We start from the raw sequence: 69,345 nt of genomic DNA on the forward strand, positions 1-69,345 counted from the left end.
CGGATATTTTTTAACTGCAAAAACCAATTACCTTTTTTAGTGTATGTATAAAATGGAGATCAGGTAACAGGGTTTCCAAGACATGATGACCCGTTCATTAAGGCATCAGTACCTGCCAATCACTGTGAGAGCAAAACACTTCCCCTGCCATAGCCTGCAGCCAGTAGCTCACACCTGTAATCCCCACCACTCAGGGGACAGAGATCAGGAGGATCACTGTTCCAAGTCAGCCTGGGCAAATAGTTCACAAGACCTATCTAAAAAAACAAAAAAAAAAAATCACAAAAAAACAAAAAAGGGCTGGTGGAGTGGCTTAAGATGTAGGCCCGGAGTTCAAACCTCAGCATTGCAAAAAAAAAATGTCCCCTTGCATTGCCAGAACTATAACCACACAAGCACAACCTCCCTTGCCAGAGAGAGTCACTCAGTTAACGCTTCAAATATTAACATGCCAAGTGGAAAGAAAGATGCCAAAATATTAACAGTAAGGCAGAAGGGGAATTATAGAAAACATTCTATAATTTTTTTTCCTTACATTTCCATATTGTGTAAAATTTTGCTTACAACCTGTATGAGTTTTGCAATCAGAAAAAATATAACAGCTGTTTTGGAAAACAGTGTGAGAGCTCCCCCGAGTGTGCGTGTTGTTCTTTTTAAGCAGAATTCAAATCTGTAGCTAGTATCCTTATCTCAACTAGCAAAAACCCTTGTTCCTTCCTATTATTGCTTATACTCTCTCTACAACAAAATTAGAAATAAGGGCAAAATAGTTTCTGCCGGGTAGTGAGGGGGTCGGGGGAAGAGGGAGGAGGCAGGGTGGGTGGTAAGGGAGGGGGTGGGAGGAGGGGGGAGAAATGACCCAAACATTGTATGCACATATGAATAAAAAAAAATCTGCGGCTAGTTCAGGTTCAATTTAGCCCAGCTTACACCGCCGCCCTATGGCCAAGGGCGGTACTGCGTCCCTAGAGGATTCAAGCTCTACCTTTTGCCACTTGGCAATCTGAAGTTTATGGACCACTCTCTCAAAATAATGGCTCAGACATAAATAAAATAAAATACGTATGTTTACAATAAGACAAAAATAGTTGTAACTGTGCACTATAGCAATAAACATACTTCCTTATTAAGTGCTTTTTTTTTTTTGCGAACTGGAGTTTGAACTCAGGGTCTACACCTTGAGCCACTCCACCAGCCCTTTTTTGTGATGGGTTTTTTCGAGATAAGGACTCGCAAACTTTTTGCCCTCAAACCACAATCTTGCTGATCTCTGCCTCCTGAATAGCTAGGATTATAGGCATGAGCCAGCGGGGCCTGCTTATTAATTGCTCTAATAGCCATCTCCTGTGGCAGCTCTAAGAACTAGTAAGTTTCCAAGCAGTTAGGAATAGAATAACATTTCTGGATGTGCCGGGGTCTGTGATTCTCTTTTTAATAACAGTTACCGTTCTGTTAATACTACACTTCTAATAAAAGAAAAAGCTAAACATTTTAATTTTTTTTCCCACCCAAGACCACAGGGTGTCTGGACCACAGTTAAGAGCCTGTGAAGGGCAGAAGTTTGGAGAAGCACTTGCTTGTGTGGGTTTGCAGGCTGGGAAAGTCAGTCACAGGTTTGGTGTGGGAGGCTAAGGAAGGGGCTGAGGCACCTCCCAGACTGGACTTACAGAAGGGTGACGCGCGTGCCCCTCCCCTCCCTTCCTAGACCTGATCTGGTGCTTCTGCAGGAAGCTACAGCCCGCCAAGTCCCAGAGAGGAGCTCACAGCTGCTGGACTCTGCTCCACGGTGTTCAGACCCACCATGTGGCCTTTGGTCCTGCTGTGGGGCTGCCTGGTGCTCCCAGGTGAGGAGGGAGCAGGCGGTGGGAGGGTCACAGGGCTCTTGCCTCAGTCCACCCATGGGGTCTGCAGAGAGGACCTCTCTCCTGAGCTAACATTGTGTTTCGCCCATAACATGAGCGCCTCATGCTTCCATACTCCACTCCAGCCCACCAATCCTCACAGTTTCTGGACTCAGAACCAGTGTCTTCCCAGACCCATGGCCTCCAGCCCCTGCGTAGCCGTAAGAGGAGTGTGGTCTTTCTGATCTCACTTCCCTGCTATTGCTCTGTGCCCAGCCTGGAGACAGAGAAGACATCCCTGTCTGGCTGCTCTGTTAAACCCAGCAGACATTTGATGACTCTCTATTCACAGGCTTGCTTTTCTGTTTTTGGTTGAGTTTGGTTTGGTTTTTGGTGTGTGTGTGTGTGTGTGTGTGTGTGTGTGTGTGTGTGTGTGTGTGTGATGGAACCCAGGGCTTTGCACCTGCTAGGCAAACACTCTATCACTGAGCTACATCCCAGTTCTTAACATCTAAAATCCAGATGCATCTTTGAACTACTGTTAATTGTTCAGTTGGCAGTGTTTTTCCCTAGTGGTATATAAAATTATGGAGTGGTGTACCTATGGTAGCCTCTTAAATGCAATGAAACAGAATATTATCATCTATAAATAAGAAAACTCAGAGGCCCAGACAGGTCAAGCAACTTTCCCAAGGTGGCACAGCTACTAAATAATAATGCTGGGGCTAAAACTTCCAGCTATCTGAATGTAGAGTCCCAACCCCACCCCAATATGCGAGATTTGGGGAGAGAGCAACAGCCCAGCCCCCAAGGTTCCCCCAAGGAGGAAAGAATACTGGTTCTTACCAGGCCGCCCCAGAAGGGCGGACAGGAAAGCCTTTCTTCCTCCTTATAAAAATGGAAACTGTGGATCTTGACCCTGGTGCTTGCTTGGATCTGGGGAACTCCCACCTCCATTTCTGCTGTGGTTTCAGGTTATGACGCCCTGAAGGGCCCCAAGGAGATCAGCGGCCACGAAGGTGAAACGGTCTCGGTGAAGTGTACCTATGGGGAGGAGCTGAGGAAGCACATGAAGTACTGGTGCAGGCAGGGCGGGATCCTGTTCTCACGCTGCACTGGCACCATCTACACAAAAGGCGACCAGGAGGTGACGCAGGGTAGGGTGTCCATCCGTGACAGTCCCCAAGAGCTGGCGCTCACCGTGACCATGAGGCACCTCACCCTACAGGACGCCGGGAAGTACTGGTGTGGGGTCAACATGCTGGGTCTCGATGAAACGTCTCTGATCTCTCTGATAGTTTTTCCAGGTGACAAATGTCTCTCCTTCTCCTGCCTGGGGCACAGGAGACAAGAGGGGAAGAAAGAGGGATACCAGGATATCATCCATGGATCCAGTTCCCCCCACACCTTCCCACCTCACAGGCATCTCGAGGACTCGTGAAGTCACTGGGGTCAGGAACTGAGCAATGTTGGGGCTGCAGTAGTGAGTGCCAGCTGGATCTCAGCTGCTCTTTCACTCTTGCTGCCCAAGTCACAGCACTAGCACATGGCCGAGCAGGATGGAACGCAGTTAGGGACGAGACAGACAGCTAAGGGAATAAGAAGACACACAGACACACACACACACACACACACACACACACACACACACACACACACAGGGACCAAGATATTCCTCAGGTCTTCTGAGGTTGAGTCAGCCATTGCTGACTCCCAGTCCCAGCTAACAGTGTCACTGACACCATGGCCGTGCTGGCCTCGCCCTCAGCACCCTCTCTTGGCTTCCTCTTCCCCAAATCTTGCAGTCCAGGGTCAGGTGCTAGGGGTGCCTGGGAACTAGGTAGGGTGCCTGAAAGAGGGGCCTCTTAAGCTGGGGGGGAGGGCACTTGGGCAGCTGGAGCACTAGGATGAAGCAACTACTGGGTACTGGAAATCCCACCTGGACTTGCAGAGCTAAGCAAAAAGAAGCCAGAAAAGGCCCAGGGCAGAGGGCAGCCAGGTCTGCCTGTCAGTGTGAGAGCAAGGGAGGTCTTCATATCCCCATTTCACAGATGGGGCACTGAGGCTCCAAGACACTCAGTGATTTGCCCGATGTAGGAGGTGGTAGAATCAAGAGTCAAACACAGGTCATTGTCAGCTTTCGTTCTGTTGTTTCCCTGTCTCAAGCCCAGGCCCATCCTTCCAACCATGAATCTCTGTCATCCATGGCTCTCGGGGAAATGAAGTTAAGCTCACTGAATAATAACAGCAGTATCAAAACCACACTGATAAGACTAAGGCTACAGCTCAGTGATAGAGCAGTTACCTAGCACATGGGAGGCTCTGGGTTCCATCCCCAAAACTGGAAAAAAGAAAGTGAACCTGTTCTCTATTATTTACAACAATATTCTCCCATCTCTTCCAATTCTTTTCAGTATTCAGACCTCGTCTTTACCTAGTTGTGACAAATTTTACCTATATTTGGGTTCTCCTGTGTTTGATACTTATCTTCATTTATATAGTCACTTATCTATGTGTGATACACGTGTTAGCCTCCTGAATCTGACCTTGCTGCCTCTCTCTGATGACAGTCAGGATATTGAAGATGAAGGCTGATGGCAGTGCTGTGCTGGTAGATGTCTAACAGCAGATTGGACACTGACTTGTAGTGTTTGCCTATTTCCCTGGTGTAAATGCTACTGCCTGGCCATTTTCTAGCCACAAATGGTTTAACAACCTGTTCAGCACTGGGCACAGAGGACAGACCATTTGTTCTGGAGGAGGCTGCCCCTGTGGGCAACCCAGCAGAGAAGTAATTTCGGTGTAATTGAGTATTTGCTCCCCTGGAGGTGAACGCAAAGGAAAAGGGGTTGTCTGCCCTCCGTATCACGGGGGAGTTGACTTTTAAAGGACAGAAAGAAGTGTGTCAGGAGAGATGGAAAGGAAAGGCATTGCAGGCAGAGGAACGACATGTCAGACACAGCAAAGGGCAGGAGGTACCTGTCATCAGGACTAGATGGCAACTCTGGCTGGGGCACTGTGTGGGGAAGGAGGGATGCTGACAAACTGGTTTGCAGTCTGAGTTTCAAAAACCATGAAAGCATGTTCCAGATGTTGAAATTTACCTCACGTATGATGGAGCCAATGACTGTTCTAAAATGAGGTGTGATAGGGTCCATGTGTGTCTTAGAAAGAAAAAACATAAATGCCAAGGGTGGCATGGAAAGAGCAGACAGATGGGCAGTTGAGGGCCAAAGGTCTGAGGTCCAAGGTAGCAGGAAACCAAAGGGACTGCAGGTAGGATGGATAGACCCAGGATCAGCTGGAATCTGCCAGCCATGACATCTGACTAGCTGGGAAGAGAATAGAACAATGCAGAGGTGGAGGACGGAAGGCTGCCCATGGCTGCCAAGGAAGGACACGTGGTTGTCCCCGTGGCTCGTACCTCCCCTGAGAACAACCTTTCCATTTCCTATAGGAAAAAACGACAGTGCCAATACCACTGGTCCCTGCTGCCTTCCCTCCCCTACTCCCTCCTTCCAGCCTTTTACTACTACAAGGAGCCTGCAGCCCAAGGCAAAATCTTGGCACACTGAGCTCCCAGAATTGAGTGAGTGACTGACTTTTCTGTCTCTCCTCCTCCCCTACTTCAGGAAACATCCAGTGAGTGCCTACTGGCACCAGACACAAGGCCCTATTTCCACTGAGCTGTATCACCAGCCAGGTGACCCCAGCAAGCCTGGGAGTCACACTGCCCAGCTGAGGAAGTAAAACCTAGGGAGTTAGGGTACTGCCTGCTCCATCCAGGGTGTGGGAGTGAGCCGGAAAAGGCTGGCCTTAGGCCCTGACCTCTGGACTCATGTCTGCCGCCCTGCCTTGCCGAGACTCCAGGCTGTTGAAAGAGGTCAAGGCCTTACTTAGGCATAGGTGATGGTGACAGAAGTTGCCCTTCCACTGAGAGAGGAAGGGACAACCGATCAGAACTGGGGGCGGGAGGGGAGCAAGGTGGTTCTAAACTGGGTCTTGGAGGTGGGGACAAGAATGTGACAAGCTGTGGGCACAAAAAGAGGCTGGAAACTACACAGATAAGCCCTATCGGTGGTCTCCTTACTCAAAACGGCTTCCTCAGGCCTCTATTTGTTTATAGGGGTGTATTTTAGTTGAGGCTGTTCTGAGAAATTGGTCCCAGGGACGCTAAAATTGAGAGACCAAGGGTGAGTCTGGGGAGGCTGGGGCTCAACAGTCAGGGGAGGTGTTGAGGTATTCCTTTTGGACTTGTAGCTTCTTCCGATCTCCACACGACAATCACCACAGCCAAGCAGGGGAAGACAGGGACCAAGGCCCCTCTGTCCACAGGGGTGGCCCCCAAACGTCCTGCAGGAACCTCTGCCCACAAAGGAATCTCTCCATATACAGAGACCTCTCCTCACACAACGAACTCTCCCCATGCAGGGAGCTTCCGCCCAGCCATCCAGCTGGACTCCACCATAACAGAGGACACCAGTCCTGTCCCCAGCAGTGGCAGCTCCAAGCCCAGGTGAGTCCAAATGAACAAGGTCACCCTTAACCATTAATAAATCATAAGATGCCTTTGAGCCAGTAAGACCGTTTCCTCCAAACAGACACAGTTTTTGTCATGGTCTCAGCCTTCAGCAGAGAGGGCAGGTTTCAGCCCCACCCTCCTACAGGGGTCTTTGAGCAGTGCACATCCTACACTACAGGAGTCCTGTTGCCCTGGACACACAGGCCTACCTGAGGTGAAGGGCCCATCCTGACCCCAGAACCCACCTTTCTCCCTGCCCCAGCCACATGATCAGCACCCCAGTTCTGTAGCGTTTGCTTATATACTGGGCACTGAGCTTAATGCCATGTGTGAGAATATGGAAACTTCCTTCCCTCCACACATTTTTCTCTACCCACTGGAGTCCCAGACTGAAGGAGGGGTCCTGGAGTTACAGTTGCCCTCGGTTCCTGACATGCTACCAGGTTCAGATCTGGCTCCAAGTATCTCATGGGATTGGCAATGGGGCCCAGGGGTCCTTGCCACCCCAAACAGAGCGCACACCAATGGGCTGACTGAGGCTGTGGTCCCGGATGCCCTCTGATCTCCTTGGGAGACCACTCAGAATCAGAATGCCCTGCCAGTGACATGGACCCAGAGACAGGACAGTGGCGCCTCCCCACATCCAGCAAGTCCTTGCATTTCTTTAAGTGACAGCTTCTCCTGTGTGTGAAATTGGCCCCTCCTATTTAGTGACACAGGAGTTTAACATTAACACACTTCCTGATGTGTCAGGAGCTGTTCTAAACCTTTTACACATCCCAACTCATTTGGTCCTCATGACACTGCTTTACAAAGGACAAAATTGGCACCTGGGAAATTAAGTCACTTGCCCAAGGTCACCTGATCAGAAAGTGGCAGAGCCAGAGTTTGAGCCCAGGCAGCCTGGCCTCTGGGTTTGTCAAGGGCCAATGGCAGGACATGCCCTGCCAGTCTTTGTCATCTTGAATTGAATTTCATACTAGAGGTTGGTTTACTCAGTAAATGCCCCAAGCACTTAGATGGCTTATCTGGTGACAGCCCCCAGGCTCCTTCTGTCTCCCCCAGGGTGTCCATCCCACTGGTCCGAATGTTGACCCCAGTCCTGGTGCTCTTGTCCCTTCTGCTGGCCACATGTCTGATTGCCCTCGGCAGCCACATGCTCCGGAGGAAAAAGAAAGGTGAGCCAGGTGGGTAGGAGGAGGGCGGAGGCTCACAGAGACCTGCGGGCCTCCATGTGTCTATCTGAGATATGGGCATTCCAGCCCTGCCACTCCCTTCTGAGGGAACCACAAGGCAGTCAACATTACAATAAGCAACTCTAACAGGAAGTGGGAGAATGAGGGGCTCTCAGCTTCCTCCTGTCTGTCCAAGCCCATCAGTCACTTCTGTGTCTGTTCCAGCATGTCCATGTCCTATCCACAGGCCCAGCTCCTTGCATAGGGATTGGCCAGGGACAATGTATCCGAGCCTGAGCAAGATAGACACTGTAATTCTACACCCTGCTGAGTCTCTAGAGGTTCTCAGTCCCTTTCATAGGCTTGGGTTCAAATCCCAATTCTGCCACATTTTAGCTGTGTGGCCTCACACAATGCACCTAACTACTGTGAGCCTCAGTTTCCTCAAATGACAGATATATGTCAACAGAAATACAGGTCATACCTGTAATTTAAAGCTTTATAGTAGTCACATGAAAAAAGTAAAAACCAGTGAAGTTAATTTTAATAATATATTTTATTTAGCTTAGCGTATCCAAAGTGTTATCAGTTCAACATGAAATCAGTATTACAATACTAAGGAAAGCTGGATATGGTGGCACGTGCCTCTGATCCCAGCTTCTTGGGAGACTGAGGCAGGAGAATTGCTTGAGCTCAGGAGTTTGAGAACCAGTCTAGGCAGCATAGTGAGACACTGTCTCAAAACAACCCAAAAAAAGTAATCCTACATCCATCTTTTCATGTTGATTTTGGAACCTGCTATTAGTTGTATTTGGGGGGAGCATTGTTTGGGTTTTGTTTTTTTGAGACAGGGTGTCCCTGTGTAGCTTAAGGCTAGCCTCAAACCCTCAATCCTCCAGCCTATACCTCCCGAGGGCTGAGATTACAGGCATGAGTTACCATACCTGCTACCTGGTAGTACTTGAAGTAATCACATTCCAGGGCTCAATAGCCATTTATGTGGTTCATGGCTCCTATGCTGGATGGCACAATACAAGAGAATTAAGGGGAAAAATGGTAATAAGAGGTACCACGTGCCAAGCACAGCTCAGTAGCTTACAGCACTTATCTTCTTTAACTTCCTTAGCACTACGGAGTGCCCCCATTTTAGGGAGGAGGAAACTGAGGTAACAGAGTGGTTTGTAGAGATAGGAAGTGGTACAGCCAGGAAGATGTCTGCAGCGGCATCCCAGGGAAGGTGACCCTGAGGGTGTCCTGGACCTGCTTCCTGTCCCCTCCCTGTGTGACACCCCCTCCCGGAAGAAATCTTGGCTTTGCCCACATCTCCAGATCCCCTTAGAGGAGTCCAGGAGGGAACACACAGGATGGGAGCACTCCTGTCACAACCTCAGAGCCACTTAGCACACCACCTCTTAAATTTTGGTCCCCAGCTAGCAGCAGTGGTATCTGCTATAGCCTGCTGGAAATGCAGTCTCAGGCCGCACCCCCAACCTGTTGAATCAGAATCTGCATTTAAGAAAACATCCAGCGGTCCTTGTGTTAATCAACTTTCCCTTGCTCTAACAAATACTTGAGACAGTCAATTTATACAGAGAAAAGGTTCATTTTGGCTCATACTTTTGGAGGTTTCAGTCCATGATCACTTTACCCTGTTCCTTTGGGCCTGTGGTAAGGCAGTACACCATGGTGGGAGCAAAACCATTCACTTCCTGGCCAGGAAGCAAATGAAATGAGGAGGGGACTGGGCACCTCCACTTCCCAATAGCACTAAACTGGTGGACTCAAGTCTCCACTACATGATCCCTTGTAGGACACTTAAAATCCAAGCTACAAACTGGGTGCGGTGATACACAACTGAAATTCCCAGCACTCAGGAGGCTGAGGAAGGAGGATCATGAGTTCAAGGCCAGCCTAGGCTGCATATCAAGATCCTGTTTCAAAATCCAGCAAACAACAAAAAAACATTAAGGTCTGAGAAGCAATGACCTTCACACACAGACTAGTTCTTCAGCTGCTTTCTAGCTCATGGGAGACGACTTGATCTCCAAAGGCCAGCTTCTTCCCTAGGCGCTAGGAAGAAAGGGGCTCCTGTTGCATCTGCTGGGAGGTTGATGCTAGCAGGTATGGGAGCAGCTTAGGCCACTCCTGGTTGCTCCTAGCCTCAGAGTGCTCCTTCTGCGTCTCTTTTAGCTCAGCTGGCCATGGGAACACAGAGGAACGAGAAGGTCCACCTCCCAGCCTCGGTAAGGACGCGGTGACTGAAACCCAAGCTCAACCCCACAGGATGGAGGTTGGACTCGTGGGCCTTGCCTGGTCCTCCATATGTGACTCAGAGGCAGGGGTCTGAGATGACCCTTCAGGGTGTGAGCTGGACAGAGTGCCCATCAACACCCCTAAATCCTATCAAATGCCAGGCAGGAGCCACACTGAGTACCTGTCCCCCAGGCCCGGCACCTCTTCCCATCCCATGTAGAATCAGAGGACATCCGCACTGGGTCCAGCGGAAGCCTTTTGAGACCACCTGGTCCAGCCTTCCTCTAAGTTCACAGCAAATCCCTCTCACCTGCCGTAGCTGGGGGTCAGGAAACCATTAAAAATGTCCTCTCTCCCACATTCCAGTCCCAACAGATCCCTCAGAACCCCCGCTGGGAACTCTGACAGTACACCAGAGTGTGACAAATATGGATTTACAAAAGAAGCAACTGAGGCATAAAGGTGTTGCTCAAGGTCATGCAGCAGACCATGGCCCAAGTGGACAGTGGGACACAGGTTTCCTAGCCCCGTCTCTCCTCTTTCCAGAACATTCGATGTTTTTTCTGAGCCTTCCTTGGCTCTGGGACCACCCTGGCATGGCTCCCTTGGATCCACACTGAGGGTGGTGCTCTAAGAATGGGGGCAGAGGGAATGGGGGTCCATGTGGCCATCTTCCAGCGAGGGGAACCTGCCCTAGGCTGCCCGCCCTAGGACCCTTCCCTGACCTCTGCAGGAACAGAGGTGCTGTGCCAGGCCAGCCCTTCCATGGAGGCTGAAGAATCTGCTTCAGGAAACAGAAGCCCCACCTGCCTCGCCCCACGCCCTCCCCTCAAGCTGTTTACTGAGGCGTCTCCACTCTGATTCCCCCAAACCCGAGACCAGGAAAGGGGTGCTACCATCCCCTTCTTTCCTGGCGCCAGTGAGGACAAAAGCCTCAGGGCTGATCCCTCCAGAGGGTAGGGGTGGGAAGGGCTCTTCTGTGACTTAGGAAGCAGCTGCTGTTGTGTCAGGAAGTTGGACAGGGCCAAAGGTGGCCAAGGGGAGTGGGGAAAAAGTCATGGAGGTGGAAGGGCTTTGGCTTCCACTGGCTACCTTGAGAGACCCACCTCCTGAGCCTTGGCTCACCAGGAGAGGGCTGGCGTGTGGGGTCAACTTATGGTCCCAGTCAGCCATGGGTTCCCCCCCACCGTGTCCCACCACCAAGGACAGGGCTGTTCTGGACTTCTGTCTGAGGCACCTGTCCCAGGCCACTACAGAGGTGGGAGGGAACAGGAAAAGGCCCAGGGCCAGTGAACAGAGGGGCTCGGAAGGGTGGTTCCTTTCAGGGAAAGGATAGAACAGGGCACCCTGTGAAGGTCAGAGACAAGAGCCCCTTAAACTTGGCCAGCTGAGGGCGTTTGCTTTTCTGCTTTATGTCACTTTTGGCTTCCTGTAGTTCTTAGACTGGAGCGGAATTGAAGGGGTTGAGGGTTTTCTTAGTCCACATTCAGATCAGAGAAGGAAGGGGGTGTTTACTTGTCCTGCAGGAGAGCCCAAGAGGGGTGACAACTCAGAGGGCAGTGCTAGGGGTCATGCCAGCACTCTTGTCCCCGGAGAAGCTTTGTGAAGGGGACCGTCCTCCTTTTTCATCTGTTCTCTCTGGAGCTGTAGGTCTCAAGCTTTACCTATGACCTTAAATCCCAACTTCTAGAAAGCCAGAAATTATTGCTTCTCCCATTTACAGACAAAGAAATAGAGGTCTTCTGAGTGCAGTTGCTCACACCTGTAATCCTAGCTACTCGGGAGGCTGAGATCCAGAGGATTGTGGTTTGAGGCCAGCTGGTCAAATAATTCACGACACCCCCATTTTCAAAATAACCAGAGCAAAATGGAATGGAGGCGTGGCTCAAGCAGTAGAGTGCTTGCTTTGCAAGTGCGAAGCCCTGAGTTCAAATCCCAGTCCCACCAAAAAAAGAAAAGAAAAGAAACAGAGGCCAGAGAGGGCAATTACTTGTCCACAGTGACCCAGCCTGAAAGAGGAAGAACTGGACAATGCCCTGAGGTCTGTACTCTGCCCAGCCCTGTACTCCTTGCACCCCTCCACATTGAAGTGCAAGTGTCAGAGGAATGGAGACAAGTCCACGACCCAGGTCTGGCCCTGTAGATTCTGGAGGAAAAAAAACACCCTTGGTCCCTAACCGTGGGATGCAAACAGAATGTTTCCTATGCTGTTAGTTTTTTGGTGAATCTTTGTCCAGCTCTGCCATCTCTGGGCCCCTCACAAAGAACATACAGCTAGCCTGTCCTTCCTGCTTAAAAGAATACAAAAAGCATACTGAAAACAAGCCAGTCATTCCAGAAGTTCTCATTTGCTGGGTAACAAGATGTTATCTGAATATTTATTGTGACCCTGTGGGAAAAAAATCTGTATCCCCATTTTACAGCTGAGGAAACTGACCTTCCAAGAGTGAGCTGCTCCAAGGTCACCCTGAGGTGTAGGAAGCAGCAGAGCTGCACAGAACTGTGTTTGTCCTCGCCCCTTCCTCCTCCCCGTCGGGCTTAGCTCCAAGACCATCCCTGCTGCCAAGAACGGGTTGTTCTGATCAGTAAGTCTCTCTTACAGACGCTGGGGAACGGCTGTGCCCCTGAGGACGTCGTGATCAACCTTGCAGGGCCTGCTGGGCCTCGGGAGTGTGCTGCTGGCCCCTACACGAACATCCAGTGCCTAAACCAGGTGAGGACAGGAGGGCCCCGGGGCTGCCTCCACTTAGCCTGACTCCACCTTCATAACGGAGGAAAGGAGGGAGGGCTCTTCCCTCTGCATCCTGTCCTTCATATCCTCTTTTTTCCTGTCCAGAAAAGCCTTAAATAGCTAGTTGGGAGTGAGCTATTTATATATCCGAGGACAGGGTGGTTTATGCCTATAATCCCAGCTACCCTTGAGGATCATGGTTCAAGGCTATCCTGGGCAAAATGTTAGCAAAATCCCCTCTCGACAAGTAAGCCAGGCATGGTGGTACACGTCTGTAGTCCCAGCTTTGAGGGAGGTCTCAGGTAGGAGGGTTACAGTCTGAAGCCCACTCCTGGGAAGAGCACGAGAGCCTCCCTGAAAACCAAAGCCAAAAAGGGCTGGTGGTGTGGCTCAAGTGATACAGTGCTTGCCTAGCAAGAGTTTGAGGCCCTACATCATTCAAAACTCCAGTACCACCAAAAAACTCCAAAGAGCTAGGAATCCCAGGTTGAGCAGGGGGAGGTGCTGCATTTCTATAATCCCAGAAGTGGGGTGGGGGTGGGGAATTAGGTGGAAGGATTGCAAGGTCAAGGCCAGCTTGGGCTACATAGTGAGTCCCAAGCCAGCCTGGGATACTTAGTGTGACTCAGTCTTTTAAAAAAAGAAAAGAAAATGAACTCGAGGCTGGCAGGGTTCTCACAGTAGTGCTTAGGACCTGGCTTGAGAGCAGCAGGGTGTTCTCCCCAGGGAGGGGATGTGAACCAAAACCGGGGGTCTCTGAGAAGACACTGTCAGTTCCCACAGCCCCACAGACAGCACCTGTTAGAAGCAGCTACCTGGAGACCCCAACCCCAGGCTCCGTCTTCAACCTCCACTGTTGTCCTTCCAGACTACCGCAGAAGAGGACACCCCTTTAGCGGCCCCAGAGGAAAGCACGATCATGGGGCCTCCCCCGCAGATGTCTGAGGAGGAACTGGGCTCCTCAGCGTTCATCTCCGTGTAGCTGCACAAACGCCCTCCTCCCCAGCCTGGTGCGTGAAGCTGACTGGCTGTATTTGCATTAACTCTGCCACAGCCTCAGGGTTCATCTGGTCACACTCCAGGGCTCTGCTCCTCCTCCCCAGACTTCCTTCTTCAGGGGCCTGAGTCCCGGGTGGTGGCCTCATAGTTCCCTCTGGAGGCTGGGCCTCCCCAGCATGTTCCCTTCTCTGGGCAGGACCCGTGGCTGTGGACCTTCCAAGGCTAGGCAGGGCTCAGCAGATCTGGGCTCCGTTTGTATCCAAAGTCTCTTGGACCTGAGTCCCCAGCTACAGGTCCTGCCTCCCACTCCCTCCCTGGAATTCTCCTGCATCTGTTGCTGAGGAGGGGACACACAGGGACCACTGGCATCCCAGCCCTTCAGGAAGATGGTTAAAATCTTCCAGGGATTCCTGGGTCCCACTGGGCCCTCGGAAACCATCTCTGGGGCTGGGCCCAGGACTCTGTTTCTGACATGAGTGTCAGCGATTCTTACACCTGAGTTTGAGGACAAGTGGCCTGATAGGCCCTCAGAGTAGCCTCTTTCAGCTTAGAGTCTGCATTTGGAGTGTAGGGGCTCCCTAGAGGGGCTGCTTTATCTTTGACACCATGACCCGGCAGGGGTTTCCTGGGGCCTTCCTGGTCTGGCATGTGCTAAAAATGATCACCAAGGACAGCAGGGCCGGATTTCTGACTTTGGAAGGATGCTGGAGATAAGCGTGACTTCTTCCTGGTCCAGATAAGCTTGGCTTCTTCCTGGTCCAGAAAGGGTTAACGTTCTGTGGGTCCTGGTGACTGACAGGAGTGGGAAGCCAGAGCGCAGTGGATGTCTAAGAGGGAGAGAGGGGACCGAAGATGACCTTGAGTCCAGAAGAAGAGGAAGGGGTAGAGTGGCAGAATGATTTTTTCTCTTTATTCATTTTCTTTTAGAAAATGAAGTGGGGAGATGGCGCTCAATATACAAAAGTAAGACACGTGGGGAGAGAAACCAAGAAGAAAGAAAAAAAGTCACCCACAATCTCATGGCTACCCGGAGACAACCATGATTGCAGATCGCATTCCGCTACATTTCCCAATTTTGTCCTCCACAAACTTTGTGATGTCCTTCTAACAGAGTAATTAACTGCTTTGTATATGAAACTTTGTGTGCTGACTTTCCCATTAGTTACTGATCAGAAGCATTTCTCCATGTTTTACAAACCTTTATAAAGTTTATCAGCTGCATAATATTTCATATCAGTGTGCCTCGATTTATTTAACTGATTATCATTAGAGATTTAATTTGCTTGTATTCTCTATTTTTTTTTTTTTGATGGTGCTGGGGTTTGAACTCAAGACTTCTCAGTTGCTAGGCAGGTGTCCTATCACTTGAGCCACTCCACCAGCCCTGTTTTGCATTGGGTTTTTTCGACATAGGGTGTCACAAACTATTTGCCTGGGCTGGCCTTGAAAGCAATCCTCCTGATGTTTGCCTCCTGTAGCTAGGATTCCAGGAGTGAGCCACTGGCGCTCTGCTTGCTTGTATTCTTGTATGATAAGTAACAGCATGGTGAATCTTTGCACAGGGCATTCTCTGCATTTGGATATCTCTTTAAGAAAGATTGCATGTGTGAAAGTGTCAGGTCAGAAGAACTTTTTGTGCGTGTGGCACTGGGTTCGAACTCAGGACCTCCCACATGCTAAGCAAGCACTCTACCACTGAGTGTGTTCTTACCCATTGCTGACCAGCTCTCTGAGTGGCAGCACCAATTTCCCTCTTGTCAGGGCCTTTCTACCTGTATTTCTGCACCTGTCCCTGAGGTTGGGCCAGATATGTAAGACCTGACCTCAGGGGGAAGGGAGCCCCCAGATCTGAGCTCTGGGGGTCCTGGGCACTATTTGTGGTCAGATGTTGGGGAGATAGGGAGCAGTAAGTGGTCTCAGACCCCAAAGCAGACTTCCCTCTTGAAAACCCCTCAGCAGCCACTGCCTGGAAGGAAAGAACTCCCGTCCTCCTGACCTGTCACCCACCATGACCAGGGCTTCCTGGGGACCATGAGGAGGTCTTTTAAGCCATTCCCCACCCACACCTTGATCACGTTCCAACTAAGTGAACTAGCATCTTTAGTGAGGCAGAACTTCTCTTAGGCTCCCTGGGCTGGGCATCCCTGGGATTCTGTGAGGACTTGGCAGACACTTGGGCATCCTTCCTAGACACTCCCCAACTGCCACCATGCCACCAGGATGGCCAGGCCTCCCTCACAAAAAACCACTCCCTGACACCCACACCTACACCTTGCCACACCTTGGTTTGTATCTGTGCACCGAGATACTCAGGTCTGCAATCTTTTGTACATGTATGAACTTCTGAACAATTGACTCAAAAGAAAGACTGCAGTAAGTAAGAGAAAGGGTCGCCAGTGGTGGTGCTTTGACTGAGAAGTAAACTTCAGAAAAAAACTGGGGGAAAAATTAAATATAACAGTGATGCCTAAACTATCCAACATCCTGTTATTAGAGGTAAAAGCCCTAAAACCAAAGTCCCAAGAGATGAGGTTTGACCACTGTCCCAATATGCCATCAAAGAAGGGATGAAAGGCAGAGAAAGAAGATTTCATCAATTTGGTCATAAATTGGGGAGCACAGATAAAGGAGTCAGTGACCCCCAAGTCCATCTTCAAGGAGTTTATAGGAACTTTGAGATTTTATAGAAAAGGGAGGCAAAGAAGGGAGTAGGCGTGCACAACCGTTGATCTTTGCCAGGTCTGTGGTCTAATTGTTATCTCAGTTCTGGGGTTGTTTTTTTTTTTGAGGGGGGGTTGCAATACTGGGGCTTGACCCCAGGACCTTGTGCTTCTAAGCAGCTGTCCTGGCACTTGAGTTACACCCTCAGCCCTTTAGTTCTGATTCTGCAAGAGGTTCTGGCAAAGTTGTTATTGCTGTTGCTTGGGGTAGTTTCTATCCCTTATCCTAGGGATGTTTGTATGTTTGTGGAGGTACTGGGATTTGAACTCAGGGACCTCATACTTGCTAGACAGGCACTCTATCACTTAAGTCACACACCCAGCTCTTCTTTGCTTTAGTTATTTTTCAGGTAGGATCTTGCATTTTTACCTGGGCTGGCCTCAGACCACAATCCTCCTCCCTATGACCTCCCAAATAGCTGGGATCACAGGCATGTACCACCACACTAGGTTTATTGATTGAGCTGGGGTCTCACTAACATTTTGCCCAGGCTGGCCTTGAGTGTTGATCCTCCCAACCTTATTATAAGGATGTTTATCACACAGGTCTGTCTCAGGAATCCAAGATAACTGCAGGAGACTCAGGAGGAATAAGTTAAAGGAGCAAAAAATAGAGCCAGAGAGCCAGGTGTGGTAGCTCAGGCTGAAATCCCAACTATTCAGGAGGCAGAGATCAGGAGGATGATAGTTCGAAGCCAACCTGCTTAAAAAGTTAACGAGAACCCCATCTTAACAAAAAAAGCTGATGTAGCTCACACCCATGATCTCAACTACACAGGAGGTGTAGGTAGGAGAATCTTAGTCAAAGTCTGGCCCTAGGAAAAAGCACAAGCCCCTACCTGAAAACTAACTAAAGCAAAAAAAGGCAGGAGGCACAGCTCAAGGGATAAAGTGCTTACCTAGCAAGTCCAAGGCCCTGAATTCAAACCTCAGTGCCATCGATCAATCAATCAATAGACCCAGACAGAATGAAATTAATTAGGCCAGTGACCAATGCCCTCCCTCTCTCCTTTTGTTTCTTTAAAGAAACATGTTGACACTGAAAGGGACAGGAAGTACTGATTTGAGACCCTCCTTCTCTTCCTGACCTCTGAGGAAAATTGGGTGCTGTGATTCTAATCTGTTGAGTTCCTTCAAGAAGAGATTTTGCAAAATCTTTGAGAAGGCAGATGAGGAAGAGACATGTAGGGGGAAAAGAAGCCCAGTGGGGAAGGCAGAAAGCCATTAAGATGTGAAGGGGATGTGATGAGCTTTCAGGGGTCTCCCCAGCAGGAAGGAAGCAGGCTCTGACTGTGACACTGTGAAGCTGTGACAGTGAGTCAGTGCTGGCAGCTCAGGGCTGGGTCTGAGGCTGGGGCCCCCAGGTTTGGTGCAAAGGCAACACCCTCTTCCCATCTATGACCCTTTCTTACTTTTCCCTTTGCCTTTTTAAAATTAAATTTTATTTGTATCATTGTTCATTTTCTTATACCATTCTTTCTCCTTCTATAGTATGGCAGCTATACCCTCTACTTCTAACCTTCAAATTCTTGGGTCCTTAAAAAGACTACAGTAATAGTCATCCCTTGGTACTCAGTACCACCATGAGGGATTGCTTCCAGTACTCCTGTGGACATCAAACTCCACCCATGCTAAGTCCCTTCTGAAGACGACACAGTGCCTGCACCTACCTGTACACAGCCTCCCACGTGCTGCAAGCTGTAAGACCTAAATGTTTGTTACACGATATAGCTTAGGCAGTAAGAAGAAAGTCTGTACATGTTCGGTACACGCTTTGATTATTTTCTCCACACTTTGATTTGCAGTTGGCTGATTTGAGATTATTTAGACCAGGGGTGCAGAACCATGGACACCGAGAGCTGCTTGCACCAGTCTATTCCCTAATCTCTCCTCACACGACACTGGGTCCCTGTGAACTCCCAGCACTCCCCTTGTCTTCCAAGCCATTACTTCCAGTTTTTACTTCTGTCTTTTCTTTTTCTTTTTTTTTTTTTTTGGCGCAATCTGAACATTATCATTCATTACTATTTTAGTAGTTTATTAAGGTATGGCTGGAATACAACAAATTGTACATGTTTAGAGTATACTATTTGCTAAGTTTTACATACATAGACATTTGTAAGACAGTTCATCAAGCTAGGGACCATATCCCTCACCCCAAATCGTATCCCTCATCCCAAAAGTTTTCTTCTACTCTTTGTAGACTTGCACCTTCCCACTCTCGCCCCGACTCACCAGTTGATGGAAATTTCCATTGCTTCCGTTTTGGGCTATCACAAATAGAGTTACTAAACACCCAGGTTCAAGTCTCTGGGTGCTGTCACTTGTCTTGAGTAAATACTTAGGAGAAGATTACCTAGGTCATGGGCTGCGGGTGTAGCTTAGGGCAGCACTTGAAGCAAGGTCCAGGTCATGGGCTGTGTCTCTCAGGGGCTGGGAGAGAATTCTGCTTCCTCCACATCATCACTGGCACCGGAGTCTACCCTATAACTATTCTACTAAGCATATAAAGTGGCCCAAAACTATAGCTTTAATCTATATTTTCCCCATGACCAATGGCCTTGGTCATCTCTTCATGTATACATTTGCCATCCACACATCTTCTTTGTTGAAATTTTTATTCAAATCATTTGCCTATTTTTATTGAATTTTGAGCTTTACGTATTCTGGAAGTAACCCTATGAAATAAGATTTTTTTGAATATGTTCTCCCACTGTGTGGCCTATCCATTCTTATAACAACTTTCGGGGAGCAGAAGCTTCAACTTTTGATGGTGTTCAATTTGTCAATTTTATTTTCTTCTATAGATCATGGTTTTGGTTTTGGTGTTGTACCTGAGAAATCTTGGTGTAATTCAAGAGCACAAAGATATTCTCGCATATTTTCTTCTAGAAGTTTAATAGTGTATGGTTTTACATTAAGAACTATGATTGACCTTTAGTTAATTTTCATACATGTGAAGATGTGACTAAGATTATTCTTTTTCAAGTTTGTGCACAGATCTCCAACTGTTCCAGCACCTTTTGTTGAAAAAAATGTACTATCCTTCCTCTGCTGAATTGTCACTGTATTTCTCTGAAATCAGTCCTTCGTACTAGTGTGGATTTATTCTAGATTCTTCTCCTTTGATCTACTGAACTATTTATCTTTATGCCAAAACCATACTGTCTTGGTTACTATAGCTTTAGAATATGTGTGGAAATCAAGTCGCATAAAGCATAAAAATCTCTAAATAATTAAAGCTGTAATAAATGGCAATTGGATTGGAATAAGTTAGATAGCTTCTGCCATTGTTCCTTGTGTGGACTGTCTCTGTTTCTCCCAGAGGTCTTTGGTCCCCACCAAACCCAGCCTCAAGGAGGTAGGGCCAATGGGGGACTCCCAGGTAAGCTGTAGACCACTGGTGCCTTCAAGCAGCTAGGAAGCATAGATCTCTTGAAGAGCTGAATCTGGAGGTGACAAAGTATCCCATACTCTCCCTTATGACTCCCCCACCCTTTTTTTTTTTTTGGTGGCACTGGGACTTGAACTCAGGGCCTCACACTTGCTAGACAGGCACTCTACCACTTGAGCCACTCCACCAGCCCTTTTTTTGTACTGAGTGTTTTAAAGATAAGGTCTTGTGAACTACTTGCCTGAACTATTTGCCTAGAACAACAGATCTCCTGATCTCTGCCTCCTGAGTAACTAGGATTACAGGCCTGAGCCACCAGCACCCAGCATGACTCCCCTTCTTGCCCCATGTTCCTGACCCAAAATTGCCTTCTTCTCCAAACACACACACAACCCCGCAAGCCAGTCAATCCATCTCTGGCGGGGGGGGGGAGCAGCCTCAGACCGGGAGCCAGGAGGCCTAGGGTCTACTCCCAACTCCATCAATCAACTTTTTATAGAACAACAGACAAAACCTTCACCTCCATAGAGTCCCAAGTACAACATGGTAAGGAGTCATTCTGCTGAACTAACCACGTTACTGCAGGAAAGGAATTTTATAAACCAAAACAAACTGGGAACAGAATTCCTTTTAGAAATTCAACTGTCTTTATTTACAAAAATACCTCAGTGTCAACTGGAGATTAAAAGAAATTTCCTGTATCGCAAGGGGATGGCAAAAATGGACAAACAGTGGCCTGCAAACTTGGTTATTCATCTGAATCACTTGGGGAGCTTTTAATACAAACCACTTCCCAGCCTCCACTCTCAGGCCCACAGAGATGTGATCCTGTTTCCTCTTCCTGAGCACAAAGGAAGGCTGCATTTCTCAGCCTTAGTCACCTGGGCCAGGTGACTAGGTTCTAACCTGGGGAAGTGGGCAGACAGGGCTAGCCCATAAGATCAGCCAGCAGTGTTCTACATTCTACTCCTCTTCAATGACACTCATACTCACTAAAGATGACAAGTGTCACAAAACATGAATAATAAAGCTGGACATGGTGGCTCATGCCTGTAATCCCAGCTACTTGGGAGTCAAAGACGGGAGGATCGCGGTTCAAGGACAGCCAGAGGAAAACAAAATAAAAAGAGCATAACTCAACGGGTAGAGAACTTATCTAGCAAGCCTGAGGCCCAGGGTTCAATCTCTACTTAATAATAATAGTAAGTATGAAGTTGCTGAGATGGGCTTGTTACAATAGTTAGCCACTCCTGCACTTCTGATTTAACTGATGTGGAATGAGGTTCAGGTAATCATCTGTATTTTAACAGCCCAGGTGATTCTTACGTACAACCAGAGCTGAGAACCACTGGATTAGGACAGAAATATGAGAGAACGCAGAGTTGCTAGGTAGAGAAATATTGAGTTTGCAAGGGTGCCCCAGGAGATGGGAGTCATCAGGAATACAAGAAAGGGAGAGGGCCCAGCAACAAACTGGCAGATGGGCACCCAAAATGAAAAAATTGACCAGGAAGAAATTCTTTGTGCTGGGAAGGGTAGGAGGCACTTCAGAAGAGGAGTGTCATAATCAGTGCTACATTTCCTTCAAGCTGTGAGGTGTTGATGTAAGCCCCTACTCTGCCCCAAATCACCAGCCAAGTGGGTCCTCCGCTCCTTGCTCATCCCTGCGTGCCTGGTGCTTTGGGCCAATGCAATGAAGAGGGCTGGGTCCACTTCATTGACCATGGCAGAGACAGGGACAGCCTAAGCCCCTGGTGAGAATCTGCCGTGTCACTGAAGGAGCTCTGTGAAGAACTCCAGGTAGGAAGGAGTACTGACCCCTAACACTGACAAATTTGCCCACACTCATCTGTGGTGGCATCTGAATGACACTGCCATTTTTCTTTCTTTCTTTCCTTCTTTCTTTAACAGTGCTGGCAATGGGATGACATTTTGATGTCATCTATTGACCCCAGTATTGAGCACCTGTGACTAATCCTAGCTTATCACTGGGAGAGCCCATGGCACCTTTATAAAGGATAAACCTGAGGCCCAGATTGGTCACAGAACCTGCTGAAGGCCATACAAGTTCCAGGAGGAGCCACTTGGATTAGCCATAGAGTCTGAATCCTTTGGCTCCCTGAATGCTCTCAGGCCCCCAGGCACACATTTAAAAGTGTGTCCACTAGGGATGGACGGAGAATATGGAGGGGGTGGACAGGGACATTACAGAACACTAGCCATGTCATTCCACCTTCCATTCTAGGGTCATCTGTGCTGTGCTCCCCACCCTCACCTTCTCCAAAAGCAATCCACTCAACCCAAACCACACACAGAGCCCAGAGTATTTGCTTTCACATTTAATCAAAGGAAAAGAAAGAAAACCGGAGATAAAACTCGAGATTGGATGGCAGAGAGGGGGAAAGAAAGGAAGAACTGGGCTGCAGCTGAGTGTGGTACATAAGGGGTGTGTCCTCATTCTCCTGATGTTCCCCAAATACAAGAGTCCACAGTGGGAGGCAAGAGAACAGTCCCACAGCTAGCTTCATGGCACACACCTGTTCCAACCCAGCCCTATGCCAGATGAGCCCAGGACACTCCCAGCCTCTGCTCCCATCAGACAGGTGCATGGAGCAGACTCAGCAGGGAAGGGAGGAAGCTGTTCAGAGTGGACAGGCCAGGTCCTGCCTCTTGGGATCAGGTGTGGGGACTGCCACAGCACTGGAGATCCACAGAAAGGGCTGGCACAGCATGCCACAAGCCTTCACAAGTATCTCAGGAGAGGTGGGAACTGGTAAATAACTCCATGGCCTCAAGCAGGCAGGAAAGTATCCCGCTTTCCTTCCACTCCCTGTGGAAGGAGTGCTGAACCAAGGATAAGAACACTGACACCAGGGTAAATAAAATAAAGATGCCTATACAAATGAGACAGGAGCAGACTTGACCTCTGCATCCCACTTGCACATCCTATGCAAATGAGATTCCTAATATAATAAATATATTCTAACATTTGTAATAAATATTCTGTTTATTCTCCCTCCCCTTCCCTAGGAAATGGGCACAGTGGTTCAGGGGCCAGCTTTGGCTGACACTGCAGCGAAAATTGGACACTCAGAAGAACAGGACAATGGGGATCAGGAGTCCTCGAGGTCCTGTGAGGTCAGGCTCACCTTAGGAAGGGCCTGGGGGATGTCTAGGACAGGATTCTTTCCTTAAAAGGGATTCTCCTATTTTACAAAACTGTTTTTCCCCAGGACTGGAGGGCGGCCTTTAGGTTAGAGGACAGTAAGAGTGGAGGAAGACATCTGGGGAGGGCCAAAGACATGGAGGCCGAGATAAGGGTCTTGCTAGAAATGGGGGCTGATAGGGAGCCCAAATAAATAGGCCCCAAAGAGTAACCTGTGAAATAAAACAACCCTTTACCTCCCTTTCTAAAAAGCAAGCCTGACACATACCCACACTGGGGCCAGAAACACAGACCAGCACCACAGCAGGCAGGGCCTCAGGCTGCCCAGTGTGGAGTGTCAGTGGTGCCCCCTGGGGTGGTGCAGGAGGCTGCCAGAGTGTGCCCTCAGTATCCAAGCTGGTGCTCACAGATCCCCTCAACACCTGGACCCTGATGCAAGTGGGCCCCCTGGACCTGGCCAGGGAGGCTGAAGTAGACAAAGCTCATGGACAGGGAGAACAATGTGTCCCCACCATGGGCCATGGAACCTGAGCACGGGGCTCAGCATTCCAACCCTTCACACCTGCCAGCCTTGGCCTTTGGGGAACAGGGCTGACCTGCCAGGGGCACATGGGAGAAGTCTGTGGAGAGACTTCGGCAGTGAGAAGCTACGTGCGTTGTGGGGGGGTCTGCTGCCCACGTGTGGCAACTGGCTCATGGTTTGGCTCCTCCAACCTCCAGATGGCCCAGGCTGGCACCACTGCCCAGCTCTACCTGGCTGCCAGTGGGCCATGTACTCCCCTGGCCATATGGGAACAGCCCAAGGCCTGCTCCTAGGGGTAAGAGGTGGGAGCCTGGGAATGGGGTTGGAGTGGCCTGTCCAGATGAGAAAGGTGGCTGGGGACAGGGGCAGAGGGTTGAGTACCTACTGACCATGGGGTCCTCAAACAGCTTTGCTCATCTGGACTAAGCATTATTGGGGGGGGGGGGCTGTGACTCTGACATACTCCTGGGAACAGCCTGTCCCTTACAGAGGGACATCTGGTGGCCAATGGACTTGGGAGCGGGCAGCACCTGAGCACAGAGGTGCCCCATGAATACCCGCCTCCCTGGCAGTGCGCACCTCTGCGCTGAAGCCAGCTTAGGGCCTGCTGGGAGCAGCTACCCAGGGAAAGCCAGAGATGTGGCTGAAGATTGTGGCTGGGGGTCACAGGTAGGGAAGGGGATGGATTCAGGTTGTGAGTTACAACCCAGTGGAGAACGAGGTCCAGATGAAGAGGCTCAGTACACCCAGCTGACAGGCACCCACTGGGGCTCGGTCCGCAGCTTCTCCATGGCGGCCTGGAGTTCGCGGAAGGTCCTCTCCAGGTTGCTATTGACCAGGCTGAGGTCAAAGTAATGCCCGTAGCCCCTCTGGATGCGGCTGCTCTCCTCCACTGTCCGTCTCAGATCCGCCTCCTGCTCAGCACAACAGGGTCTCTCATTGGTCAGTGCCCACAATTCACCCCTGTCGTTGAGGGATCTACAATCCCCCAAACCTGAGGATTTTGGGGATCTACCTCCCCAAAATCTGATCACAGTGGTAGAGATGCCATGGCCAGGGAGGTAGGAGTCCCTCCCTGTATACCCCAAGGCAGCCTCCTGAAACCATGGTCAGATGGATGGAAGTATGGAAGGAAATAAGCTGTAGTAAGAGCCAGCCCACAGACTCTTCCCTACTGGAACAGGGTCTCTCTCCCAAGACAGTGCTCTCCAGGAGAGGTGGTACCAGAACACACCTGGTGCCATGGCAACCCACAAGTGCCCAGAGCAACCCCCACCCCAGACCCAGTGGAAGCTGGTGTGGTAGGGATGGGAAAGGGACCTTGACAACTGACTTAAGTAGCACCCCTGCCACTTTGGTCAGCTGGGCTTCTTTCCAGGGAGGAGGTGCCCAGAGCAAGGATTAGGCAAAGACCCAGAGCTCCTTCAGGGAGCCATCAGCCAGAGGCAGCCTAACCCAGACAGCCTCTGCAAGGCCTGAGCAGTGCTCAGACCTCACACTTAAGAGCTGCAGTAGCAGGTGTGGCCAGCAGAGGGTCCCCTGAGCTCAGAGCTCTGTAAACTCTACCCCTCCTGGGAAGGTCACACTCTGACTAGAATAAGGTAGGGGGCTGGAAGGAGTGAAGTGAAGACTCTCCTCCAGGTTCTCCCAGCTCCCAGAAGCCACCTTCTACTCTGGCATCCTCCCTCCTTTCAGTCTTCCCCCAGCTGTAAGCAAGCCCAAGTTTATGGAACAACCTCAGCCCACCTCTGCCCCACAGATCTTTCACTGGCTCTCTGGAGCCTCCTTCGGCCAGCACTCGGTCTCTGCAGAGTAGATGGAGCAGTGGGCCTGGAGTAGAAGCTCCTGTGTCCCCAGGTTATCTAGCTCACTCTGAGACTTTGGGCACTTCACTTCCTATCTCAGGCCTCCCTTTCCGCATCTACAAATCAGGAATCAAAAATCCCACCTCAAGGGCTAGGGATGTGATTCAGTGGTAGAGAGCTTGCCTAGCAAGCTCAAGGTCCTGAGTTACACCCCTAGTACCACACACACACACACACACATCAATATTTAAAAAACTAATCTTATGCCAGGTATGGTGGCCAGTAATCCTAGCACTTGGAACTCTGGGGCAGGAGGACCACATGTTCAAAGTCAGCCTGGGATACACAGCAAGACCCTGTCTCAACGAACAGAACAAAACAAAGTTCTACCTCACTGACAACTTCAGTGGGTACCATCTTTCTTTGCATCTTCTCAAGTCTGTCCCCCACTGCCCCAGGCAGCCATCAGCCCCCTCCCCCCAGCACAGAACCTTACCGTGAGCTGCTTGGTGGACGCTCCACTCTCCAGGGCAGCCCTGTTCATGGCCCGCAGGGTCTCAAAGTCAGGAGCCTCAATGAACACCACATAAGGGACAAACTCGGCTGTCCTCAGCACCTTCACAGCCTGTAGGAGAAAGGAGGGTGGGGAGTACATCCCCACAAATGTTCTGGGAACAGGAAGACCATCCAGGTGATAGGGTGGACACCTGGGATTCTGGGACGTGAGTCCTGGGGATGAATTATAGACTGGTGGGGGCAGGAATCAGGTAGTGGGGTAGGGGAGGCTTGGAGGCTGAGAAAGGTGTTTTGAGTGGCTGGGTCCTTAGCAATAGTTAAGGGGTGCATGGGGTTGCTCAGGAGACAAACACCTGGAGATATGTAGAGAAGTCCTGAGGGGAGCAGAGTGCTCAGAAGGAGCAGGTCAGGTGATACCTGGGGGTTGACATCCAGCACGCACACCTTGCCGGCAGCGACCACACCCCGGATGGAGTCAATTCGTGTGCCATACAGGTTGCCCTCATACTCGCCATGTTCCAGGTAGCGCCCAGCACGGATATCAGCCTCCATCTCCCCACGGGACACAAAGCTGTAGCCTTGGCCTTCCCGCTCCGAGTCCTTGGGCCTCCGGGATGTGTCTGAGGAGAGGAAGGGCCAAATGGTCATGGGCAGGCCACACCACCTCAAATACAGGTGCACATGTTCTCCATGAGTTCCATGTTCTCAACCTCGGGTATATCCTGCCTTCCACCTTCCCAGCACAGTGGGCTTCACACACACTTGCCACCTTCACCACTGGTGTGCATGTACACACACACACACACACACACACAGAGGACATCTGTGCTGGAAGGACCTTCAGCGAGCACCTAGTCCAATTCTGACTGTGTTAATGGATGGATGGATAGCTGAGACCCAGAAAAGGCAATGTAGAGCCCAAAATCACCCAGCAAGGGCCAAGGCACTCTCATGCCTGCCTCAAGGAGCCAGAGATTTTCACCATCACTGTCACCCACCCTCTACTGGTCCCATTACTTGGGCCCTGTCCACCACCAGGCCAAACACACAGCCATAGCCTTCTTTGATCCGAGGCTGGGCATTTACTTTTTTCATGGTCATTAGCTATCAAAACATGAGAGAAAGACAGGTGAGTCCAGCCCAGGCTACTTGGTCCTGAGCCTGCGGTTCTCCCTCTTCCACCGACAGGGGGTGAACACCCCACAGTTCACACTCTGACCTGGTGCTCCTATGCCCCTGCCTCCGACCCCACCCAGCAGGGCCCAGCCCCCACTCACAGGGCACCGTGGTGCCATAGCGGTCCGGATCCCACATGATGAGCTTGTTCTTCAGGCTGCGCCGGCCCACACCCTGCGCCCCGATCAGCACCAGGGTTTTCCGGCGGAACGGGGGCATACGGGCCACCTCTTCATAAATGAGCAGCTCGTGGCGGTCAAACTCTGCACACAGGGAGATGGCATTGCTCATCAGGCTGCATGATGGGGAGGAACAGAGCACTCAGGGAGGTTAAGATAAAAAGGCTTGGGACCAGGGGAGCAGAGAAGACCTCAGCAGAGCCTAGGAACATGGCTGGCTTGGTGTCCAAGCCAGGAAAGCATTTTGGTCACTGCAGCAGAGCAAGGGGGCACGCCATGTTAGAGTAGGATGGGGAGGGGCTCTAATACCCACCTGCATTCTTGGTAGTCAAATACATCATTCGCTTCTTTTTCTTTCCTGAAAGGCTGCCACACAGGGTCCCTGGCCACAGGGAGATGGGTGAGTAAGGCCAACAGAGCCATGCCAGATCCCAAATTTGGGTCCGGGGTGATGGAAGGGGCTCCTACCTGAGGTTGGTGTCAGCTCCAGGTCCCGCTTTACAAATGCCTTCCGCTTCTCCTCCAGCAGCTGGCTGGGGATGAGCCCAGCACTGCCCCCTTCCACATGGCATGCCTGAAATGAACGTGAGCCAAAGAGCTGCCTGAGTGAGTGAACACATCCTTGCGCCCTCACCTTCCCCCACACCATACCAGGAGACGCTGCAGACATACCCAGGGCTCACCTGCCACCAGTTGGCATCATCCTGGTTTACAATCTGAAGCAAGTCTCCAGCACTGAAGCGCAGACCTGCTTCCTTGCAGGGGATGAGGCTGTCTCGGGCCGGGTCATAGTCGAAGTGGCATTTAACAAATACCTGGTCCCAGGAATTGTCGAAGGGTCAAGAGAAGGAATAGAAGGAGGGTGAATGGCATACAGTCCACTTCCTGCCCTTCCCTCTCTGGAGAGGCCCAGGAGCTGCCTTCTAGAGGACCAATGCCTCCAGGCCTGCCCAACCTTCCTTCCTGGTTCCTGCTTTCCTTGGCATCCAGAACCAAGAGACTCAGATTGAGCAATGGGGACGCTGCTCAGGGCTGGGACAGACCTCAAGACTGAGGAGGAAGGGACACCCAGGTAGAGGACCTGGCACCTAACTGTATGCCTCCCTCCATCCACCCCTTCTGGAGGACAGAGCTGGGAAGAGAGAGCTTGGGTGGTGGAGGCAGAATAGCCCGACCTCCACAGGCCACCAACCAGGAGACAAGGAACGTAAAACCCCAACCTCCACAGGCACACTTGCATGTGTGCAAAGACCACTGCACGTGACCCACTCACTGTACTTAGATAGGAACCCCAGAGGGAGGATGGGTACAAGTCCCTTGCACATGCGCACAAGTGCCTAAGCATACTGCAGGGACAATAAGGCAGGCAAATGTGCAAGTGCATATGCAACACACAGAGACTTCCTGGCTGTGACAGGCTGCTCCCAGCAGACAGGTCCCATGGTCTGGTTTGTCACAAGCAAAGAGGGACTCCAGGAGAAGAGGAGCTTCTTCAGGACACCTATGGCCCTGGCCTCTGGGAGGCTCAGCCATCCCTTGGGCCTTGTGCTGGGTGGAGGGGGTAGGCAGAATGGCCCACCTGGCGGGGTAGATGGGGCTCCTGGTAACTGGGAAGGACCTTGAGGATGACGCTGCCGCTGGCACTGCGCAAAAGCTCCTGCAGCGCCCGGGGGTCACTGCCCACCGGCTGTCCATTCACCTCCTTGATGATGTCACCCACGTGCAGCAAGCCTTGCTGAGCCACCATGCCCCCATGCAGAATGCGGGCAATTACCAACTCCCCGCCTTCCACGCGGAATGTCACGCCCTGAGGGACAGAACAGTGTACAATGAAGTGGGTCAGTCTTGGGTCTCCTAATGGGCTCTCCATTCCTGTTCCCACCCACCCACTGCAGCCCCAATTCCTCTGCCCCAATTCTTCATTTACGCAAGGCACTAGTGGGGTGGGGAGGGTAAGAGCTCTCAGCCTGGAGAGTTCCTGACCCATGTGTAAGCAACTCCGATGGTCTTGGTCTGCACAGGCCCTTCCCTGGGCAAAACTGAGCCCATTTGCACTTCATCCCTCTCCTGACCTTTCTCATGCCCCATTGGTTACTCTTCATCTCCTGCCCCACCTCTGACCCAGCCTGGCACCTCACCAGATGCTCTCCGGCTGTCTTGCGGATGCCCACCATGCGCACAGCGTCAGGAGGTACGGGTTGGTTGCTAAATGTGGGGTCCAGGCCAGGGCTAGGGGGTGGTGTCTCATAGGTCTTTGAGGCCACTGAGTCGTGAGTCTCCAGGAGGGACTGAGAACGTGGTGGTAAGAGGAGCGACAATAAGGCGGTGCCCTATGGTCTCTTTCCAGCCCAGTTCAACTTCCTGCTCGCCCCGCCCCCCCCGCCCCCGCCCCCGCCCCCGCCCCTGTCCCCGTCCCAGCAGCATGCTCCTCCCACTCCCTCTTCCAGCCCCAGCAGCCAGGAACCTGGAAGTGGGGCTCCTGGAGGATGCGCGCCAGCTCTGCGGCAGTGCTGCTCTGCTCAGCCAGCTGCGCCAGGTCCCGCAGGATCTCCTGCACCAGCTCCAGGTTGTTGTCCCGCACGGCTTCCAGCTTGGTCTCCTCCAGCCGCTCGTGGGCCTGGGGGTTGGCGGAAAGACAGGTAAGGCTCGCCACTTCCCAGGAACCCTGAGATAAGACCCAGGGCCCTTCCCCCAGGCCCCCACCTCCCATCCCCTTCCCAGCTCCCAGCACCAAATATGGACTTTAAGCCCCACCCACAGCATTGCTTCACGTGTCAGCTTCAGCTCCTCGCTCACTGGCACACAAACTTGTTCACAGGTATGTGTACGCGTACCTTTATCCTTTTCCCCTAAAATAATTAGGACCTAGTTTAGAGAAGGGAGATCCAAAGGACAAACTTTTATTTCCATCCCACTTGTCTTAGAGAGTCATGGAAAACTATCAAACTGCCCCTAGCTCCCATGATCCTGTATCTGAGTTCAACTTCTTCCACCCAAGGTCATGGTTGGGTGGGACCTTGGAGACCCTGTAGCCCAAAATGAGGAAGCCAAGGAGGGGAAGTAACTCTCCTAAGGCCAAAGAGACTTGGACTTAGGAATCTCCACACCCTTAGCCCAATACTTGCTGTGAGGGAGGGCACCTAACTCAGTACATGGTGCCAGGGGAGGACCCTGTACCTGCCTGTTCCCCTACTGACGCTGGGCTCTGTGACAAGGTGCTCTAAAAGAGAAAAAGAAACCTTCCCTGGTGCCAGCCAGTGAAGCGAGTATGCTCAGTAACTAGGCAGTGGGATATACATGACGGGCAGTTTTCTCCCTCTGAATCTTTTGAAAGACAGCTGCAGACACAGGTCACTTCGCCCCAAGACACTTCAGCACTTCAGCCATTTTGCTCCATAAGCCATAATACCATTAGCACACACAAGAAATTTAATGTTGATATGTTCTCAGCCAATAATCAACATTCAAATGATCACTATTATCCCCAAAATATCCTTTATAGTTTCATTTTTTAGATCCAGGATCTAATCAAAGATCATGTGTTACGTTTGGTCATCACATCTTTTTATTCTCCTTAAATCTAGAACAAATCTCAATAGCTTTCAGACTTTCAGGACATTCGTAAAGGGTCTATGCTAGTAGTTTTGAGACTATCCCACAACTGGATTTATCTGACTGTTTCTACATTATTAGTCTTAGACTAATTTTTTTTTCCTTCTAGGGTTTGAACTCACTTCCTCAGGGTTGCTAGGCAAGTACTCATCACTTGAGGCATATCACCACAGACTAATTTTATAGGAGTTCAACAGTGCCCTGTGTCCTTCTCATATTTGGACACTGTGTGACTATCCTGTTCACAAGAATCCTTCAGCAGAGGGCTGGCATTCATTTATGACCTTTACCTGAATCAGTTATTTTATTGAGAGCTGCAAAATTGTCATCATCCAATTTCTGCATTTTTAATTGGCATTCCACCATAAGAAAGAGCTTTTCCTGGGCCGGTGGAGTGGCTCAAGTGGTAGAGTGCCTGCCTAGCAAGTGTGAGGTTCTGAGTTCAAACCCCAGTACCACCAAAAAAAAGAGTAGAAAGAGCTTTTCCTCCTTCCCTCCCTCTCACCCTGCTTTCTCCCCATCTCTGGGTCTCACTATGGATTTTTTGTATTCACTGTGTTCTAGTCTGTTACCCTCACTCTTCATTGGCTCATTTCATCCTGAATTTGTCCCAGGGAACCCATTCATGCCTGGGCCCTATTGACATGTTCCATCGGCCCTAAACCCCTTCCATTCAGCATTGGCTCACCTTATACTTTCCCTAACCCAGGTCTAGAATCAGCAATTTACCCATGGAACCCTGGACCCCTTTGGCAGGGAATAGGATATAGAAACCAAGATCCGGGCACTCAGTACTCACTGCTTCTCAGGTGTCATTGCTTTGATAGACATTAGTCAATATTAATAGTTCTAATTCAAATCAAACTCTCCACGATTTTCCTCATCTCTCCCATTCCATATTTGCAGCTCCTTTCTCCTTTTGGAACTTATTTCCTAGTCATAGTGATATCCTCTGTTCTTCAAAAGTTAAGAAAGTTTCAGAATTGCCTTTTAAGTAAGTAAATCTACTCTAAAAATCAAGGTAGATGCCTTTGTCCTCAGAATATTAACGTCTAAAAGAAACTTATAACATTAATGGAGATCCCTGCATCTCTGCTGTCCAATATGGCAGCCACTAGCCACATGTAGCTAGTGTACAGTGGGGCTGCTATAACTGAAGAACTGAACTTTTATTTTTTCTTTTTTTTTTTTTTTTTGTGGCATTGGGGTTTGAGCTCAGGGACTCGACTCACACTTGCTAGGCAGGCACTCTACCACTTGAGCCACTCCGCCAGCTCCTTTTTGTGTTGGGTGTTCTCAAGAAAGGGTCTCACAAACTATTTGCCCAGGCTGGCCTCAAACTGCAATCCTCCTGATCTCTGCCTCCCAGGGAACTAGGATTACAGGCACCCTGCTGAGTTTTTTATTTTATTTAAGCATTTTAGCTTCTTTAAGTATTGTCTTAGTCCATTTTTGCTCCTATAACAAACAAACAAAACAAACAAACACCTGAGGCTAAGGTCAGGGATATAGCCCAGTGATAGAGCAAGGGCTTATTGTGTTTAAGGACCTAGGTTAATTCCCTAGTATCACCAAAAACAAAAAAAAAAAAGCTCCAAGACTGAGTAATTTGTAAATGATAGAAATTTATTTCTTACAATGCTGAAGGCTGGGTAGTCCAAGAGCAAGTTCCTGAGTTCAGTGTCTGGGGAGGGCTGTCTTGCTGTGTCCTCACAGGGCAGAAGGCCAGAGGGGCCCTGCTAGTTCTCACCAGCCCCTTTGTAAGGCTGCTAATCCCCACGACAGCTCCGCTCTCAAGGCCAAGACCGCACCCATCTCCTAACACTGTTGCACTGGGGAATCAATTTCAACATGAATTGTGGAGGGGACACAAATACTCAAACCATAGTAAGGTTTTTCATTATGTAAATAGCGGCATCTGGATTGTGGTTGCTGTAGGAAATAATAACCCTGACCTTAGACTATATCCCACGAGTATTGTGAGCATAAGTTACTTGAATTCCTTTTTCTGTATGATTAGTACAAGATGCACTCATCTGCACTTAATTTGAGGCTTTGCTTTTTTTTTTTTTTTTTTTGATGTTATGGGGTTTGAACTCAGGACCTTGAGCATGCTAGGCAGGGGCTCTACCATGTGAGCCAGGTCTCCAGCCTTTTTGGTTTAGTTATCTTTTGGATAGGGTCTCATGTCCAGGCTGGCCTAGACCCCAATCCTCTTATTTATGCTCCTGTGCACCACCATGCACAGCTTTTTGTTAGGTGAAGTGAGGTCTGATGAATTTTTTGCCCAGGGTGGCCTCGAATCATGATCCTCCAGATCTCCACCACCCAAGTAGCTAGGAGTACATGCATGAGTCTCTGCACCTGGCTTATCATTTTTAATTGTGTTTTTAAAAAATGTACAATGCTTACAAAGTTCAAATCTATATGAAGAGTAAACTCAAAGAAGTTTCAATTGCATCCTCATCCCTTCTACTCTACTCATCCCTAAGCCCTAAAGGTAGTCATTTCTATTATTTTATGATTTATTTAATTCTTTCCACAAAAGTAAATACATGCCTTTCTGTTTTGTTTGAGGGTTTGTCTTGTTTGGTTTTTTTGAGACAGGGTATTGCTATGTAGCCCAAGCTGGTCTTGAATTCATCCATCCTCCTGCCTCAGTCTCCTCAGTGCTGGGACTAAAGGCATGTACCACCATACCCAGCTTATTACTTGTCTGTCTCTGTTCAATAAAAAAAAGAGAACGCTGTATACGATCTTTTTTTTTTTCTTTGAGACAGTTCTTGTGATATAGTCCAGACTGGCCTTGACCTCACAATCCTCCTGCCTCAGCCTCCGGAGTGCTGCGATTACAAGGTGTATGCCGCCATCCCCAGCTATAGTAAATCTTTGACACCTGGGACTTTTGTTCGTTTAAGTCTGCTTCTTTATGTAACACTATACCCTAGAAATCACTCCATGCTACTAAATGGAGATCTATTATTTTTTTAATTACTTCATTTGACTCTATTGCATGCATGACTGGAGTTCTATGATTTAACTAGTCTTTGTGTTTCGGTTGTTTTAATGTTTTGCTACTGCAAATAAGGCAGTGGTGAATAACATCAGCACAGTGTTTGGGATCCAGTGGAGATCTGTGTGACTTCCCAGAAGGCTCACTAGGTCAAGCAGTAAATACATGTGTGGTTTTCTTAGATACCAACAAACTCCCCTCCGTGGGGTGGTGACTGATCACCCTCCCACCAGCACCGTGGGAGAGGTTTTCCTGAAGCTCGTCATGGGTGCCAATCAAACCTCTGAATGCCTGCCAATCCAACGGATGAGGAATGATTTTCAACGGGGTTCATTTGCATTTTGCTTATTATGAGAAGGCAAGCGTCCCCTCATCTGTTTAAGGACCATCTGTATGTCTGTTTCTGTGAACTGTCTGTTCATAAGAATTGTTTGATTTTCTTCTCCTTTTCTCACTTTAAAATGTTCTTTCTCTATTGGCATGATTAGCCCTTTATTTGTGGTATCTCTTGTAAATCATTTGCTTCTAGTTTGTCATTGGTCTTTTGATTGTGCTGGTGGTGTTTTTGCCATGCATAAAAATTAATGTGGTTAAACCTATTAATTTTTCATGCACCAGAATTTTGAGGCCTGAGAGGCTTTCCCGCAGGCACAGACCTGTGTTTTCTTCTAAGACGTGAATCGCCACATTCTCTGATCTGCCTGGAGTGTACTCTGATGTGTGGGGTGAGGTATGGATCCACTTTGATATCTTTCAAAATGGCTATCTACATGTCCCAATGTTTATTAAAACTCCATAAGAAAGTCATTGCTTAACTTTTTTAAGTGTAGTAGTTTTTTGTTTTTGGCAATACTGCGTTTGAACTCAGGGTCTCAAACTTGCTAGGTAGGTGCTCTACCACTTGAGCCACTCCACCAGTCCTTTTTTCTTTCAGTTATTTTTCAGGTCAGGCCTCTTGTTTTTTGCCCAGGGCTAGCCTCAGACCACAATCCTTCTACCTCTGCCCCCCACATGGCTAGGACTACAAGTGTACATCACCACTCCCAGCTCATTGATAGTGATGGGCTCTCACTAACTTTTTACCGAAGCTGATTCTTTTTTTTTTGGTGGTGGTGGTTCTGGGGTTTGAATTTATGGTTTCTTACTTGCTAGGCAGGTGCCCTACCACTTGAGCTACTCCACCAGCTATTTATTATGCTGTGTATTTTCAAGCTAGGGTCTCATGAACTGTTTGCTTGGGTTGGTCTTGAAAGCAATCCTCCTGATCTCTGCCTCTCAAGTAGCTAGGATTGCAGGTGTGAGCCACTGGCGACAGGCTCCCAGGCTAGTCTTGAAACTTGATTCCCCCAATCTCTACCTTCCATGTGCAGGGAATACAGGTATGAGCCACCATACCTGGCTGTGCGATTACTGTTTTAAAAAAAAATGCTTATCTTTTAATACACGTATACTGAAAAACTATAAAATTATATTTTGTTTGAAATTTTCTTCAAAGTAATTCAGGAGTCAGGGAAGTGGGCAGAGGTTAAATGAAATAAGACTGTTCATGAGCTGGTGAATGTTGAAGTGGGGTGATGGGTGGAAAATTTTGCAATTTTCCATAATATTTTTAGGACCATGAGATAGGGAGAGGACTGTTTGTTTGTTTGTTTGCTTTTGAGATGGGATCTTGCTACACTGCTCAGACTGGTTTTGAGCTCCTGAGCTCAGCAATCCTCCTGCCTCTGCTTCTCGTGTGCTGGAACTACCAGCAGGTCCCACCGCACCCATCTCAAGACAGGGAGATTTCAACACCTCATAGGAGTACTATGCAAATTCAGCGAGACAGACACAGCACTTGGCATACAGCAGACATTCACAATAAGCTAGATCGAGTTGGACAGAGTGCTCCTGCCAGGGGAAACACAACTGAAGGGACAATGGAGTAGCACCAGGGAACAGGAAAGGCTTCAAAGGCTTGATCTTCCCCAGAGCCTATTGTGATCCAGCCATGGAGCTTAGCAAGGCCACAGCACCCCTGAGTGGGAGATGGAGGCTTCCTGGCTCGGGGTCTCCACCATGCTCAGGACAATACTGGGGAGCTGGGGCCCCAAGAACTGAGTTTCAAGAAAGAACAAGGCACTCATGCACCAAGGATCTCATCACTGTCACCCCAGTGGGATGTTTCCAAGTTAACAAGAGCCAGCTCTGGCCCAGGCATCTGCCGAGAGCATTAGGAAGGTCACTCACTTTGGCTTTAGCACCTTCTACTCCACAGATGGAGGGAGGAAAAGGTCCCAAGGATGCTGGCTTGACCAACAGGGAAGCCAGGTAGCTCCTACACCACTTTCCTCCCATCTTTGACATAATGACCCCTGATCCCACCAAAAGCTGTCCACCCCCCTCCTGTGGCCACTCCAGTCATCTTACCCAAGACATAGTGCAGCTCTCCAAACTCAACCTTCACAGCACAGAGGAAACCATAAACACTGAATCATCCAAATCCAAAGCAAATACTCTGATGGGCTGATATAAACAGCTGGTTGACCAGCACTGAAAACACTCAGCGCTCAGTCAGTAGCACAATTTGCAACACACTGGGACTTTGGGAACTCAGAATTGGACGATCATAGTCATTGATTCATGGTAGGATGTCGCCATTTTGTGTGTGTGTGTGACCTTTTCGTAGTTAACTGGTGTTAAACTAGATTTGTTTGTTTTTGGTGGGACTGGAGTTTGAACTCAGAGCTTTGTACTTGCAAAGCAGGCACATGCAAAGCAGTTGCTCTACTGCTGGAGCCATGCTGCTAGTCCATTTTGCTCTGGTTATCTTGGAGACAGGGTCTTGCGAACTATTTGCACAAGCTGGTCTTGAACCTCAATCCTCCCAATCTTAGCCTTCCAAGTAGCTAGGATTATAGGTATGAGCCACCAGTGCCTGGCTTAAACTAGATGTTTTAATGACATAACAAAGATAGCAGAACCCACTACCTAAACCAAAAACAAGGTTCTTGACAATCTCCAACATCTGACCTCATGCCCGCCCCTCCCATTTGCAGAAGCCATCTTGAATCTGTGTGTTCACCATTCCTTGGTTTCCTATTTGGTTTTATTGTATCTGTACGTATTCTACACATTTCTAAGGTCAACATAGCTTTAGTTATTTGTACCTTTCAAAGGGAATCATATTATGTGTATAAAATCTTGAAGGCATGATTTTTTTTCACTTAATATTGCTAAGTGAAAAGTTATTTCACCCACTACTTTTTACTCACTATTATTTTGTTAAGGTATTATTATTTTACATATAAGTGATCCACACACACCCTAAAGTGTTAGCAGCAGTGGGCCCCAAAACCAGGCAAGTGAGTAGAATTTCATTCGGCTCTCAATATCACTCTCAGCGAAGCAGGGCTTGAGCTCAGTACCGTCCAGAAGCTTGGGCCAGGGACACAGCTAATGACAGAGACAGCCAGTGTGCTCCCACTGGACTCAGCTGGCTCCTGCAAGTGGCAAGTGCAGAAACTCTACTCAGCCATTTCTTTGCAAAGCTTTTCACTCTGCCTCCCCACTGCAACTCCTCTGATCTTGGCAGAAGGTAGGGACTTTTCATTTGAACCCCAGGCTTAGAATTAAACAATTCAAAAATTGAATTAAGCACCAGAGAGTAGTTGCTGAGAAGTGAAAGAACTCTTCCATCCAGGCTTGACAAAGGTGACTTGCTTTGGTCAATGGGACATTAGCAAATGTGATGCAAGCAGAGGCTTGGTAGGTGCACGTGATGTGGGGTTGGTCCTCCATTACTGGTGAGCCCCCCATGGGAAGAAGCCTGTGGCCACCCTCCTAGAGGAGGGGAAACCACATGGAGAAAAACCTGGCTATCCCTGATGCCCAGCCTTCCCAGCCCAGACAGCAGACATGTGATCAAGGCCATCCAACACCACCCAGCCCAGCTGAGCAAGCCCAGGTCAGAAAAGCCACCTAACCAGCCAGCAAAATCATAAGCACTAAACCACTACACAGCAGATGCTCTGGGATTCAGCAGAAGCTGACTGATTCTCCGGGATCCCCACTGCCACAGCCTCTGCTTGTCATGTCCAAGGGGCCATGACATGTCAGAGTCCCTATCTTTGTGACCTCCCTGGACCATCATTGTTCCAGGGCCCTGGCTTGCTTTGCCAGCTCTCCCACCCCAGCCTCACCACAAGACTGGAACCTTCTCAAGGAACTTCAGTCCTACACTTAAGACCATAGTATGACAACTCTAGATGGTTTAAAAAGCACTTTCATCTGGGCATGGTGATACATACCTACAATCCCAGCACTAGGAAAGTGGAGGCATGTAAATTGTGAGTTTGAGACCAACCTGGGCTACATAGGCCAGGCTGGATTACATAGAGGGACCCTGCCTCCAAAAGCAAAACAAAAAAGCAGTATTTTCACATACATCACCTTCAGCCCCGCTCCATCACAACTCTGGAAGATAGGTATCATTTTCCCCACTTCTCAGAAGAAATAACTGAAGCCCAGAGAGGTTGACAGACATGTACCAAAGTCTAAAGTCACATGTACTTTACTACACATGTGTACTAAAGTCACACAGCTAGTCAACTCCAAACCCTATGCTCTTTCTTCTTCATCTCATGTTGACTCATTCACGCACTGCCTTCACATGCCTCCAGGCAGGCAGATGTCCCCACTAGTAACAACACTCTTGGATTTCTGAATGTCACCTGCCTTGCATTCCTCACCTTGGCCGTGTCAGCCCTCCCAGATGGCAGCTATCTGCCCAAGGCTGCCACCTGCTGTCTGTAGCCAACCCCTGGATTTATAATGTGCCTGCCACACATGACTTCCCTCCTCTATGGGTTTGTCCCACCAGTTCAGGCCCTGCCCCTGCCTGGTTCCAGATCTGTGGTCCCTCCCACACTATCTACCATATCCCCAAAGAGAACAGTCAAGCCCAGCTCCACAGGACAAGAGCAGGAGGTGGGGTAATAACTACCATGTACAGTTTAACCTGACATCAATCCTGTGGGTTTCTGGGCTATTTCTTCAGGAGAACCAAGTTTTTACAGCGGGATCTTTGATCAAGTGTTTTGTCTAGTAGGTTATGGTTACATAATCATTAAAAAGAGGAAGTATCCCATTGTCCCAAGCAAGCCCAGACGAAAGAGTGGAGAGAGAGATTTTTTCTGTGTGTGTGGTACTGGGGTTTGAACTCAGGGCCTCATGCTTGCTAGGCACTTGAGTCACTCCATCAGCCTTTCCTTTTTTTTTTTTTTTTTTAACTGAGCTCAGACAGGCCTTTGTATAGATTTGCCTTCCCATTCCTTTCACAAGGGAAGGAAGAAGTCACTGGATGCCCTTAACCCATTGGCCTGCTACAGGTGGTCCCAGAGTTAAAGAAATGCCTACATGACCTTCTGTGAAGCTCTAGGCATCTGGAGCCATACCAGGCATTTCTTGGGATCAAAGTCTGACTAGCTTATGTCCAAAGCCATTTTCTAGAGAGGAGAGTTTGCTTACCATCTGATACAGCACATTGGTAACTTGTTGACTGGCCTGAACTGTGAGGACCCACGATTGGGGCATTGTAGGACCAGGGACAGGAAGACAGACAGGTGTCATCAGAAGTATAAACCACCAACAGCTCTTTGCCGTAACCTTAGTGTTAAGCCTGACGCATGGCAGGTGTGTAATAAGCAACTGTAGAACAGGTGAGTGGAAGAGTGAATGAATGAATGAATGGGCGGGTGGCAGAGTCAGTAATCCCATCACTTGGCTTTGTCAAGTGGATTGGACAAAGCCACCAAGGAAGAATGCTACTGAGGGCTCGTGCTGTTGGCTGGACATCACCTAACACTGAGCTTTTACTCTGTCTTTCTTCAGAGCCAGAGCTGTCGGGATCTGGAGATGATGTGGCCTAATGCATCCAGCTCTGAACTCAGCCTTGGAAGGTTACAGATATGGAGGTTCAAATATCCACATAGTCAGCAATTCCTTTGCCAAGTGTCCACCTAGAGGAACTCTCCCACACATGCAGAAGCAGATGGGTACGGGACTGTTCACTGCAGCACCATCCTTAATAGAGGAAAGTCAGCAGTCTCAATCCTGCCTCTCAGTAAACGTGAGAATACCACACCGTTCAAATGAATCTCTCCATTCATGTCTGTTCTTAGGCCAACAACTGTGCTACCGGCATGAGCTAGAAATCACAAAAACAAAAGCAGCTTACACCATCACTCCATTTATGTAAGGTTTAAAGACCCATGTCACAAGGGCATCTGGTTTGTGGATAAACACATATATGTAGGCAAAAACAGCAAACACTCAGGAGAATGACGTCATCAATCTCTGGCCAGTGTCCACCCTTGGGGAGGGAAAGTCGTGGAACTGAGGAAAAAGGAGTTAACTGTATCATGCTTTTTATTTCTTCAGAGGAAAAATCAAGAGTCAAAGCAAGTGCAGCCAGTATTAACAACTTGGTGATGGACGCTCAGGGAGTTATGATATTACTTTCTTTTTGTGATCTTTTGTATTTATTCACTTAACAAATATTCAGTGAACCTCTACTATATGCCAGACACTGCTTTAGGATCTGGTATGGTGACACAGTGATGAACCAAACAAGTATTCCTGCCTTCGGTGACCTTACACTCTGAACATTTGAAATGTGCATAATTCCGTGCTTTTATTTATTTATTTATTTATTTATTTAGAGATGGGTCTCGTTATGTTGCCCAGGCTGACCTCAAACTCTTAGGCTCAAGTGGTCTTCCTGCCTAAGCCTCGTGTAAGTTGCTAGGACTACAGATACATGCCGCTACGCCAACTTCTTGCTTTTAATTTTAGTAAATAAGTACAATCTTCAACCATTGAAGGCAATCAAAAGTTAAAAAGAAATCTGCATTTTTTTCCTGTCTCTTCTATCAGCTCAGTTTTCTCTTCCCCAGAATTTCTATTATGAACCCTCTAGGACTTTCCATTGTCTGCTCTAAACACCTTCCCCAAGCCTTCAACCATTCCACAGGTGATAACGTCCCTGGGATACAGTGTTCCCTGTTGAAGCTCTCTCCCTCCACAGGACCTAATTCTGCTCCACACTCACCAGACTAGCCACAGCCAACCTGTGACAGAGTCCCTGCCCCAGCCCTGCAGAAAACCTACCACCTAGCTATACTTGCATCTTCCTCATCACCATATCACCACTGTCACTGCTGGCTTCCTGTCACTCTCCCCACCATTCACTGAAAACCCTGGGGACAGTCTCAGTCTTCTCCCCATGCCAATGCCTACCATGGCCTCAGATTTTGAGGCCCACGCAGCCAAGCCCACCCACAGTGTAGTCTTCCATTCCTGCACCTCATTAATACCCATGACTTACTATCCACAGCACCCACACCCTACATGGTGAAGTCATCTCCCAGAACTGTCCCAGAAATCTACTTCCTGGCTCCTTCTCTCTGACCCTGCCTGGCCTTCTCTTCCATCTGTACACTCCCTGCCACCCCATGAACAGCCTGCAACCTCAAAGCAGTCCCAGATCTTCACCCCCATTCTCTTGCTGCCGCTCTGCCTCCTCCTAGCCTGGGCCTCCAAGGTGATGCTCTAAGTCATTCTCCAGGGTCCCTCCATGGCTCTTCCAACATCTGGCAGGCCAGCACACACTCTGGACCAAAGCCATCCGCTTCTTTCTCTTTGTCTCTAGATTAAGTCGCCCTTGCCCTGGTAAATCAGCACCTGCCATGGACAGTTCAGGTCCTTGTTCATGCAATTCAATGTCCCTTCCAGTTACCAGTCAACTTTCACCTTTGATTCCCCCCACTCAGCCCCTGACCCCAAAACTCCAGGAGACTGCCCCACCTTCACCAAGAAATCGCAGCCAGTACTGCCTGCAGCCCAGTCCCTTCCTTCCTTTCCCTCCCTTCTCATGCTCATTATCTCAACTGAAGGCAGCACCAGTCTCACTTCTTTGGAGTAGAACCCCAGGGGCCCTGCTATGCCCCCTCACCACCTCAAACGCCAAGTTCCACCAGTTTACCTCAAGCTCCAGATGGCTCTTGGCAGCCCTAATTCAAACCACCATATGGCTCCCAGCTGGTTTCTGCTGATATGACCCTCCATGACCTGCCACCATCTCCACTTTCTCTGTCTCACACCTTTGGCTTCAGCTTCACGCCAACGCTTAGGCCCTGCACACTTCCAACTCCCCACCTTACTATTTCTTCATAGCCCAGGAAGCCCACCCTCCTCTGCATCCTCCACACTCAGCCAAGTGTGCTTCCTCCAGGAAGCCCCTCCACCCCCCAGTCCCACCAGCCAGGCTGAGTTAGGCACCTGTCGTCTACCTCCTGAAACAAGTAATGCATGTCTCTAGCACAATCAGTACCAAAGTGTGTTGTCATTTCTTCTTTTATAGAGATGGTCTCCCACCTGATACACCTCCCAATTGCCAAAAGGCAGAAACATAGGCAGGACAAACTCTGGGAATTCCAATGTACAAGCATGCTTCCATTACTATCAGACTCTCTATGAGTTGGCAGCCACCAAACATTCATTCCACACTCACCAGCCAGGTGCAGGGGTAGCTCAGGTGCATTACCTGGGCACGATGCTCTTCCACACACCACTTCTGGGGCTTCTTATATCACATGTCCCATTCCCAGGGCCCCCAAGGCACAACCCTCCCTGAGCACTATACCTTGGCCAGGGATCTGACTATGGGACTTTCCATAATGCCTCGAAGGAAGATCAGGTCCAGCTCTGCAGCCCCCGTGGCATTGGGGAGGGATCCCAGGTTGTCCAGGACTTGCTGCATGGCTGGGGGGAAGGGGTGGGCAGTGAGACACTTGGGTACCATTGGAGACAGAAGATCACAACCCCCACCTATGGGTTCCCTTCCACCCTCCCCAGCAGCACTTCCCTCCCTCCCCACACAGACACCCAAGGCCCTTGTTTGCCTAGGGCAGTGGCCCTAGGGCAGAGGTCAGTTTCCTTAGCTAATACCAGCCTGGGCAGGTAGGAGACTCCAGGCCATAGGAAGTAGACTCTGGGGCCAGGGACAGGTGTCAGGTTCCAGATTCTGCCCAGCACCAGAGAACCACAGGCTCCCCTCTCAACCTCTAGATGGGCTGAAGCCTAGGGACTCACTCAGTCACCTGTACCCCACAGGCTCAGGGATGACCATCTTGGAGTATGTCCCTGGGTGGAGGCCAGCAGGGAGTCAAGCAGGCAGCAACACTGGAAGTGGCTAACTCAGTGTGACATTGCACAAGTCACTGTCCCTCACTAGCCCAGTCAGACTTTCAGTTCTGACGGATAATGATCTATCATCACTTAGAAATTAACATGAATGACAGGAAGTCAAAAGTCAGGCATGCAATACTGGTGAGAGCTGGGGAAACAGGCACCCTGGGGCCTGAGCTGGCTGTGGGCACCTAAGGGCAGAGATCAGACCAAGTCATCCCATGGATGGGCAAACTTGCAGCTTAGGAAGAGACATAACCAAGGCCGTGAGTACACCTCATGGTGATGTGAGATGGGGGCTGCCTTCACCCCCAAGCAGAGGAGGAAGCTCCAGGGCTGTGGCAGGTTGCAGAAGGAACTGAGAAGCAGAGTGTGCCCAGCTGGGGGCAGAGATGGGCAGGGGGCATCATTACTCTGCCACTCTGCCACCCACGTCCACATCTGTGCAACAGCACCGAATCACACAGGAAGGGCAGATGTGTGCTCCCTAGCACCTCTCTGTGCGCCCCTCCTCCAGGAAGGAGTAGGGGTGGGCATAAGAGGCACCAAAACTGGAGCTGGCAAAGAGGGTTCAGGGACTCCTGGGCTCCCATCCCCTACCCGCTCCTCCTCCCTGCCTTCTCCAGAAACAACATCCCAGCCTGACTTCCAGGCGTCAGAGACCTGCAAGGTCCTCCGTGGACTCTGAAAGATTCCAGGGCAGGGATCCATCTACCCTTCCTAGTCGTGTTCACAGACTCTCCAGTCAGGGGTGGTGGAGCCCTGGGCACCCTCCCCAGTCATCCCTGGGCACAGGTCAAATCTCCTGGCCAGGATCCCTACGAACCTTTCAAGCTCCGAGAACATGGCTCGGAGGGGCATCCTTTCCAAGTGCCCCAAACCCAGCTGCAGGAGAGTCGGTTAAGGGGCGAAGCACCCCTCCCGCAGCCTCCCCGTCCCACTTCTCCCTACCTTCCCTCCGGAGTTCCGCTTCCTCAGAGGAGCCTAGGGAAATCCCCTCTAAGGAGGGCCCGCTGCCTGGGCTGCCAGCCATGGCCACCCGGGCCCCGGGTTCCCCGAGTAGCCTGCGCGCGCGGTCCACCGCCTTCCCAGCCAAACCCAAGCAGTGCTGGAGAAGGCGGGACTCGGAGAGAGCGCTGCACGATCAGCCAATAGCAAGGCCCCGCCTACCCGACCGTCTTGCTGATTGGCCAAAGCCCCGCCACAAAGCTGCTTGTGGGGAGGGGGGCGGTAACTGGTGGGAGGAGGGCAGTGGCAAAAAAGAGTCATCCTAAGGATGGCCTGATCCCCATCATTTAGTGCCAGGTAGGGAGGCGGCGGCTAAAGGAATGCTTGGGAGTGGGGATAAGCCCCTTTGGACTGGGGTGGTGCCCAGGACCCTCCCCTATCAGCTAATGAAAGAAACCCAGGGGCGTGGGTTGGGGGTGCGGGGAGGCTTGGCCCCAACGTGTTCCTGTACCCTTCTTTTCTGGAAGTCTCTTCTCTACTACACCCCATGCCATCCCCTCCCCTGGCTCTCTGACCTCTGTTCTCGGCCCCCGCCCCCGCGCCAAGCCCTGTTTATAATGATCTCCTCGATCAAAGGATGCCCCCAAGAACAACTCTAGGTCTTCCACCGACGACGTAGTGACACCTCTATGGCATGAGGCAAACACCAGAACCACAAATGCCTCCCACTACGGTGGCCAGCCAGCCAGCCAGCCAGCCACTCTGGGGGCGGGAATGTGGAGGGAGGGTGGTACCCATGGGGCATGGAAGGCCCCAGCCCGCTGAACCCACATCAGCAGCATTTTATTCCCTTCCCCTTCCCCTCCCCATCTCCCATAAACTCTGCCCTTTGGTGAAAGGTGATGCCCAGGAGGCAAGTCAGGCACCTTGGAACTGAGGGAGGGAAAAAGTGAGGGCACCTTCTATAAAGCAGGAATAAGGGCGGGCAGGAAGGAGGAACTTGGCAGTTGCCCCAACCCTATGCCCCATTCTTCTAAACCCCAGTACCCAAAGGCCACCACCTGAGGGCTGCTGCAACCACCAGTCAGCCATTCTCTAAGGAGTGGAGTGGTACCAGGTCGCCCGGCACCCCTAGTTGCCATGGCAGCAAGCAGAATTATACACCAGGACAGTAACTCAGGGATACAAGAGAAATTTAAAGGGACAGCTCCATCTGAAAGAAGCCCCACATCCCTGCCTTGATTCAAAAAAAAAAAGGAAACAAGAGTCTAGTGAAAAGGGAAGAGAGAGGGGACCTGCAGGTCAAGATCTCTAAACACTCAGCCTATGCTGTCACCCACATATCTCCCAACCTCCCCCCGACCCTTACTCAAGTAGAGATGGGGTCTCTGCAAGAGGAACACATTCATGCTTCTTCCCCCTCCAAAATGACAACCACCATATTGATCTGTGGAGAAGGGTAGGACCTTCATCTGCAGAGGCCAAGGTAGCCAAGTCCCAGAAAAGGAAAAGGGGGGACCTGACCTACAATAGGCACACAGCTGTCTATCAGTCCCGTGAGAAGTGTAATGATCACCAGATGACAAGGATCCTTTGAGTTTTGAGACTAGGAGCTAAGATATTTGCAGAGGGCTGGCTCAGAGAAAGGAAGCACTTTATACTTCTTCCTTTCCATATGGGAAGTTAGAAGCAGCCCATAGCTGAACACCCAGGGAAGCAGAGGCCCCAGGAGTCCTTTGAGAAGATGGTCCTACCCCCACACCTCTGGGCTCCACTCCTTGTTCCTCATCCCCACTGTGTCCCCATCAAGTGGCCTGAAGTTCAGAAGCCAAATTGCTGAACCTGCTCCTCCCTCTACACCCCTGCTGAGCACTATTAATGGGTTTACAGGGCAGCCCCAGATGAGGAACCTTTAATCACAGGCTCAGGGATGGGTTTAATTAACCTCTAAGCAGCTTATCGGTGAGGCCCAGGCAGAGAGGAGCAGGGAGAGAGCCCAGGGGGCCCAGCAGACCGGACAGCAGATGGAGGCACTGAATCCTCCAAGGCTTCAGAAGCTGGGGAACACTGTACAGTCCCTCCACCCTTCCTGGGGCACCAGGGTGTCCCAGCAGAGGGTGTTACAGCAGCCTTTGCTTTCTCAGAGGGTGGGAACAGAGCCATTCTCACAGAAGTGGGTGCCTGTCACAGCCTGCTGAGGGAGGACAGCCCTAGAGACATCCAAGCAGGGAAAAATCCAGCCACTCAGAGTAGTTTGAGGCTCTGCTAGGCCCTTAGAGAGCCTCTAGACAGGGAACTTAACCCGGGGGCCCCCCAAAAGCACTCAAGGGGGTCCATAAACCCCTGGAGTGAAATGCAGACATGTCTACGATGAGAGCCCATTGTTGTCATCAGACTCAACTTGTAGGGATCACTACAAGTTAAGAACACTGACCTTGTCCTGTCACCTCATCTTAAAGAAAAGAGGTCATCCAAGGGAGGCCTCAAGGCCATGGGGTCGATGCCATGACAACAATGCAGCAACAGGAGTACAGCTGTGAACAATTCGTCCCTGTAATGTGCTCTCTCTGTCATCGTTTCCAAGGCTGACAGCTCATACCAATCTCTTTACAGAAGAGGAAACACAGGCTCCAGGAGGCTTGCCACCAGCTCCTGGGCTTCCTCAGCTTGTCTGAGTGGCCCACCCCTTACCCAAAAACATTCCCCTGCCTGGAATTCTCACCCCTCCACTCACATCTACCCCATTATATGCTGGTCTAGAACATAGACCAGCTGAGCTGCAGGATAGGCTTCTCAGTCCTAGACTGTGCTGCTATGGTCCATGCACCCCCACACCCCCTCCAGGGGACACTTCTCTAACCAGACAGACCTCTCCCACACACCCACCCCATGGCCATCCAGAAATAGAACAGAATGTCCATGGAGCAGACACCCCTGTCATCTGTGCATGTGGGTGAGTGGTGCTATGTCTGTGCCTACCCTGGGACAGGCATAGGTCTTAGTCCTCCTCCCCTCTGTCCCAGCACAGGGACCCACAGAGAGGAGATGGCCTAAATGAATAGTTGAGTGGTTGGGTGAAGCAGTGGTGGGGTGAGCTGAGGGGGTGCTGATCCCATCCCCAAGTGACACCCTTTGAACCATTGAAATAAGCTGACAGGCTCACCCCCTTCTTACCAGACTCAGAGTTGGTGGCGGCAACTGGCATGGCGATGTCAGCAAGGGCTCTGAAATGTCTCTCCTAGAGGGGAGAGAGGAAGGATGACAGGGGATCAGAGCAGAGCCCAGGACACAAGGAACTAGGAAGTCTCCCCTTCAGGAAGGGTCACACAGTAGGAAAGGGCACTGCTCACAAACTGAGGGTTGGATAACAACTGATCCCAAGGATTCTGGGAGGCAGGAATACCAGATTACATGCCCCTTCTCTGAGAAGGAACCAGGAAGGATTAGAAGGTTGATCAATTTTCTCAAGGTCACAAAGCTAACTGGAAGATTTACAATGAAAAACCAGTTTTTATGACTCTTAAAAAAAATAGTGTTCCTAGCTGTTCATGGTGGGGCACACCTGTAGTCCCAGCTACTCAGGAGGCCAAGGTGGGAGGGTTGCTTGACCAGCCTGTCAACAGTGCAAGAGCTGATCTCAAAAACAAACTAGTTTTCTGCCTGCCATGTACCTTTATGTTTTCTTTTCTTTTCTTTTTTTTTTTTTTTTTTTTTTTTTTGCGGTACTGGGGCTTGAACTCAGGGTCTACACCTTGAGCCATTCCACCAGCCCTTTTTTTGTGATGGGTATTTTCAAGATAGAGTCTCAAAAACTGTTTGCTTGGGGTGGCTTCTAACAGTGATCCTCCCAATCTCTGCCTCCTGAGTCACTAGGATTACAGGCGTGAGCCACTGGCACCCAGCTTTTTTTTTTTTTTTAAACCACCTCTATCCTATTTGCCTCTATGACCCAGGCCTAATGCTGGATGTAGGCGCATCATATATATTTGTGTCTGACAGAAATGATATCCTACTCCCCAAGTCCTCTGGCTTCTCTCTCCCCTCTGCCCTTTCTAGCCAAGACCTGGGACAAGAGGAACTTGGTTCTATCTCAGATCCCAGTCCTAAGCATGTCTACAGTCACAGTGCCCATCCCAGGGCCTCCTCAGGCTGGGATTGGCTCCCTCATTCTCCTGGGAGGGGTGCCAGGGTTACCCACCACCCTTCCTCCCCTTGCCTTCCTGGGCATGTGCTGCTGGAAAAAACCCTAATTCCCCAGTTGCCATGACAACAGGAGGCAGTGGCTAACAGCAGGGGTGGGGAAGTGGAGGGATGCAGCTGGCAGTGCCCACTTTAGGACTGAATGCCTGGGTGGCAGGGGGAATAGGAGGCCATGGCCACTTCACCTCCTTCCCCAAAGAGAATTCTTCTCAGAAGAACCACTACCTAATTTCAATAAAACCCTCTCTACTCCATTCCTTTGCCAGGCCTGAGCAGGTCACCCGAGCCCTGGTGGCAGAAATGACAAGGGTGAGGAGGATACCATCCCTTTCTCCTGGACCTGCTCCTAAGAATGAGGAGGAAAGGCACCCCTCTCATACTAGCATCCAGCCTAGAAGAAATATTCAGGATCCACTGTGCCAGCCAGTGCCCTGGAGCCAGTTCCAACTGTCCCTATTCCTAGAGAGCAGGGGCCCCTCCGTGGTAGAGGTACGGGCAGGTCAGAGGGGCCACCCCAGGAGTCCACCTTCCCTGGAGCATAGAGGTGAGAAGAAGCAAGGAAGATCCTATATGGAACCCCTATGCCTAGGAAACTTGCGCAGCCTGCCTGGTTTTCTCCCTGGGGAGCCGCTTCCCACGGCGTCGGCTTGCTCTGCCCCACCCCCATCCAAGCCTCTGAGAGGGCGGAGCCGGCTGTGCCCACAGGAGAACGGCAGTGCCAGGCAAGACAGCCTGGTCCAGTGCCAAGGTCCGGGGCTCAGGCATCAGGGAACCTGCACCTCAGCTTCCAAAAGCTGGAGCCCAGGCGCCCTCTCACTCCTACCCCGAAAGCTATCCACATCTCCCAGAGTGGCGGTAGTTGAGGCAGGCCAGCCAGAAAGGGAAGCTTTCCTCCAACCTCCCACCCACCTCTCCATGCACATATGAAGAGGTGTGTATGGACGGAGGGAGGTCTGACAAAGAGCTTTGGAAACCAACAGGTCGTGGGGAGAGCTGGACAGAGCTAAGGGCCAGAGGATGGGGCGGACGTGCCCGCACTCACAATCAGATCGCCCCCGCCCCACAAGTCCAAGCCTAACCCGCTGGACGCTAGGACCTGGGGGAAGGGGGGTGTGTTGCGCGCCATCAAAGAAGGCTCTTTGCTCGCGGACCCGCGGGAGACCAGGGGATGAGGTCACTGAATGACTGCCACCCCCGTCCCAGTCCTCATTCCATGCCACCCCTTTAACTGACCTAACTTTCTGACCCTGGATCCTCTCCAAAGTCCCCAAGCCTTAACCCTGGCCCCCGAGCCCGAACCGCCCTCCCCCTCCAGCCTCGGAGGCGAGGAAAGCTGTCCGTTCCCAGGACCCCCCTTCCAGAGAAGGTTAAGATGTTGGCCTCTTGAGGGGCAGGGTGCCAAGCCAACCCCTCCAGGCCTCAATCCTAGCTCCCCCTCCGCCGGAAGCGCTAACAGCGCGGTTCTTACGTAATGCCGGGATTCGAAGTCCCCCCCCCAACCCGCACAACCCCCGGAGAGGCCGCGCGGATACCTGGACTCTGCACAGCTCACCACCTCTGTGCCCGATGTCACTTTGGAGCCCCCACCACAGAGGCGGAGGCCAGCGTCTAGGGACAGCTGCATTTGGTTCTCCCTAGCGGCATCTCTGAAAGAGGGGCTGGGGACCGGGGTTGGAGAGGGAGGGAACACGCCTGGAGGAAGGGTCCTGGAGTTTGGACCCAGAGAATAGGGCCCCAGGTAAGTGTCATGCCAGGACGAAAAAGAGGCAGAGGTCCTGGAGTGGGTGCTGGCCCGAGGGCCTGGAGACACCTACCTGCTCCTCTGGGAGCCTCTGGCTCGCGGCGACTCCAGCACAGCCCGGCGCTCGGCGTTTATTGCTTGTCAATCGCTAGCCCGGCTCTTAAAGCGGCAAGGCCTCCTCGGCGCGAGGGGCGGAGACAGAAAGGGGAGGGGAGGGGAGGGGAGGGGAGGGGGACACGGACTCCGCCGGACAACTCCGGAAAGTAAGCTCCCAGCAGTTAGTGGGTGGGCGGGGAGGTGTTGGGTAGGAAGCAGCCCATAACCCTCGACGCCCCGTCGGAGAAGCACTGACTGGAACCGTACCCAAAAGTGTCCCTTGACGCCCAGTAATCCTTTAAAAGGATTGATCGTGGGGAGAAAAAAAAAAGCAGTCTAATGGGACCACCCTGTTAATGTGACCGCTCAGACCTGCGTTCCAGTTCCAGGCAATACTCACCTTCCCTCGTTATTTTGCTTCACAATTTGGAAGAGGAATAGGAGGACTTTCAGATACCAACCTCCTTAGGGCCTCGGGCCCAGGGCCGCGTTTAAGAACCCAGACGGTGAATATCTGAATCCTGGACTTTCACAAGAAAATTTGGGGCGGGCGGGGGAGGGAGGAAGGAAATACCTTGTTTAAGACCTATATTAGATCTGGATGGTGTGGGGGGGAGGTAATTGGTCCATGCCTCTGTCCCACAGAATAGAGAAAGAAGTAATTTGCTATCCTTCCTGAATCCCATCGAAGTCAATAAGGAAATAAAGGGGGGAGGGGTGCTGGGTGCAGCTCTGTGGTGAGGACCATGCCTAGCATGCACGAGGGCCTAGGTTCAATCCCCAGCGCCAAAAAGAAGAAAATAAAGGGTTAAACCCACAAGCCCAGCATCCCGCTCCACCCAGACCTGCTGGTAAAAGATACTGCACGGCCTCAGAATGCTAGAGGCTGCGTGCGCAAAACCAGTTTTCGCTCAGTAGTTCCAGCATTTGGAGCCCTCTGTGTCCTGCCACTCCCTTCAGCTGCCCTCTGCAGAATGCAAGGAGGGGGTGGGTGGGGATCTCTGCCCTGCTCACTGGCCTCCTAAGATCAGAAATGGGCTGTATCCTGGAAACTTGCTTGGAAATCTCAGAAATGGGTTAACTTGGGAATCCATCCTGGAAGCAGGAAACTGTTCTGGGGTCCCAGGAGACTTAGATAGCCCCTCAGGGCCAAGGATATAGGTTGGGGTATAGGTCTAAGGAAAAGCCACAGCGGTGTGTCAAACTACTGAAAGCCACACGGTTTAGCTACCATGGGCATTTACCGAGGAAAAGTTAGCTAGCGACCCCAGATGGTAGTGACTGGAATTGCAGTCAAAAAAGGCTTGCTAGAGTATTTGACTTCCAACGTCAAGCCAGATCTTCCTTATTGAAATCAGTAAAAGAGGGCCTCTTGCCGCTGTAAAGGCTCTAAAGGCTACTCTCCACTCTCACCTGCCCCCCTCTTGTCAGGGAATCATTTAGCTATTTCCATTTGTTGGGAAAGAGAAGGATCTTGAATCTTTTCAATCTATTAATTCTCCATCAGGTAACTATTACCCCCATAGCAATCCACCCTACACCTACACCTCCTATTCCACTCACATGACAAGGTGAGATTCCAGTTCTAGTCCGCATGGGAGGTGGAACCCCACTCATCCCACTCATTCTCACAGACTGCCCCCCCCATTAGTCAGTCCACAAATCTCTCTCTAATAAGAGCCCAGAAGACTTCCAGCCCCTCCCTCTGTTTCGGACCTTAACAATTGATCAGTTGTTTGGCTCCCACAACAGCCCTGTGAAGTTACAGGGGGAGAGAAACATTTCTTGAAGAAGAGGATGCTCCTGTTTGTTCCAGACAAGATGCCAGGTTCTGTGATTCTGAGCTAGATAAGGGATCTGACCTGTGGTGTATCAGGGAAGAGGAGGAGAGTGTCACATGGAACCCAGAGCACTGTCTAGTGTTGTAGTTGAATGTCATAACACAGATACCATAAGGTGCAGGGTTCTAATCTGCCCCAAAGCAGTGGGGTGCTACGGATGGGAAATGGAGTACCTGGGAAGGGGAAGGGTCTACAGTGATCCCACCACAGGAGAGGAATGAGTCCCCCCCCCCAGATATGTATTAGCTTTCTCTCCTGCCTCAGTCCCAGAGGGCACAAGGGTGCAGGCAGTGTCTCTGCTTCCCCTAAATTCAAGGTGTTTCCTCTAGTGGATCAGCTTTGGGAATCAGGACACAGAGAGAAATAAAACTCTGAGCAGGCATTGTGAATCTCTGGCAGATCCCACCTTGCAAGTGATGCTACACTTCCTGTCTACACTTGCCCAGTCTAGCTACACCCACCCTTTGGGCTTCCTCGCCCCTACCCCTGCAACTTGTCAGAACCGCGTTCTGGAAACCTTTTCTATTTGCTATATTGTTCAGGAAAAAAAACAAGTTTGAAGCAAACCCTCTGTGCGAAGGTAGATGGATGGATGAATGGATAGATAAGATATATAATATGCTATAGATATATAAACATTTGCTTATAAATTATTGTACCCGAACTATTGAACTATTATGTATATTATAAACAATTCACATACACACAAAATTAAAAACCTTATTTTAAAACTATAATGGAAATTCCAATATTTTCTTCCCATATCCCAAATTACCCATAGGCACCCCCACTTAGAAAACTGTTCTAAAGGAAACACGGTGTCCTCGCCAACCTCAGCCTCAGCATAGCATCCAGTCAGGTGGCACCCCCGTCTAGGACCAAACCGAGGGCCTCTGGAGGACCAAGAGTCCTGGCCTCTTTTTTCCTTCACAACTGAAAAACAAATCCGAAGCCATTGCACCAGGCCCTGCCAGCCACACACCAACTTGCTCTGCACTTACTTCAGATGACCTGTAAGGGGAAAGAAACCTAAAACCTCTCTCTAAAGCAGCCTCCATAAGCTCACCCCACTCCACCCCAGGCTTGACACTCCCACTTCTCCCTGCCCCCTGTTTTTACTCTTTCTGTCACTCCATCAGTGTGGGAAGTTCTGGAGCTAGACAATTCTGTGTTGAAATCCTGGCCTGATCACTTATTGTGTGCATCCCAGGCCACTTATATAACCTGGCCGAGCCTCAGTTTCCTCATCTGTGTAATTCAGATGAGAGCTTTCATGACCAACAGCTGCAGAGTGGCTGCCACAGTGCCAGACACACAGAAACTGTTCCATAAATGGAGTTCCCTTTTGATATTACAGCTAGGTAGCCTCTAGTTGAGTGCCAGCTGGGCAGTGGGCAACTTGTCCCTGTCTCTGGGCATCTGATGAGTCCTGACTGACCTCAGGTCCTCCTGGGGCAGACAGGACCCACCCCAGGACTTGTGTCTGTACAAATAACATGTCCTCTTTCTGCTGTCCACACACCCTCTAGTGACACCTTTGCCAGCCCCATCCATGCCACACACGTCTCTTCTTCCTCCACAGGAGGTAGCCATCATGTGAGGAGGCCAGGAGTAGGTAACCCAGAGCCAAAGCGGGGAAGAACTTGTAAAAGGCACAGAGACCTGGACCACAGAGGAGCCCTGCTACCCACCCCAATAACCCAGTGTCCGCTACTGAAGACCTACACAAGTCAACCATGCCTGGCATACCCTGTAGCCCTTGGCCAGGGCAAGGAAGGGGGAGGGAGGCTCTGGATAGCAGGAGTGGGGAAGGAACTGAACTGAAGTAGCAAGGAGACCCAAGTTAGACTTGGGGACTGTGTGAGGCGCTTGAGGTGCTATTTGGAGACAGAAAAAAAGGACGGGTGTGTCCCCACTTTACCCGGTGACTAGAGGAGAGCTGTGTGTGTGTGTGTGTGTGTGTTGCCTCCCTCCTCATTTTCCATGTAGCACTTCCAGAATGTGCTGGGCTGAGACAGAAGGGAGAGGGCCAGGGAGGGGCTGAGGGGGACATGGATAACCTAGCTGGGCTTTCCTTGCGGTCAAATGGGCAGAATAACATCGACCCCACAGGTGCTGGGAAGACTGCATGGGATGACCCCTGGAAATGCTTTGTGAGCCACTCCTGGCCAGATCCTGACCCAGGAAATGGGAGGCCCCAGTCCCAGAGCCCATGTTGGTCACACACAATGCTTTGTCCCCAGCCCTGCTTGACACCAACTGCTCAGCTCCACTCCCTCGCCCTTGTTGAGGTTTAGTCACCCTGTGTCACCCTGGGCACCTCTCTCTCAGAGGTGCCTGAAGGCAGAGTGGGACCCCTCCTGCCCCTCTGCCATGGGAGCACCAAGCCCTCTGTCTCCTCTTCCAGCTGCCTACCCTGAGGTGCTGGTGTGGGGAACAGATGGGGGTTGGAGAGGGAGAAATCCCACCTTCTACCCCCCACTGTCTTTTCCCAGGCCAAAGCCATTAAGGGAGTGACTGTCATCCCAAGTACAGAGTGTGGAAACCCCAGCTATTACTGGAAACAGACCCACAGTATGCAGGACCTGGATGCAGGCCTCAGTTGAACAACCAGAGCAAAGAGAGGTCAAGTCATGTGTCAAGACATCACGCCAGTAAGGGTAGAGCTAGGGTTTGACCCCAGGTCATCTGACTGCAGGCTCTACTCTAGATGCTGCATGGGTTCCCAGTACTGTTCTTAGTACATGAAGACGCTGAAGTTGGGAGGAGTTAGGTGACCTGCCCAGGATTACACAGCAAGCAAATTGTGGGGGGCAGGCTTACTAAAGTAAGTATGATTAGTGAAGAAGGTTGCTTACTTTCCCATCAATTATTCTTCAATTTATAAAACTATGCTAATTCCCAGAAGCAGCTAAATTTAGCCTTTGAATTTGACTTAAGACTATAAGCCAGGTGTTGTAGCTCATACCTATAATCCCAGCACTCAGGAGGCAGAGGCAGGAGGATCCAAAATTCTAGGTCAACCTGGGCTACATAGTGAAACCCTGTCTCAAAAAAAAACCTAAAAAAAAAGACTACAGCTATGACATAGATAATAAAATATAGATAGTACATAGATAATATGGATATATAAACGAATACAGGCATAATTATCAGTATTTAAAAGATAAATTTCTAGAAATGATTTGCAAGCTTTCTCACTAATGCTTACTTGTTATTCATCACAGATTAACCCAATGCTGAATTTCTCTAGACTTGATTAAGATACTTTTGCTAATTCACTCTAAATCCTCTATTAACTTGGCAACAGACTCTGGACCGAAAGACAGCTTAGCAGGTCTTGACAGCAGCTGACAGGAAAGCCCAAGAGCCACAGCCTTCTGATTTATAGAGACCATCTACCTCCTCCAGAGCAGAAAAGTTAGTTGTCTGGCCTTGGTTTTCTCATCTGTAATATGGGAGGTTGGGAGATAGGGGTTTGTACTTTGCTCATAAAAAAATAAAATCTTGCCAAATTTGGTAGTTCACACCTGTAATGCCAGCTACTTGGGAAACAGAGATAGAAGGAATGCAGTTCAAATCCAGCCCAGGTTAGAAAAAAAAGTTACTGAGACCCTATCTCAAATGACAAGGTAGATGTGGTGGTTTGCTCCTGTAATCCCAACTATGAGGGAGGCATAGGTAGAAGGATCACAGTCTGAGGCTGGCCCAGGGCAAAAATGTGAGACCCTATCTGAAAAGTCACTACAGCAGAAAGGAGTGGAGGCATGACTCAAGTAGTAAAGCACCTGCCTAGCAAGCACAAGGCCCTGAGTTCAAACTCTGGCACTGCCAAAATACATAAATAAATAAATACTAAAACCTTTCCAAGAGATAGCTTCTTGATAAATATTTCTCGAAATCTTAATTATCCTATCCAATAAATATCTATGCCCATTAGAACACAACTCTTTCAAGACAGTGACTGTCTTATTGAGCATTTAGGAAGCACTTAGAGCAGAGCCTTCCAAACAGTACTCAATACGCAGTGTGGAATCCCTGAGGCCAGTGGTTTGTAAAGTCCCCAGGTGCTGTGGCTTGGATAAGTGTCCTCGAAGGCCATGCATTAAAGGCATAATCCCCAGGGTAACATCGTAGGCCGGTGGTGGAACCTTTAGCAGTGGGGGCTAGCGGGAGGCGCTCAGTGGGAATTGGGGGACCCTAGTCTCAACCCCTCCCCTTGCCTCCTGGATCATGTTGTAAGTGATTTGCTCCATTGTGTGCTTCTGCCAGGATGTGCTGTCCCCGCCAGGGGCCCAAAGAGATGGGGCCACACAATACTGGACTGGAACCTCTAGAACCATATCCCAAAGTGAACCTTTTCCCTTTAGAAGTCAATTGGAGAGCAATGTAAAGCTGACTAGTGCATGGGTGACTGCCATGCATGGCCAGGTGACTGAATGCAGAGGGTGGACCCCACACCTCTTTCCTGGCAGGGTAGCTATGGACATGGAGGTGGCACCCCAAGGACCAATGTCTCCCTTAGAATTGCTGAGGAGCTGCTTGAGGGGAAAGGGAAGTGAACCAGTCTCTCAGATGGAGGGCAGAGAAGATCCCACCAGGGGACAGGCCGTTCTGCTGGGTGCTAAGGTCACAGAGACTCAGAGAGGTAGAAGAGTGACTCTTAATCACACACAAGTGGGGACCCCAAGTGCTCTGCTCCACACTGTCCCTGGCACAGCCCCAGAGAGCAGAAGCAGAGTTAATGTCATTAATAGGTGTCACCAGTGTCCCCCACGCACCACTAAAGAGAGACTGTCCTGTCCTTAAAAGGGACATGCAAAAACCACTGATCAGCATATGGCAAATGAAAGCTGTTTCTGTATGTGAATGTCAGCACACACACGGTTTTCATCAGACATTTTTATTAAGCCAGTGCCAAATTCCTCCCTCCTTCTCTGGGGTCTGGTGTGAGGCTGGTGCCCCTTACCCAGGCAAGGGGGAAGAGGACTGGGAAGAGAGCTCTGGGCATGTGATAAATGAAGTGGACCAACCACAGAGCTGTCCTCCCTGCCCTGGAAAACCATGCTTTCCCCAGCTCCAGAAGACGAATGGAGCCTCCCAACTTCGAGTTTTCCCGAACTCTGTCGACCCACCTCTTCCTTTGACTGTAAACTATATCCTTCAGCCATAATGGACCATCTCCAGGAGTATAACTGCTGATCACATGTCCTATGAGTCCTTCTAGCAAATTCTCCAAGTCAAGGGTGGTCTTAGGACATCCTGAACATGCACTTGGTGTCAGAGGTAAGGGGTGGTCTTCTGGACTGCCCTTCTAACATCACAGAATAATACTTGCTACACAACATGGACAAAGCTTGAAAACATTGCACTAAGTGAAAGAAGACAGTCACAAAGGCCACACAACGGATGACTGCGTTTGTATGGGGTCCAGAATAGGCAAGCCCATGGAGACAGAAAATAGACTGCTGGTTGCCTAAGGCTGAGAGGAATGAGGGGTGACAGATAAAGGGTAGGAGGCTTCTTTTTGGGGTGATTGAAAACATTCCAAAATTGATTGTGATGATGGCTGCATGCTCTCTGAATGTACTAAAAAATGCTGAGTTGTACACCTAGTTGGGTGTGTGGCTTACGCTTGTAATCTCAGCTACACAGAAGGCAAAGATAGGAGGATCTTGGTTGGAGGCCAGCCCAGGCAAAAAGTTAGCAAGAACCTATCTCAAAGAACAAGCCAGGAATAGTGGTACACACTTCGCCAATGAAGGAGGCAGACACAGGAGGATCACAGCCTGAGGCCAGCCCTGGGTAAAAAAAAATGAGACCCTTTCTCATAAAAAAGAAAGCAAAAAGTGCTGGGGTCATTGATAGAACAATGTCACCATTTATAAATCGGCAGCCATTTTACCTTCAGACCTCACTTGAGAAACTCCCAAGGACAAATTCCGGTGCTCTAAAACAGCACCCCCTCCCCACCAGAGTCTGCCGCGCATGCGCTAACTTCCTTACTTTTCCCCTCCTATAAAAGCCACGCCTGGCCCAGGTTCGCTGCTGCACCATCTCCCCCCCCCACCCCCAAAGTTTAATGGGCTTGCCATTAAACTTTGCTCTATGGACGTGAGACTTTTCTGGTGAGCTCTCTTTGTGAGCGTTGTTTTTCCTAACAGTCATGAGTTAAGTGGTAGGGCACCTAGGAGGTCCTCAGTTCAGACCCTAGTTCCACCAAAAAAACAAAAATTGTACACCTAGATGGATGAATTGTATAGTGTATAAATTGTACCTCAAAAAAAAAAACAACTAAAGCAGATACCTTAAAAGCAACTGAGGCCAATAGGAAAAGGGGAACAGGTACTAGAGAAAAGGTTAGATCAAAAAGAATTAACCTAGAAGGTAACACCCATGCACAGGAAATCAATGTGAGTCAATGCCCTGTATAGCTATCCTTATCTCAACCAGCAAAACCCCTTGTTCCTTCCTATTAATGCTTATACTGTCTCTACAACAAAATTAGAGATAAGGGGAAAATAGTTTCTGCTGGGTATTGAGGGGGGGGAGCGGGAGGGGGTGGAGTGGGTGGTAAGGGAGGGGGTGGGGGCAGGGGGGAGAAATGAACCAAGCCTTGTATGCACATATGAATAATAAAAGAAAAAAAAAAAACAAACTTCTGCAAGAACAGGGTGTGTAATTGAAGCGCCTAAAAGGTGCTGTATTCACTGGTGTGTCCCCAGTGCCTGGGCAGGTCCCCAGCCCCTCTGGAAGGACAGGAGCTCCCGAGTACTATAGAAGAGATAGGCCAAGCTCACAGATGTGCAGCCCCTAGGCTAGAAAGCTTAGCCTTTGGCCTGGGAGTGAGGGCAGGATAAAAAGGGATGGAGGGAGTCCCCCAGCCTCCCAATCACCAAAGGGGTTCCTTGGGGCAAAAGGAGTGGATGTGCGGGCCTCAGACCTGAGGATATGAAGAGGAACCCCAAACTCTGGGAAGGGGTTTTGTGTGTCCCAGTCCTGCTCAGGCACAAGGAAGTGGGCTCAGAAACCTCCTGCCCTTTCTCTGCGGCTCCCTGATCTCTGTTTTAAAATGTAGGTTTTGGGAGCTCGGGGTATAGTTCAAGTAGTAGAGCTTGGTTCAATCCCTAGTACTGCAAATAAATAAGTAAATACATAAGTAAAGTAAAATGTAGGCTTTGTTTTATTCCGGCGTTGCGAACCCAACAGATTGCACAATGACTGCCACTGAAAAGATGGCTTGCTGTGAGTCCCAAGAGGAAGGGCAGACCAGGCCACACAGGACTGCACAGGATAGCACGAGGGCACCAGGGCAGTCAGGAGACAGAGCCAGGCAAGGCTTTGGTTGTGCTCTCTGAGGGAAGGAACGAGGGAAGCTGGTGGACAGACTTGGGAGAGGCTAGTTCAGATCATTTCAGCGGGCTCTGGAGCTCTGGATTAAACCTAGTTGTAGGGTTCCTTGCCCTGGGGGAACAGGGCAGATGAATAGTGGCCTGAACAGCACAGTCAGACTGTGCGGGGGAGTGTCTCAGCTTTGGTCAGTTTGCATACAAGAGGTATGCTGGCAAGTGAGTTCTCAATCTCCAGAAACTGCCTAGCTTGGGAGGCCATCTCTCATGGGTCTGCAAGGCCCCAGAACTCACAGCATCTGAACTATAGCAAATAAAAAGACCTGTAATACACACTCCTCCCCCCACCAGATGCCTTTGACCCCAACAGGGAAGTGACCCACCCTGCTCTCCTTCATCCTTCTCAGAACTTAGCACAATGAACTGAAATACATACCCAAGCAAGACAGTTAACATTTGTTCACTCAACAAACCCCAGACAAATGCTCTATTCCAGGTTTTGGGCAATGTCTGTGGGACACAGTGAACAAGGCGCTGTTCTCTCTCCACACTCGGAGTTTAGTCTGGGACAGAAGCCAGAATTACATAACCTGGTAGAAGACCCAATAAATGCCGTGACAGGCAAGACCCCTTGAGGACAGAGGAGGACATCAGGGCAGCTCCACAGAAGACAGGACCCAGAACTAGACCCCAGGTGAGCTTCTGCTTGGCAAAGGACTAGAAGATCATCCAGGTGGAAGAGACTGCACAGGCAAAAGGTAGGGGATATGAAAGTGCACAACCATTTCAGAAGCCACTCAAAATGCAGAACAGGTGAATAATAACTTGTGCTACCTCATCACAAGAAAGAGCATTCCCCCAGCAATGAGAGGGAACAGATGGCTGAGAGGCCTAACAATATGGGGAAATTGCAAAAACAATGTGAAGTTCTAGAACAAGACCAAACAGATGCATAGCGTTCAGGTCAGTGTTTGTCTGGAGCCAGACTTGACGCGGGGGCAAGAGGCAACCTGCTGGGTGATGGGAATGTCCTGACGCTTCCCCGTGTGGATGGTCATGTATTTGTCAAAACGCATCCGACTGCACACTGAAGATGGGGGAAGTTTGCTGTGTATAAGTTATTCTTGCAGAAAGTTCATTTTAAAAGCAGGCCAAGGGCAAATTGTAAGGACCTTAAAAGGTGTCTGCACAGATGTTTGCACTTTACCCTAGAAGAGACAAAGAGGTCATTGGTTGAGGTTTTTTGATATGCTCTGATTAGGTTGAGTAACAAGTAAAAAATCCAACTCAAACTAGCTTAGGCAAAAGAAGACATTTCTCTGAAGGATCCTGGGACAATTCCCAAGAGGGTGGGGGACTCAAAGCTTCCCATGTCGTGGGCAAAGCCAATCTCCCAAGATTTGGGACAGCTCAGCTTCACTTCCTAAAAACCCCTGATCTAGCTCCAGAGTTCTCCTACAGCTGAGGACACCAGCCTCAGAGAAGCAAAATGACTTCTCCAGGAACACACAAGTGGCCACGCCAAGCTTGGGACTCAAGTCTGTCTGATGCCACTGGCTACCAGGGCTGGAGGATCAGAGAAGAGTCAACTGAAAAAGGTCCCTGAGAAACAGCCAACCCAGCAGATGGAGGGGCACAGGGTGAGGACCACAAAGAAAGGGGCAACCCCGCTGGGTGTGAACAGAGAGTGTCAAGGGCCTGGAGAGGGAGGGAGGGGGACCCAGGACTGCAGGACTGGGGCCTGAGGGACAGAGAAGCACAGAGCTGACTGAGGGGTTGGTTTCTAAGAACCGCTTCACATCTAAGTCAGTCCTGAACTTGAGGCTCAGTCCCACTGACCTTGGATGACCTTGCAGCTTCTGTAAACCTGTATCCTTCAACATAATAGGAGTTAATAATGCCTATAAGCATTATAAATGGCAATATAAGTTTTTTTCCAGAATGCCAGGCCTGGCACCAAACAACTACAATGATTAGCAGTTATCAGCACACGACTGTACATTCACATCTCTGTAATATTGACGATGAGATTGAGCAGTAGTCACGTGATACGGAAGTCACTCTTCTCCCAACCTGCTCAATCCATGCAGCATTTTCTTTTGTGCTGGGCCAGGAGGAGAAGAGGATGAAGGAAAATGGTGCACCCAAGAATGGAGAGACTCATACATGTATGTCATTTGCCTAGTCTGTGGCAGGAGCTGTCCAGGGGCTGACTGCATCATCAGACCGATCTTCACATCACTCCCTTGCTGTAAGGGCTATGTGGGCTCAGACAACAATGTCAACAATGTCCCTTGCTCAAGGTCACACAGCCAGGAAGTGGTGAAGCCAGCATTCCTACTCTAAAGCCCTACTCTTCCTACTGTGCCCCTCTGAAGGGCAGGGTGGGCACAAAGAATCAATCCACATTTCACCTTACCCCAGAAAAGCAGCAATGCTGAGCAGGTAGAGACAGGTGACAGGGCCACAGCTGAGGCTCTGTGGCCTGCATTCAGCAAGCAGCTAAGACTCAACAGAGAGCTGACAGAGTGACTCAAGTGGTAAGAGCACCTGTCTAACAAGTGTGAGGCCCTGAGTTCGAACCTCCGCACCACCCAAAAAAGAAAAAAAAATTGGATTTAAGACTCAGTGGGTCACAGTCAGGGGGCTCCAACATGGCAGGGCAGGCTGAGCTGGGGGGGCTGCAATCTTCAAGGTAGAACCCACAACTCTACCCACTCCCCACCTAGAGACCAGGAGTGGAAGTGCTGGGGTCCCATAGCAGTCCTGCAGGGAAAGGAAGCCCCTTAGATTGAGCTGGATGGGAAAGGTGTCTCCTCCCTCAATACAGCCCCTGCTGACCCCGCAAATGTCCTTGGGAAAGGCACAGCCCTCTGACAACCCCAGAGATAGTTCCTCCCTAGGATCTGTGTACATGGAGTAAAAAGTACCATAGTCCCAAGTGCCACCCTCCTGCCACCCACACTTCTGTGCCCCTGGCAAGCACTGTGCCCTGCTCAGGACAGCTAGTAGCCCATGAAGTTCCACCCCCACCATCTCTCTGTTCCCAACTCCCAGGGTCACAACACAGGAACAGAATGAAGCCAAGTTATGGGTGGAAGCTTAGAGGGACTCCAGGCATGGATCCAAAGGAAAATAAAGACCCTCAGAGGCCCTGCCCCGAGACCCTCTGCTGTGTCGTTCTGCACCTCCCCAGCACCATGGTCATGTCTGGCAGCAGGGTCTGAGACCCTGTTAGCTGTGTTCTCCAGGAGCTTGGGGAAGGAGGCTGGTACCAAGGGCCCCCATACAGAAAGAAGGAGTGAAGCCAGAGCAGTCTCCTCTGCCGTTCTGATGGCCAGGACCATGCCAGGGCTTTCTGTCCCTGCTTTAGGTGGTGAGAATGAGGGGAGTTCCCGATTAAGAGAGAATTGATAGGCTCAGGAGTTGGGAGTGTCATATTTATGGACACCATAGTCTGAATTATTGGGCGTGCCTGTGTGTTTCAAGCACAAAATTCTCTGTGCATGGCTCTGTGTGTGTGAGTGAAAGCCCTGGGCCGGCATTCCAGTGTGCAGCTGTGCTCTTAATTCACTGTGTATTACTGAGACCCTACTAAGCGTCAGGCACTGCTCTGGGTGCCGGTGCTATATCAACAGACAAAGCAGGCAAAGAGCCCGTCAGCAGCAGCACTTACGTTGAGGGGGGAGGGGCTGTGGCTGGGAAGGAACTGAGACAACGCATATCCTACATATAGCATTTAGAAGTGAGAACGTGGAATGAGGATAAAGTAGAGCAAGATGAGGGGTGTCACAGTGGGACCCGTTTAGAAGGTGAATTTTGAGCCGCTGCCTGAGGCTGAGCTGGAGGAGGAGGCTTCCAGGCAGTCAACTACAGGTCTGGCATTTTTGTGGAACAGCAAGGAAGCGGAAGAGGCTGAAGTGGGGTGAGCAAGGAGTGTGCAGGAGAGGTCAGGGCGTTGAGGGAGCTGACGGATGGCTCTAAGCCATGTGTTCCTGTCAGCGCGTGCCTCCCCGTCCACTTTCACCTCGGCGCTTTGCGCGCATCACTGTGCGTGTCCAGATGTGCACCATCCTCCCTGAGCACCAGGATGTGCCTTACGGCGCTCGTGCACCTGTGTATGTCCCAGAGACAGACACGTTCCTTGGTCTGAGGGTCACAGCACGCAGGCTTTCCCACCTGGCCTTCTGACGCCCTGTGGGTGCGCGGTGCAGACCCCCGCACGTCACGTGACGTCACGTGACGCCTAGGCTTGTCTGCCCCGCCCCCTCCAGACGGCGGCTCTGCGCTGCGCGTGCGCATTGGCTCTGGTGTGCCTAGTGCTGCTGCGGCGGCCTGAGCGCACTGTGGGCGCGGAGCTCCACGTGCAGCAGTCCATGTGCAGCAGTCCATGTGCAGCAGTCCATGAAGCCCGGCGCATCCAATTGGCTTGTGAACTTTGACCAACTCAGCAAGCATGTGGAGAAGTTCTTCAATGTTAGGTGGGCCGGCGGAGGAAACGGGGAGTGGAAGGGGGGGAAGACATCTGACACCCCATCCCGTGCTCTTCGTGGCCCCATGATCTCTGCAAACACGTGTTCCCTCGCCTAAGGAAGGCCAAAAGAAAACCCCAAACACCACGAAACAACCGCCATCGAACCTTTCCCCATCTCATGCCACGAAACTCCCCCCACCGAATGTCACGAAAACTCGACCGCTGAGACTCCAAACATAGACCTCCTCCCCGTGTTCCAGGTAGGAGACTCTGGCACTACCACCACTGAGTCAGTCCCTGACTCGGAATCGGAACCAGGGAGCAGCGTGGCTGGCGGGGGGGCGGGAGGGGGAGGGGGCAAGGGCTGAAAGGAAGCTTCTGGGAGCATGGGGAGGGCAGGGGTCAGATACCAGGGCCGAGGGACTTCCTTCTCCAGGCTGGGCCTTGACCTCCAGATGCCTGATTCAGATCTCTTCACCCACTGACTGCTTTATATTGTGAGAGGGGCCTCGGTTCCTCCCCACCCCTCAGCGAGAACGATAAAGAAAACAAAATTCTTGTACTTCGAGGTGATTTCTGTGGGTGTTTGCAGGGAGGACCTGTCCTTCGATGGGGAAAAACCTCAGTACAGGGCCTTTGCCCACTTCACTCACAGTCACCACTCCCAGAGGGAGAAGCCAGTCCCAGGAGCCTCAAAGCAGGGATCTCAGCCAGACCCACTCCTGCCAGCCTGGGCTATCATTGTTGGCACAGGAACAAGCAAACTTCCCTTGGGGAAGCAGAGCGCAGGGGACCTCCTGGATCCTCTCAGTCAGCAGTGATCAGAACATGGGAGAGCCTAGTCAGGGCCTGTCCCTTAGAGGTGGCCATTAGAGAGGCCTGGTCAGGGGCAGAGCTTCCCCTCATCACTCACCTGTCACACCCAAATATGTATTGAGCAGGTTTCTAATTCCTGCCTCTAGGAAATGTCTATACCTCTCCCCACTGAAAACCCATGACCTAGGCCACCATAGAAAATGCTGGAACATCAGACTCCATCCATAGTCAAACTCTGTTTTGCTGAAACCACCCCTCCACCCAAACACCCCTTGGATTTAGGAATGAACTTGAGCAAAGCGTTTGCATAGCATCTATGTCCTGTAGAAGCCCTTCGCCTCTTAGGGCCAGGTTCCACTTCCAAGTCATTACACACACCAGACAGAAACATGATTATGTTGCTATCACCATGGGATCAGTGTCCCCATGACTGTCACTTATCCACAGGAAAAGGGGAGAGAGACAAGCTTACACATACACACCACCCCATTCCCACATAATCAGGGTACCCAATAAGGGTAAGGGTAGATAGTCCACTGGGGACTGCTAAGGTAGGGTGTGGGTCCTCACCCCCCACCCCCAAGAGCCAGAGTGTGGCGTCCACAGATTAGACTCATGGAAGTGGCTGGAACTCCCAGGTAACCTTGCCTCTTCCCTGGAAGGCTACACCCCTCCTGCAGCTGTTTAAAGATATCCTTGTGCCCAGGAGTTCACTACCTCTCAGAACGGCTCCTTTCTCCAAATTTCTAAAGAGCAACTCTGAGGCCACCCTGTACCTAAGCACTAGAGCCATTCCTTTGGACTGTTGCCAAGGACACTTTAGTACAAGTGAGTTCTTCACCTCCTGCTGTGGCATGGAAAGTATTAAAGTATTGCCAGGATACTTTGGGTAGCAGGGTTGGCATCAGACCAACGATCAGGACCATCTAGAGAGACTGCAACAGGAAGATTCAAGCTCAAGTCTCCACATCACTGACTTCTCACTGACCTGGAGGGAGTCCCTGCCTCCCTTTGAACCACAACTTGTCCCTCTTCGAAGAGAAGAGGTTGATTGAGCTGAGTGGCTCTGATGTCTATAGACTTTCTGGATCATTTCTAACAGTCCCCTTTTCTCCTTCTCTTCCCTGCCATCTCCCTTTCCTGTGCACTTGGCCTTCTGCCCCTACTGAGATCCACAGACACACAGAGACCATGATTTTGACTTGCTTTATTTAGTCCATTTGGGAGCAGGGAGCACATTTTGGCCAGAGCCATGGGAACCAAGGGGAGAGCTAAGTTGGCACTGCCACATAGTCACAGGAGACAGGAGGTGACCCTACAAGTCCATTGGGCTGAGCCCCCTGTGAGAAGAGATCAGAAATTGGCGGTAGAAGAGGAGTCCTTGTGCCCTCAGAAAGGCTGCCCTGGACTGCTGTTCTCCTGCCCATATCCCCTGTTTCAGATTCCCATTTCAGTCCCAGGGAGCTGGACAAGTGGGCAGAGCATCAAACTCACCTGGAGGCAGACATATGGGGGGAGTCCCATTCCAAGAAATCCAGCATGTCCCCCTTGTCTCTTTTCCCATACCTAGGAGGGAAGAGACAGCTGTGACAAGCACTGTGCCCAGGTTCCAGCTCACTTGCCTCACTTCCCCTTTGGGCCCCATCTCGCCCACAGCACATGGACCAGGTCACTCAATAGAGATACTGCTTCCCCAGGAGCAAGCATGGAAGGGGCTGGGGTCAGGGATGGGGATGGGGTCAAGCCCAGGGCTGGGATCTCTCCCTCTCTCACACACACCTAGGCCTGGTCAGCATGTTGATGTATCTGCGGAGGTTAGCTGCATACTGGGCCATCTGCTCTGGTGTAGCATTGTCCCCTGGGTACACTGGCTCCAGGGGAGCTCCCCAGGCACCCAGCATTGGCTGCAGCAACAGAGCCACACAGGTGGACAGGAGCAGCAGGGAGAGGCAGCGACACACAGCAGCCATCTGAGGAACAAGGAGCAGAGATGAGGCAGAATAGAACCCATCTGCAGATCCTCCTGCCCAACCCTTAGCCATCACCCATTTCTCTAAGCCAAGCCTGGGGACAAGGGGCAGAGCAAGGGGTCAAGAGCACCTCTTCCCCCTCCTCTTGGGCACTTCTCTGGAGAGCGAGGAACACGCACACACACTCTCTCTCTCTCTCTCTCTCTCTCTCTCTCTCTCCCTCTCTCCAATGAGCAGCTCAGCAGCTGGAGCTCAGCCAGAGAGGGCTTAGAATGTTAGCAGGGAAGGGGCTGAAGGGTTGGACACACAAGACTCACGACATCCAGGGTCTGAGGACTCTGGGGAGGCAGAAATGTGGCTCTTCAAGGGAATGGCTGGTAGAAAGGAGGACACCCCCAACTTACAGGATGAGGAACACAGGATGAGTTGTGAAATGAAGCTGGTGCAATGCAGAGCAACTGAGGACAGCCTTAAGCCTCTCAAGGCCCCAGCCCTGCAAAGTTCCAACTCCTGCTCTGCATCCCAAGCCCCAGCCCCGAAGTGCCACCCCCACTCCGGCCAGGGCAGTCTGAACCCACTTACCCTGAGTCCTGAGCAGGTGGTCCTGGATCAAGTGGGCACGTACCTCAGGCAGATGGGTCTACCTGCCCTTGGCTGTGCCCCTTTATAGTCCTCAATCCTCCCCACCGAGTCCCCGCCTCCTGTCAGCCTCTCTTACTCCCCAGCCCTCACCTCCCTCACTGTTTCCCTGGTGCCTGCAACGCCAGCGCTAGGGGCAGGGACAGGAGGGGGCTGGGGCAGTGTTCTGGGTGCCAGGCCAGCAGAAGAACAAATGAAACTGGACCACAATAAAAGTCTCCTGTGTGTCCCCATCCTCCTTGGGGCACCAGAATAGGCTTGGTTCATGAAAGGCAGGGTTCTGGGACTTCAGGACAACTGAAAGGTTCTGGCTTGCTGGCCTTGAACAGCCCCTCTGGTCTGCCCAGGGTCAACCCAAGTCACCAACCCAATTCCCTCAGGGCACAAGATTGAGGTTACGGGTCAAGGACTTTGGGTATGAAGGCTGAGACTCAGGCCTTCCTTTCCTGTGTGTAACCAGAACAGGTCGTTGGGCCACTGGAAAGGAATGGAGATCCAAAAGTGGAGAAACCCATTTGATGGGTGTGTAGCATGCTAAATGAGGCGACCAGAAGTTAATTATGGAAGCACCAACTTCTGGTCGCCATTTTCCCTCCCACCCCGGAGTCCCATCCCAGGGAATGCTGAAAAACCAGCATCACTTGTAAAGCCTCAAATTATCCGAAGTTCTCCCAGCTCAGTCACCTCACAAAATCCCAACAGCAACCCATTTTATAGACTCAGAAACTGAAATCTGCTCAGAGACAGTAAGTATCTGATCTCAGATCGCACAGCTAGTCAGTGGAAGAACCAAGGTTTGAAACAAAGTCTAACTCCAACACTTTTCCTAAGTGGGACTGTTAAAATATCGCTATCACTTGCCGCTTCTTGGCTGAGAAACAGGGGGCCCACAGAAGTGGAGACATTTGCTCAGTGACCCCCCACTGCCTTGTATTCCCACCCCCACTTAGAGGTCAGTCAGACCTCGTCCCAAATCCTGCCAGTGGCTCGCTGTGTGAGCTGAGAATGTAATTGCTTTAGATTCTCTGAGGATCAGTTTTCCTGTCCATAAAGCGGGGTTTGTAACATCTACCTCCAGATAAGAGTGGCTTAGTACCTAGTAGTGCTCTGCCTGTTCTCTCAGCTCTAACTTCTGATAACAAGCATTGCCTGATCAGACAACTTGCATCCCACAAAGCAAATGGGGAGGCTGTTCTTTCTCAGCCCTGCTCCTGGCCTGGGTTTTCTAATGTGCAAAACAGCTGTTGGCTGTTTTAAAGCTGAGGATGGCCTCAGCTTTAGCTGGTGGAACTTAGAATGCCACCAGGGGGCGCCAGGCTCCAGTTCTGGTTGGAAGGGTCTGGGCTCCCACAGGCAAGGAGACTGGTGTTATCTGTTCTGACCACTACTCATGTCAGGACCCAGTCCCACCAGACAGATCATGGGTTTTGGGATTGACTCAGGTGTCGGTGCCATCTGCCTTGTCACAGAAGTAAACCAGCTTCATCACTGCCTCCCCAACCCCATGCCCTCTAGACAGGGAAGGTGCCCACTGAGCAGTGCTGGGGATGGAGTGAGGCATCTCAGAAACACCTGGAGCCACAGGGCGAAGGCTGATGAAAGAGAAAATGGAAAGGGCCCCACATACATGGCAAGTTCCTCAGGAGGACCGGGGCCTCTGTGAAAGATGAGGTTCCTGAGGTCAGAAAGAGGAAGGAGCAGGCTATGGTCTGTTAGTGACCCAGCAACTCCCCTCACTGGGAACTAAATTCCAGAACCTTCCTCACAGGTCACCCTAGTAGAGGGAGGAAGGCAGGAATTACTCTTCCCACATATCAGTGGGGAAACTGAGGCTCAACAAGGTAGCTGAGGTTGCCTAAGGTCACAGAAGGGGTCAGGTCTAACTCCAGGTCCAAAGCTGCACCCCTCCCGTTTCCTGTGGGACTGGGGTTTGAGCTCAGGGCTCTGTGCTTGGAAAGCACATACCTCAAATCCGAAGTGTAGCCCAGGCTGGTCCTGAACTTATGATCCTCCTTCTTCATCTCTGCCTGGTTGACTACCGGTGTGTGCCACCACAACCCGCCTGGCCTAACACTTAGGTCAATGTCTTATTCCCAAACTGGGTGGCAGCAGCAGGAGGGAAGGCTGGGGCCTAACTCTGCAGATGCCAGAGCCCATGGGATCCCCTATCCCTTAGAAAAACTTTTGGGCTATGGATAGCACGCGCGCGCGTGCACGCACACACACACACACGCTGAGTCCCTTGTCCACACACCTCAGAAGCTACTCAGCCCTGATTTAGAGCTCAGGTCACTAATTTGGAGCCTAGGCCCTGTCTACACTTCATTCCACCCTGAGGACTCCATCTGCCAATAATCCAATATGACACAGAAATGGACATGCATGGGAAGAAGATTCTGTGAAGAGACAAAGGGAGAA

The 69,345-nt window shown here is 50.5% G+C and overlaps 3 protein-coding genes across 39 annotated transcripts; 1 reads left to right on the forward strand and 2 right to left on the reverse strand.

Annotated features, from left to right (window-relative positions):
- Window positions 1–1,686: 1,686 nt before the first annotated feature.
- Window positions 1,687–14,747, forward strand: Cd300lg (CD300 molecule like family member g). 29 transcript variants are annotated; one of them, XM_074045507.1, is made up of 9 exons: window positions 1,687–1,844; window positions 2,816–3,148; window positions 5,299–5,430; window positions 6,102–6,357; window positions 7,402–7,550; window positions 9,729–9,781; window positions 12,394–12,504; window positions 13,391–13,532; window positions 14,449–14,587. In XM_074045507.1, exons 1-8 carry the CDS (start codon window positions 1,802–1,804, stop codon window positions 13,502–13,504), a joined length of 1,191 nt encoding a protein of 396 aa, XP_073901608.1. In that variant the 5' UTR covers window positions 1,687–1,801; the 3' UTR covers window positions 13,505–13,532; window positions 14,449–14,587. The 29 variants fall into 29 exon arrangements, 27 of the variants coding, with proteins under 27 accessions (XP_073901608.1, XP_073901628.1, XP_073901630.1 ...); XM_074045527.1 differs by having other exon boundaries at window positions 7,402–7,541; XM_074045529.1 differs by having other exon boundaries at window positions 6,273–6,357; window positions 7,429–7,541.
- A 3,515-nt stretch (window positions 14,748–18,262) lies between these two features.
- Mpp2 (MAGUK p55 scaffold protein 2) lies at window positions 18,263–49,925 on the reverse strand. 7 transcript variants are annotated; one of them, XM_020180425.2, is made up of 13 exons: window positions 49,816–49,925; window positions 46,976–47,039; window positions 42,309–42,427; window positions 29,465–29,617; window positions 29,139–29,288; window positions 28,580–28,807; window positions 27,684–27,815; window positions 27,469–27,574; window positions 27,314–27,382; window positions 26,923–27,084; window positions 26,063–26,265; window positions 25,626–25,754; window positions 18,263–24,238 (listed from the first exon to the last, which is right to left on the reverse strand). In XM_020180425.2, exons 2-13 carry the CDS (start codon window positions 47,004–47,006, stop codon window positions 24,062–24,064), a joined length of 1,659 nt encoding a protein of 552 aa, XP_020036014.1. In that variant the 5' UTR covers window positions 47,007–47,039; window positions 49,816–49,925; the 3' UTR covers window positions 18,263–24,061. The 7 variants fall into 7 exon arrangements, 6 of the variants coding, with proteins under 6 accessions (XP_020036014.1, XP_020036016.1, XP_073901635.1 ...); XM_020180427.2 differs by lacking the exon at window positions 49,816–49,925 and adding an exon at window positions 49,534–49,785; XM_074045534.1 differs by lacking the exon at window positions 42,309–42,427 and having other exon boundaries at window positions 49,816–49,843.
- A 15,585-nt stretch (window positions 49,926–65,510) lies between these two features.
- Window positions 65,511–66,985, reverse strand: Ppy (pancreatic polypeptide). 3 transcript variants are annotated; one of them, XM_074048910.1, is made up of 4 exons: window positions 66,871–66,985; window positions 66,098–66,288; window positions 65,813–65,884; window positions 65,511–65,658 (listed from the first exon to the last, which is right to left on the reverse strand). In XM_074048910.1, the coding sequence occupies exons 2-4, from the start codon at window positions 66,286–66,288 to the stop codon at window positions 65,634–65,636; spliced, it is 288 nt and encodes a 95-aa protein (XP_073905011.1). In that variant the 5' UTR covers window positions 66,871–66,985; the 3' UTR covers window positions 65,511–65,633. The 3 variants fall into 3 exon arrangements, with proteins under 3 accessions (XP_073905011.1, XP_020036035.1, XP_073905010.1); XM_020180446.2 differs by lacking the exon at window positions 66,871–66,985 and adding an exon at window positions 66,606–66,724; XM_074048909.1 differs by lacking the exon at window positions 66,871–66,985 and adding an exon at window positions 66,597–66,665.
- Between the last annotated feature and the right edge of the window lie 2,360 nt (window positions 66,986–69,345).

This window comes from Castor canadensis, chromosome 11 (assembly GCF_047511655.1).
Source record: "Castor canadensis chromosome 11, mCasCan1.hap1v2, whole genome shotgun sequence".
NCBI lineage: Eukaryota > Metazoa > Chordata > Mammalia > Rodentia > Castoridae > Castor > Castor canadensis.

Excerpts from the sequence above, each read along its gene's own strand:
- Cd300lg (XM_074045505.1), top strand. The coding sequence starts at position 1,802 with ATGTGGCCTTTGGTCCTGCTGTGGGGCTGCCTGGTGCTCCCAG. Across the intron at positions 5,431-6,101 it reads CACTGAGCTCCCAGAATTGA|CTTCTTCCGATCTCCACACG; the intron begins GTGAGTGACTGA and ends TTGGACTTGTAG. Across the intron at positions 12,505-14,448 it reads ACATCCAGTGCCTAAACCAG|AAAATGAAGTGGGGAGATGG; the intron begins GTGAGGACAGGA and ends ATTTTCTTTTAG.
- Mpp2 (XM_074045531.1), bottom strand. The coding sequence starts at position 43,886 with ATGGCTGGCAGCCCAGGCAGCGGGCCCTCCTTAGAGGGGATTTCCCTA. Across the intron at positions 27,383-27,468 it reads GGAGCTGACACCAACCTCAG|GGACCCTGTGTGGCAGCCTT; the intron begins GTAGGAGCCCCT and ends CCCTGTGGCCAG. Across the intron at positions 26,266-26,922 it reads CTATGGCACCACGGTGCCCT|ACACATCCCGGAGGCCCAAG; the intron begins GTGAGTGGGGGC and ends TCCTCTCCTCAG.
- Ppy (XM_074048910.1), bottom strand. The coding sequence starts at position 66,288 with ATGGCTGCTGTGTGTCGCTGCCTCTCCCTGCTGCTCCTGTCCACCTGT. Across the intron at positions 65,885-66,097 it reads AACATGCTGACCAGGCCTAG|GTATGGGAAAAGAGACAAGG; the intron begins GTGTGTGTGAGA and ends CTTCCCTCCTAG. Across the intron at positions 65,659-65,812 it reads CCCCATATGTCTGCCTCCAG|GGGGCTCAGCCCAATGGACT; the intron begins GTGAGTTTGATG and ends CTCTTCTCACAG.